The sequence below is a fragment of the Chlorocebus sabaeus genome, chromosome 1, assembly GCF_047675955.1.
Source record: "Chlorocebus sabaeus isolate Y175 chromosome 1, mChlSab1.0.hap1, whole genome shotgun sequence".
NCBI classification, from domain to species: domain Eukaryota; kingdom Metazoa; phylum Chordata; class Mammalia; order Primates; family Cercopithecidae; genus Chlorocebus; species Chlorocebus sabaeus.
In genome coordinates, this window is record NC_132904.1 from 116,013,298 (window position 1) to 116,084,553 (window position 71,256).

The 71,256-nt window shown below is 50.6% G+C and overlaps 1 pseudogene; it reads right to left on the bottom strand.

Moving 5' to 3' along the window:
* Window positions 1-3,630: 3,630 nt before the first annotated feature.
* Window positions 3,631-39,739, bottom strand: LOC103248641 (spliceosome RNA helicase DDX39B-like; annotated as a pseudogene).
* Between the last annotated feature and the right edge of the window lie 31,517 nt (window positions 39,740-71,256).

The following is a 71,256-nucleotide window of genomic DNA, read 5'->3' on the forward strand; positions in this document are numbered from 1 at the left end:
GGTGGCTACACAGATGTACACATTTGTCACAATTCACTTTCTACACACTGAAAATGGGTACACTTTATTTTATGTAAAGTATATGTCAATAAAAGTGATTTTCGAAAAATGCACTTTTTCTCTTCTGCAAAGAAGATTAGTTTCTATTACTCAAATAAAGAGACACATCATTTGAACACACACACACACAATAAGACAAAAATGGGTTGTGATTAGATATGTGTGTGTGTTTTCTTTTCTTTCCTTTCTTTCTTTCTTTTCTTTTTCTTTTTTTCTTTTCTTTTTTTTTTTTTTTAAGGAAAACACCCCTTGCTTCTGTCTGGAGACAAAATTGAATGGCAACAGGTGCGAAAGTGGGAAATTATCACACAAGTCCAGGCAAGCCAGGATGTTGGTGTGGACTCCGGTGATGGTGTGGATGGAGAAAGGGAGACAGGAGGAACTGCTGGGACATGGAGCTTCCTTCCCTCTGGTCTAGGGACTATCCTTGGCCTTCCTCTGGGCTCGAGGTTGGAGACTGGTCCCAAGTGAGAGCAGGGGCTGCAAGGGAAGGACTCACATCCTGCCAGGCGCACATCTGTGGGTAGACATGCTCCCAGGCCCCTGTCCTTGCACTCCTCGAGCCCAGGCAGCCAACAGGCACGTGGGCCTTGCCTTCCCTCCTGCTGCCACACTTGCTGGCTCCCTAACCCAGTCACACCTCAGGCTTTTGCAGCCTAGAGGACTCGGGTTTGAATCTGGCCCCCTCCCTTGTCAGCTGTGTGGCCTCAGTCAGTGGCAGTCCCTCCAGCCTCATTTTCCTCATCTGTAAAATGGCAAGAACAGCCACAGTGCCTGCAGGGTGGCTGTGTAGATTGGCTGAGCCAAAGGGCAAAAGTAATTCATAACGTTCCCACATGTCACAAATGCTAGGCCTGATGATTTGCATTTCACATTCACTCTCACTTTCACTTACACTCCAAAATTAGCAGAAGGTGCAGCAGGAAAGGGTAATTCATTTCTCTATAGAATCAATCACTCACCCGGAGCACCCTCTTCCTGTCCTGGGGTCCCCACACCTGCTCTAGCCCCACCTCCCTTCTGGCCGGACCCTCCTGGTTTGCCCAGGAGCCTCTCTCACCTTGCTCGAGTGGGCATCAGCCCAGCCTTCATCCTGCGCTCCTGCGGGCGGGCAGGGCTGGAGGCGCAGAGCACAGCCCACCCATGGAGGGCCTGGCTCCCTCGTCAGCCCATTCTGCAGGATTGCACCTGGTCCCCAGGAGCCAGGCCCGCTCCCAGCCCTCCTGGGAGGCCGAGGTAATTGGCTCAATTAATCAGCTCAATTAGCACCTTCTGGGTGAGCGAGCAGCTCAAAGCCTGCCCAGCCTCAGTCAAGGGTGCCCAGCCTGCCGTCAGCTGCCGTGTGCCAGAACCAGTGCTGGGCATGACAGTAGGGGCAGAGGGCTCCCTGCCCCTCCCTAGCCCCCACCAGCCACTGGGGTAGAGGTCAAGCTACCAACAAGAGAGCACCTCAGCTCTCTGTCCTTGCAGAGGGCTCCCTACCACTGCCTGTCCTCGTCCCCACCGCTCCCCTGCCAGTCCCTGCCAGCTCCTTTGTCCTGCTTGGGTCCAGCAGCCTCCCATGCTGAGTCCCCAATCTCTGCTGGTCTCTGCTCTGGGACCCTTATTGTGCATTCAGAGGTCAGCTGTGGTGGGAAAGGTAAACCGCTCATCCCTGATTCCTGTTCCCTGCCCCGTACCAGATGGATTTACAGATTTTTTTTTTTTTTTTTTTTTTTGAGACGGAGTTTCGCTCTTGTTGCCCGGGCTGGAGTCCAATGGCGAGATCTCAGCTCACTGCAAGCTCCACCTCCCTGGTTCAAGCAATTCTGCTGTCTCAGCCTCCCAAGTATCTGGGATTACAGGCGCATGCCACCATGTCCAGCTAATGTTTGTTTTTTCAGTAGAGATGGGGTTTCACCATGTTGGCCAGGCTGGTCTTGAACTCCTAACTTTAGGTGATCCACCTGCCTCAGCCTTTCAAAGTGCTGGGATTATAGGCGTGAGCCACCGTGCCTGGCCCCAGACCCTTTTTTTTTTTTTTTTTCCAGCCTTTATCTTATTGGGTCCGCCCACAATCCTTTGAGGAAGGTGTTGTTGATATCATCATTAAGTGAGGTTCTGGAAGGTGGAATGACCCTTCTGAGGTCACACAACCACTCGAGCCTTGACAGGAGAAGCAGTGAGCTCAGCCCTGTGCCCTCTGTCTCTAGGGGTGAGGGAATTCCCTACCCCTCACACAGATACTACCAGGGACCCCCAATATCCCCTGCCCCCCACATCTCACACCCACCTTTGCCAGCCATGTTTCTGTCACAGGCCCAACCCTCCTGTGCCTGGACGTTACCCCTTCACAACTCCCCACACCCCCTGCTACCCTAGAAACAGAAGCCACAGTGTCTGGAATTCCAGCATCGGACAGGAAGCTCCCTCAGCTCTGGCGGAGAGCGGGCAGCGTGCAGGGAGTGGGTGCAGAGCGACTGTGAGGTGGCCAGGGTTGGCTGGAGGCCCTGAGACTGCAGTGGGGAGCTTGATTCTGGCTCTCTGGGGCATCTGGGAGCCTGTGTGGAGAGTAGGGCCACCTCCCATGAGGCCCCTAGAAGCGGGGTTCTCCATGATGCCAAGCACGGGCCAGTGGAAGAGGGGACCTGGGTGTCTGATGTTTCCTTGGAGAGGCCCCAAGGTGGGAAAGGAGGAGGGAGGGCAGGGCACGGGAGAGGGGAAGAGGCAGGAATAATGCTCTGGCTTTCACTCATTTCAAACTCCATTGCTTAGCACATTGAACAACAGAACAGGGCTTTGACTAAGATCGTTGTAGTGGTTTGAACAGGTGGCCCCCCAAAAGGTGTATCCATATCCTAATCAAAGAACCTGTGAGTGATGTGGCCTTATTTGTAGAAAGGATCTTTGAGGATGTGATGAAATCAAGGATCTGGATATGGAATCAGCCTGGATTATCCGGGAGGACCCTAAATCCAATGACAACTGTCTTGTGAGAGACACATGGGGGAGAGGTGGGGAAGGCTGTGTGAAGATAGGTCTGCAGCCTGCAAGCCCAGCAACGCCTGCAGCCCCGGGAACCGGAACAGAAGAGGAAAGAGTCTCCCCTAGAGCCTTGGGAGGGGGTGCAGGCCTGCTGACACCCTAATTTTGGACTTCTGGCCCCAAGAACTCTGAAAGAATACATTTCTGTTGTTGCAAGCCACCTTGTTCGTGGTAATTTGTTATGGCTAAGAAATAGATACAATCATCTTGGTTTAACAAAATAAGAGTTTCACTTCTATAAAAAAGTTTGAAAGTCACTTATTTGATCCAAACTAAGAGCCAGAGGGGTGACTGGGCCACACTGGGAGGCAGTGGTAGAAGCAGAACCAGAACCCACCTCACACCAGGCTCCCTGGAGGTGTGTGGGGTGGGTCACAGCCACGCCTGAGTTCTGATGCCCTCAGCAGCCCCTTAAGGGGTGGGCTGGGGGCTTGGACCATTTCCCTCTGGGAGGGAGCATGGAGCTATTTTCTAGGGCTGCCCTGAAGAGTTTGGGTGGCCTGTTTGGGGTTCCTGACCCGACTTTGGCTGTAGCAGGGCCCTGCCCTATGACATGGGCGCCTCAGATGCTCCTCTGGGGCCCCCCTCCTTTCTGGGGCAGTTGGGGAATGGGCCAGGGCTACAAGAGGAAGATGCAGAGCCTTTCTGAAGATGGTAACACATGCCTGGCCTCTGAGGCCCTGTTGTGCTCTCAAAGTTTGCAGCCCCCCAGATTATCGTGGTGAAACCCTAAACTTCCATGTGAGACATCAGGAGGCAGCTCCTTTGTGGGGTGATCACGTCATGAGGGTGGAACCCATGGACGGGATTAGTGCCTTTGTAAAGGGACCCCGAAGGGATCCTTCCTTTTCTCTGCCGTGTGAGAATGCAGTGAAAAGACAGCTGTCTATGAACCAAGAAATGCGCCCTTGCCAGACACTGCATCTGCTGCTGCCTGGGTTTCGGACTTCCCAGCCTGTAGGACTGTGAGAGATGCGTTTCTGTGGGTTATAAGCCACCTAGTTGGTGGTGTTTTTGTTCTAGTAGCCTAAATAGACTTGGACAGAGTTTTTCCATTTGTAGGTACCTTCTCAGGGCGCCTGCCTCAGGGTTTGTGTTCTCCGCATCCCCTGCCCCCTCCCAGCATAAGTACCTTACCCATCCTGGAGCCCCTGACACTCACAGGGCATCTGCTGCCCCTGGGCTCCCCTGCCACCTTCACCCCCTGGTAATGGCTCCTGCGAGGGGTGAGCTGGGATTGCAGTTATGCTGTACTGGGGGTGGTTCTGGGGGATGGAGGAGGAGGAGCCCACCCCTACTGTGCCTTGTGGGTGGAGATGCCTGTGTCGTCTTGCTGTATATCCCCATTCACTCTGTCTTCTCCCAGAGGCACCTTTCCTGAACAGGCGGTCTTCCGGATTGGGAAAATCCCGGGTTCCCCAAGCAGTGAGTGAGGTGGTGACTGTGTGCCCTGGGCTGGGGTCAGGAGGGCCGCCAGCTCTGGGTAGTGGACAGAGCACTGGACCAGGAGCCAGGAGTTCTGTTCTCAGCCTGCTGGGTGACCCGGGACAAAACATTGTTCCTCTCTGGACCTCAGTTTCCTCCTCTGTCGAATGGGGAGGGTGGCATGGGACCGGGTGGCTTCTGGTTTCTGAGGTCCCTCTTGGCCTTGTGTTCCATGGCTTAGACCAGGAAGAATGGAAAGTACTCCTAGGGGCCAGCCCAGTTCTCACACTCTCCCCATCCCCACAGTCCAGAGCCAGGTAGATTTTCTGTGCTTCACGCCGGGCCTGGCTTGGGGAAGTTGGGCAGAAGCACAGACCCAGTACTAATGGGAGCTGACTTGGAGTGAAGACTGCATCCCATGTGCTCTTAGGGGGTTTTATCCCTGCAGCCCTGGATCCCCACATATGTGACTCTCCCCACACAGAGAGTTACAACATTAACAACAATAGTAATAACCATGAAACGCATGTCTGGATGTGCCGGGTTCTTCACAATCTCGAATTCTTATAATGATGCTCCCAGGAGATCATGGCATCTCCATTTCACAGATGAGGAAACAGACTCACAGACATTTGACATCTCACATCACAGCACACATCAAATAGGGGGATGCTGGGAGGATGCGGGGGCCTACTGGGGCCTGGAGTGCCCCAGGGGAAGCTGCCTGGGCCTCTGGTCAGCACCCTGCATAGAGCACTCCCCACCATCCTCACTGGGTGGGCTGAAGATAGACACAGAGAGGAGGAGCCAGGGCCTCTGCCTGGGGTGAGATGGGAGACGGGGAACAAAGGGCAGAGAAGATACTTTCTCCTCCGGGCACCTTTGCTGAACGTGGCAGCCGGGACACTCCATGGCTTTCGCATCTGATGACTCATGACTGGCTGCAGTGGTGACCCCTTAGCAAGGCCTTCTCTCCCCTCTGAGTGGGGCAAAGATCACAAGTCTGGCCACTCCTGTCTCTGATTCTGGTTTCCCCATCCAAAGAGGCCCAGATGGCCTCTCAGCCTCCTCCCCTGAATCACTAACATACAGCTGAGTCTTGGAGTTCTAGGTACACAGCCAGGGAGATGAGGGGGGCTGCCCCATGTGCTGGCCTTCGTCCCCGACTCTCCCCACTCCTTGGCCATGTCTCCTTTATCCAGAAGAGGGACCCTGGACCCCAGACTGCAGAGAGACTGTGACCCCCAGATGTTGGCTGCCTGGGCAGGGTGGAGCCAGGGGCAGGCAGTTCCCAGGGAAGGAGCAGGCAGACCCTGCAGGGCGAGAGCCAACATGGGCAGGGGTGATGACATGGGCCCTGGAGGTGAGGTCCCCTGGGGTGCCCACAGAAATGGTCCCCCTGTGTCCCTGCTCTGCCAGGTGTATTCTCCACCCTCAAACTGCTGCTTCTTCCCAAACTTCAGAGATCTGCCCCAGCATCAGGATGAGGAAGCAGAGTGGCGAGCTCTGCTTGGTTTCTTTTTTTTCCTTTCACTTGGGGGCTGGTTGGGTGAGTTATTTCTCATCTCCTCATGTCCCCAGGGCTCCTGCACCTGGGGTCTGTGGGATGTTGACAGCTCCTTCAGTTGCCGAGGCGGGCGGGCTGAGCTCATGGCGGCATTGGGAGGGCACGCAGGAAGACTCACTTCCTGACTGACTGACAGACAGAGGCGATACCATCTCTCTCATCCCTTCCCCCGGGAGCCTGCGTACAGAGGAGTTCAGCCCGAGCCATCTCTGCCGTCAAATGCACCTCTCTGTCCCATGGAGATAAACTCATCACACTCGAAGGCAGGCAGGGAAGCCCGGGAGGGCTGTAGAGGCTGGCGTGTAGGGGGCACCACCGCCCACGCACCTGCCCGCCTCTTGGCCCTGCTCTGGGTGCCTGGCGGCTGGCAGGGTGGAAGTCTCACCAAGAGCACTTCTCTCCTCTCCTCTGTCCTTCACGAAGGTCGTGGGACGATGGCTGATCAGGGAGCTTCTCGTCTGTACTGGAGGAGTGGAGGGGGCAGGTAGGAAGAGGAGGGGGTGAGCTGCCACCCCAGGAAGGGAGACAGAAGCAGATAGCAGCTCAGCGTGCACGGGTCCATGAGGCAGGCCCCTCTGGTCCTCTCTGGATCCCTAGCTGAGGGTTCAGGGCTCTCTCCGGGGAATTGGACTGAGAGGTGACCTTTCTGGGCCTCTACTTGCCTCAACCGAAACATGAACTTAAAATGTAGGACAGCAGCTTTGAGCTTTTGGGGATCATGGATCCTTTTGCAATCTGATAAAGGCGACAGACCCCTCCCTATCCAGAGGCTTACAGTGCATGTGTGGATATGGGTGTGTGTGCACACTGGCACTTTGGCCTCCTATCTGTGGGTATGCACAGACCCCCAAAGGCCTGCCACGGTCTCCAGCTCAGTAGTCCTAGATTCCACGGCTTCCGGTCTTGTCACACATGTGGGTGCTGTGTGTGTGCAGCAAGACTGCTCAGGAACCCGGGAGGCTGGGGCTGGCTGGGAGTCTCAGGTTGGCCTGGCCCAGATTTGCTTTTGCTGATGGCAGCTGTGTGTGCACAGGCCGGGGTTGCCATGACTCTGAGGGGCACTGACACTTGCCATCAGGGCTGTCCCCTCTTTCTAGCCACAAACCCTTCCAGCCCCCTCTACTCATTCCTGGTGGCCACACTAAATGTCCCACAGGCCACAGGTGTGCATTTGGGAGGTTGAGGCAGCTGGGGGCTTGTTGGAACTGTGCAGGAGGAGGGGCTCTCTGTGGGAACTAGATAAGCTAGTGTGGGGGCTGTTACCATCCTGGGTGTGTCCCCAGCCCCTGCAAGACAGAGTTTGCCTGGGCTCCCCCTGCCCTGCCCTGCATTAGAAGATGACATTGCCGGAGAGCCTGGACACTTTGAAAAGGCTCCTGGCTTTCTGAGCTGAAATCTGTCCTCATCTACATCATCTGTCTAATCTTTTATGAAGGGACAGTAATGGAAATGCTGTTAGAGAACGCCTGCTGGGTACCATGTTTTTGTTTAATTCTCACAGTGACACTGCAAGGGAAGCTGACCCGGAGCCCAGGCACAGAGGCAGGGAGGGGCTTGCCTGACACCATTTGGGGCAAGAGTCAAACCAGGTCCATCTGATCACAACACCAGTGTCCTTAGCCGTGCACTGTCCCAGGAGTTTCTGTGGGGACACCAGGAAATGACTGAGGGAGGCCACACTCGGTCACCCCATAAGCTAGTACCATCACACAGATGCCGACGGGACAGCAGAATGATGGCATCAGACTGAAGCTGGAACATGAAGGCAGATGCCCAGCACTGTGTGTGCATGCAGTGGGGGGCGTGCACACATGCACACAAACACACACACAAGTGCCTATCTGCATCTATTCTTGTGTTTGTGTATGTGTGTATTGTGTGTGTTCAAATCTCACTTGAAGACTAAAGAAAATGTTAATACCCAATTCTACAACCATATATGGTGCGGCAGATATGCCCCCTAAAGAGGATGGTGCCTGGACGAACTCTGGGGAGGCTTCTGGGAGGAGGCGGTGCTTAGGCAGGGTGCCAGGAATTGGTGAGGATCAGGGCTGCAGTTAAGAGTCTTTTTGTGCACGACAGAAAGTGCATCCAGCAAAGCCCGGCTCAGGGCCCTTCTGGCTTTCATTTCAAGCTCGAGCTTTTTGTTTGGCTAATCCAGATCCTCCTCTTCCTGGGCCTTGTGTGTGTGCACATGCGGGCAGGGGCTGGGGCGAGGACAGGCATGCTTCCAAGTTGGATGGAAGCATCCCTTGGGGTGCTGCAGTGGTTGAGGCTCCCTGTCTGGTCCTGTCCAGACCCTTCTGTCCTCTGACAGCCAGAGAGTCTGCACATCCCTCACTAGGCAGGATGGGTGGGGCGGGAGGGACACACGGAGCTCCAGCAGTGCAGGCTGCTGCCCTGACGCCTGCCCCACTCACTGTCTGGGCACCCTTGACCAGCTTCCTGCTGTGAGGACCCTGCTGCTCACTGTGTGTGAGGGTGAGTGTGAGTGAATGAGAGAGAGAAAGAGAGAAACGGAAACAGCTTGAGGGCATCTTGGTGTGGAGACCCTGGATGCGAGAAGTGGCTGACATGGAGGCTGGACGGGGGCCCCTGCCCTTTCCATCCCTTTCTCTGGTCTGGACTGAGTGAGGGTTGTGTGGGGTCCCCCTTGCTTGATTGTACCTCCAGAGCCAGGATGGACCCGAGAAGGTATCTCATGCAACCCCAGTCACCAATCAGGAGGGCCCTTTACCCAGCCTCCCGTGTCCCTGCTCCCCTCCCCTCCTACTAATACTCCATAACCTCTGCATACAGCCAACTGAGGGGACAGGAGGCCTCCTGTGGAGCTGAACTGAATCCCACACACCACGGCCCAGGAAGGCTTTTCCCTCAGAAGGCACTGAGACCCCAGGACTAGGAGCAAGAGTGTGAGTCTCCTTCTCCCCCATCTCCTGTGGCTGCGCTGGAGGCTGGGCTGGGCCAGCTTCCCAGCTCAGTGGGTGGCTGAGAGTTACTCAGCTTCATCTCTATGAGCAAACAGCAGTGGCTCAGCAGGGAGGGCAGAGGGGGGCTGGCCCACCCTGAGCTTGTGTTGCCAAATTTGTTTGTGTTTATTTTGGTTCCTCTGCATGACATGGAAACAAATGTGCTAGGTCCCCCTTGCTCTGTCGGCTCCTCAGTGGGTGGTGACAAGGAGCGCTCAGGCCTGGCCCCTTCTTCATGGAGAGATTCCCTCTCTTCTGCCCTGTTTCCAGTTCCCTAAGGAAAGGTTGGGGCTGGCCAGGCGTGGTGGCTCATGCCTGTAATCCCAGCACTTTGGGAGGCTGAGGTGGGCAGATATTGAGGTCAGGAGTTCAAGATCAGCCTGGCCAACACGGTGAAACCCCATCTCTACAAAAATACAAAAATTAGCCGGTGTGGTGGTGTGTACCTGTAATCCCAGCTACTCGGGAGGCTGAGGTGGGAGAATCACTTGAACCCGGGAGACGGAAGTTGCAGTGAGCCAAGATTGTGCCACTGCACTCCAGCCTGGGTGACAGAATGAGATTCCATCTCAAATAATAATAATAATAATAATAATAATAATAATAACAACAACAACAAAATAAAAAAGAAGGTTGGGGCTGCAGTGTGGGATGTGAGAAGTCATGCGGGTGGGGCAGAGAAGGGGTGAAGAAAGTGTGCTGGCACCCGGAGTCAGAAGGCCGGGGTTTCTTGCTAGCTCCCTAGGATTTTGAATAACAGGGGCTACCATATAATAAGCACCTACTAAGTGCTTCACATTCATTCACTGAGACAGACTTACTATTACAAATACCTACTTTCAAGCTTGGTCCTGGGAGTACAGCAGTAGTAAAAAAGGAAAAAATCCTTGCCCTCATGAAGTATATCTTCTATTGACCCTATGACACAGATAGGGATTCTCCCCTCATTTTCCAGCTAAGGAAACCGAGGCTCAGAAAGATACATGGTTTGCTGGAAATCACTCACCATGGTTCTCTCTGGGTCTTGAACCCTCTTTAACCTCCATTTCCTCCCCCTGTAAAAATGAGGAATCAGATGAGAGGAGCTCCAGGCTCCCTTCCACCTCTAATTGTCTATGCGGAGGGGCTGAAATTTGGAGGGAACATTTTCTGGGGGTAAAAATGTGTGCCAGTGCTTGAAGAAAATGGAGGAAATGGCTTGGCACTGGTTTGGAGTGGGCGTTGAGCCTGGGACACGGCGTAGTGGCTTGTGCTTTTGGGGGCCAGGCCCTACCGCTCTGAGAAAGTCCTCTCATCCTTGAATCAACAACAAAATTCTCCCAGAGAAGAGGCTCTAGCTTTGTTTTGGCCTCCTGCATTCTATTCTGTGCACCACATCACCCCTTAGCTAGGAGGGCCCGGGCCCCTGGTTCTTATAGTTAGGGAGAGAAGCTACAGGAAGAATGTCTGCCTGGGCCATCTCTGCTTCTTATCCCCAGCCTCCAGCTGCAAATTCAAGGGCCTCTCCTTCCTGAATTGACCTGGTGTGGGGCAACTGGCAGTGAAAGGCCTTGCTTGGAACCCCCATGGGAATGGGTGTGTTCTGCTCCCAGGGTTCTTCCAGCCCTCAGAGGCATTAGGGACGTGCGGGGAGGCCCGCACCCTGACTCACTTGCATCCACCAGGTCCACAGCTGAGCAGTTGATTAGGGGCACAAGGGCTTGGGGAGCTCATAGACATGACTTGGAGGCTGTGGGGAGCCATGAGGAGAGAGGTGTGGCTTTTCCACCTGAGGGATGAGAAGGCCGGGACGCTGAGTGGGGAGAGTGTGTGGGGTGGCAGGCGGCCGGCAAAGGGAAGACTCAGTGCTGCCCTGTTCCGGTGGCCCCAAGGTCAGTACAGAGCAGACGGTCTGAGCTCCAGTGTCAGGGTCAGACTGGAGCAAGGGCTCCCTGGCTAGAGAGCTCCTCGTGCTGAGCTGGATGGAGCTGTTCCTGGAAGATTTTTAACACTGGCTAAGCCCTGAACACCTGTGGCTATGAAAGCGCAGCTTGGCTAGGGGAGGAGGGCTGGAATTAGTGACCCCTGCTCCTTTCTGACCTCAGGTTTCAGGATTTTACCTCAAAATACGATTGCCCACTTATTAGGAAGGACCAGTATTGGGAAGCTACTTCCATGGTGACGGGGTTCAATGACCTCTGACTCCCTCCTGTGCAGAGAGGGTCAGAGGGTCATTTCACCTACTCCTCTGCCTCTGCCTCTACTGCCCTCCAAGGCAGCCCAGAAACTCACCCCCTTTTCCAACCCCTCACCCAAGCCTTGCCACAGCTCTTCTCCTACTAGCTCTTCCATTGGGCAGTTCTTCTTCGGGTCTGCCTTGCAGCAACACCAACTAGTTGGGAATCTCCTGGTGAGCCCAGCCCTCCCCGCCCTTGGGGGCCTCGGAAAATGTATTGCTTGTGGCAGCGTGTCAGTGGGTTTGGAGTGGCACGGCTGGGCGGGCCTGACAGCAGAAATTGGAAGCTGGCTGCTGTTTGACAGGTATATTATTCCCGCTGCCCTCGATTTATTTACCAAACAGCATGCGGAGCCCCAGAAAGCTCCCGGAAAGAAGGAGGGAGTGGAAGTGGAGGGGGCTCTTCAAGGGAGGTCAGGTGGCCTCCGTGCTCCAACATTGGCACTGTGTAGGGAAGAGGAACAGGGAGCCGGGTGGGTGTGGGAGACTGAGGCCCCCAAGAGAGCTCACCCCAAGTTTCTCTGTCTGGCTTAGAGCTGCCCGTGGGGCTTTCCTTCCAGGCCCCAGGAAGAGGGGCTTCCCAAGCATCTTGGGTCCAGGGTCAGGGCTTCTCGGTCAAAGTCAAGTGAGGGGCTGTGTCTCAGAGGTGGTTTAGGACAGGACCCTGCCACGCCTAGTGTACAGGGAAAGAGAGGGAGGTGCTGAGGAGGGCAGGGACCCGTCAGCAGGTGTCTGGGTAGAGTAGAGCGGCTGTGTGTGCTCTATAGGTGCATGTGCCCATGGGCACAGCCAAGGGCTGAGTGAGGTCTGAGATTGAGCCTGTGCTCTGGTTGCCAAGTAGGGCACACGGCACAGGGCTGTGTTGACCTGAAGAGAGCGCCTCTTTCCAGTTGCCACAAAGGTGCTGTGTAGGCCAGCGACCAGCCATGAGGATAAGCAGAATATTCGAAGCCACACAGACAGGCATCCTGGCCCATCTTGGTTCATACAACCCATGGGACCCCGGAAAGGGCCCCCGGCTGCTTTGAGCTTTCCTTTCCTCGCAGTAAATGATAATAATCAAAATGCCACTTCTCAGGGCTATGGAGAGGAATAAATAAGATAATCTGCATAAGAGCGCTTTGTAAGCAGTAAAACATATAGCTTTTTAAAGGGCATGTAAATGAGTACTGAGAAAAGGCAGTGTGAGCATTGCCGCGCACATTCAGTGCAGGATGGTGAGTCACCGGCTGTGAGGCTGGGAATGTCTGAGTGTGCTTGGCAGGTCAGGTGGGGTGTGTGTTGGAACGTGGGTGTGGGACTGTCTGCCCAGATGTGGATTTGCTCTGAGTGAGATGAGGAACGTCATCAGAAGGGTCCTTGGCTGCTGCGGGTGGATCTGGGAGTGTGCGACTGGTATCTGAGTGTGACCACAGGCTGGTGTGCACGTGTGTGCCAGTGAGGGTGTGAGGATGGGTGCCTGACTTTGCAATGGGCATGGTGAGATTGTGATTGGGCATTAGGAAGGCACAGGCCCGTGGATGCAAGTGAGTCAGGGTGTTGGGGTCAGTGTGCAAGAGCGTCTGCAGGGTCAGGCATGTGTTAGTGTGCACATGTACGGCATGCACACAAGCGCACACATGCACACACACATACCTCAGCACAATGAAAGCAGGCTTGGCAGTGTCAGCAGTATACCTCCTACCTCTGAACCTGATGCAAAATTCATGGAGCATCGGACTCTAGAAATGCAGAGATGGAGGGGGAGGGAGGCCCCTCTGGAACAGTGAGTCACAGGACAGCGCGGGGCTGAATATAAAATACCTACCTCCCCTGATGAGCTCTGAGGCTCAGAGAGGCTGCCTGCCCATCTATTTCTTCCCAGCTTCTGGTCCAGGGCCTTCCTTGGGATGTCATAACAATCCATATTCTGCAACACATCAATGGTGGAAGTCTAGCTGCCCTTAGCCAGAGCAGAGGCTGGGGAGTGGAGGCAGGGGAGAGAGGGAAGCACTGGGGAACTCCAGTGGTCCCAATTCAAACAGGCCTCTGGGCCCCATCAGATGAGCAGGTGAGGGTACCAGGGCAGTGAGGCACCAAGGCATCTCTGGAACAGTGAGTCCCCCATGGTCTGGGGATCACAGGGGTAACTGGGAAGCAGCACCTTGAGTTGGACAGCTTCCAGGGACCTCAGACAAACCTCTGTAGGCTCTGAGACTCAGTGGAAGGTTCATCCATACCTGCCATTGGCCACTTTCCCATGACAGGGCGGGGCTCCTGGGCCTGGCAGGTCAGGAAGGACTTCCAGCTCCACACCCCATCATTGCTCTAATGCTGGCATCCAGTCTCTGGCTGTGGATCTGGCTGGGTTGTGGGGTGGGGCCGGAAGGGCTCCAAGATGAGCCATGAGTGCTGACCCCCTTGGAGGAAGGCACTGCGGAGGCTGGCAGGGGCATGCAGCACACCAGCTGGGAAGGAGACAAGAGCCCACAGGGGCAGGGGCCCTGTCATGTCCATTTACACTCCATGTGCTGGAACTCAGCCCTCTGGGGAAGAGGAATGCAATGCCAGAGAGGCTGGGGCACATCTGTCTCCCCAGTTCAGGCCAAGACACACTCATTGCTTGAAGCCCCATGGCCCTGTTCCTCCTGGGTCTCCAGATCCAGTGGTTCCCTGTGTCCTCTCCCTCTGCCTGGCTGCTGGCCATAGAGGCCACCCCCAAGCTTCCTGTTGGGCTTGGCCTGGGCAGTGCTGTGTTTGTCTCTCCCGCCTGTCTCTGAACCCGCCTGTCTTCCCCCACCTCTGTCGCTGCCTTTCCCTCTGTTTCTTAGCCATCATCCCTGCCTCTCTGTCCCTGCCCTCATCCTCCCCTCTCCTCCCTCTTCCCCTCCCCTTTCGTTTCTCCCTCCTTTTCTAATCTTGTCTCTCTCTGAACCTGAAGTGCTTTGGCATTAAATCCCATTCCCCATCCTCTCCTTAGATCCTCCCTGCGCCTCGGAAGGGTGGTAAATAAAGCGAGAGAGAGACTGGGGAGCCAAGAGCCTTAAAGGCTCCTCTCTGCACTGCCTGCAGCCCTTGTCTCCTGATGGGGACGTCAAAGCCCCAGAGAAAAAGGGACTCCTGGGCCTCATGCCATCATGTGCACACGCACACACATGCACACACACCATGCTTTTGTGAGGAGGGGGAGGAGGGGGAGGAGGGGGAGGAGGCCTTCAAGTGGGAACAAAAAGAAATCAAAGTGCTCCCGGTGCTTTGTATACATCAGGCTCTAAGTAGGTGGAGGGGAAGCAGAGGAGGGAGGAGCTGGGGGCTATGGGTCACACACGTGGCAGGAGGACTCAGCACGGTAGGCACCTGGAGAGATCAGCCTCCAAGCTCCTGATCCTGAGGCTGTCAGCCTGAGATGGAGGGGCTGGGACCAGCCAGGTCGACCTGAGCACTGCTCGCCCCAGCCCCCAGACTCCTTGTCTGAGAACTCAGAACACTTCAGAGCGGGCCCTGCCTTCCTAATTACTCCTGCCATCCCCACCCTGTATGCATGCCCCGTCTATGCGCCTGCCTTTTTATCGCACCCCACTGACATAGGATGCAGTTTCTAGAAGTCCAAAATACACAAATAAACCTCCCCCCACCGAACACACACAACTTGGGAGTCGGACAGTCAGGCTGGACCTGGCACGGGCTGCCCGCAAGCATACCTGGGGAGCCCAGTGGACAGCTCCGTTCCCCTCTCTGTTTCTGGCCACACAGCCATCTTCCCTTCGGGAAGTCAGCTCTCTGGCTGTCCTTTTTCCCATCCTGTCCTAGCCTTTTCTCAGTCTTGTTGGCTCTACCTTCCTGCTCCAGGGAGCAGGGGAGGCGCTTGACACAGCCTGGCCAATGAGAGCTTTCATTGCCTGGCCATGCGGATTGGTCCAGAGTCAGGGAAGTCAGCTTTAGGACATTTGTTGGGAATCTGGGGAGGGGCTCTCTTTCCCCTGGCATTGCTAAGCTGGTGGAAATATACCTGAAGCTGCTTTTTCACCACTCAGGAAGACTCTTCCTGAGAATAAAGTCAGCACAGGACAGCAGGGCGAAGCAATGGAGAAAACAGATACTCAGTAACCTTGATCGAATGAATGCCTAGATACAACCATGCCTGAAACAATAAAACCATATTTTTTTCCTTGACTGTTCACTTACAGGAGTCAATTACTTTTTTCTTCTTGCTGAAGCCAGTTTGACTTGGGTTTCTGTCTCTTGCAAAGTAAGGAGTTAAGTAATATAGAGAGGCGACTACATTTCTTTGAACTTGAGTTTTCTCATCTGTAAAATTATCTCCCTTATGAATTCTAAAAGGACCGACTGAAGGCACTGAAGGATGCCTCGCAGGCCTGCTGTAAGGAGCACAGATTATTTTCGTGCAAAGCCTTCGGCCATTTGTATCTCACATGATCCTTTCATGAACACTGGGAAGGTCTTAGGACTGCAATCATGCTGTCCCACTTTCAGAGGAAGAACCTCGGAGTCAGGAATGTTACAGGAGCCAGGGAGCTTCTGTTAGCCCTCAGATCACTGCCATCCTCTGTCCCTGGTCTCTGCCCTAGGGAGCTGATCTGCTCGGACTGAGTCCACCAGACCCTGTGTCTCTGGATTCCCACTGGGTTCTGTCAATGGGAAGCCCCAGCACGGGATCCAAAGATTGGAGGAGAAGTCAAGGCATTTCTTCCCCCATCTCCCTCTCCTGTGGTCACCTCAGGCTGGCCAGGTCCATTGACTGGAGGTCAGTGCTACTCATGTGGTGGCCTCTCTTTCTGGGTTCTGGTAACCACTCCCTTCCTTCAGACCTTGAGGTGTTAACAGCTCTGCTTCCACATACACCCTGCCAACACATTTATAAAACGTCCCTTATTAAACTCTTTCTGATTTATATGATTCATGTGAGTCATTGATATCCCCCGGAGACTGACTGACATTGGGTCGCCCGATGTCATCAGCTATCTGAATCAAGTATGTGGGTCTTGCATCCTGTGTTTTCTGAACTCCCTGGCATTACCCATTGCTCCTGGGACCTCCCACAGTCACATCTTCCTTTAAGGCTCAGGTGAGCCACATTCTCTCCCTGAAGCTTTCCCAAGTCCCCATCCTCCTGCCTCGTCCTTGTCCAAACCATCCTCTCCTGTCCCTCTTTCCCTCTGTACTCTGTTCATATCTCTATCTATGGGTGTGGGTGCCTGCCAGATGCCTGTCTAATCTTCCCCAGGTGTAGGGGCCATGATAATTCCACCTGTCTCTCCAGTGCCCAGCACCATTGCCCTCAGCCTCTCAGTGCCCAGTCTGGGAGCTGGCACATAATAGATGCTCAATCTACCGTGAGTATCTATTCATAGTATATGAGTTCGGTGAATTCAATGATAGAACCTAGCGTGACTCTCTGTAATGGGGCCACAGGAGCCTCTGCATTAGCAGTGGTCTCGGCCCAGAACACTTCCTTCCTGTGGCTGCCCAGGGAACCCCTCCTCATCCTTCAAAACTCAGCTCAAGCAATCCCTCCTCTGGGAAGTCTTTCCTCACTCAGAGGTCTGGCACCCGTGGTGCATTGGATGGTTCTCTAGTCACTCTTGCCTGGCTCTCTCCCGTGTGTCCAGGCACCCCGAGAGCAGGCTAACTCACATCAGTGCTTCACACAACAGCACTGATGTGAGTTAGCCCTGCTCAATTCATGTAACCGCTCCTTTGCTAGGGGAGCGGTGTGGCTCATGGAAAAGTGGCATGTGGATCTGGCCACAACTCTGACCGGAAGCCTCACCTCGCCTGACCTTTCTGAGCCTCTGTTTGCAGGTATTGCCGGACACTGTGCCTGGTGCATGAGGGTGATCAGTGGATGGTCACACAATGAACAGCTGTGGCCATTTCTTTTACTTAAAAAGATCTCCTTGTAGGCTGGGCGCGGTGGATCATGCCTGTAATCCCAGCACTTTGGGAGGCCGAGACGGGCGGATCACGAGGTCAGGAGATCGAGACCATCCCGGTTAACACAGTGAAACCCCGTCTCTACTAAAAATATTAAAAAATTAGCTGGGCGTGGTGGCGGGCGCCTGTAGTCCCAGCTACTCAGGAGGCTGAGGCAGGAGAATGGCGTGAACCTGGGAGGCGGAGCTTGCAGTGAGCTGAGATCAAGCCACTGCACTCCAGCCTCGGTGACAGAGTGAGACTCCGTCTCAAAAAAAAAAAAAAAAAAAAAAAAAAAAAAAAAAAAAAATCTCCTTGTCAGGGTATGTGGCAATCCTTAATGTATCCATCTGTGGTAGCTCCTGCTTGAATGCTGGGCTCACTGGGAAGTGGTCTGCCGTGATAATGTGACCTTGGAGAGCAGCCAGCATTTCCCCTAAGAGCAGGAGACACTGCTTTTGTATCCAAAGAGGAAGGTCTGGGACAGATAATTGGAACAAGGAAGTCCCTCTTGATGAGTAAGACTGACAGTTTGGCCTGGCTCTGCAGGTGCTTGCGTATCTGAAAGGTGTTCCTTGATGGCATAGGTGGAGCTGGCGCCTGCCTTGTGAATGACCTAAGAGCCACCACTAATTGAGCGTGTCATGTGTGAGCCCTGGGCTTGGGGTTTAGCTCTCATGGCACTGTTACGAGTAAGTATTTTTGTCTCCACTTTCCAGAGGAGGAACTGCATTTTAAGGTGATGAAGTAGCTTACTGAGAGCCAGGGTCCAAATTCCAACCTGGCTCTAATGCTTATGACCACAGCTGAAGTGGAAGCAGAGGAGACCAGAGGGGGAGACCCTGTAGGCACCACCAACCCCGACGATGAGCTACTGTGGCTTGTAAATCCAGTTACCTGGCTACCCGTGGTTCAGTTGTGAGTCTGCCTGTGGGCCCCTGTGTGGCTGAGCTGTAGGGACCCAATGGGAGGTTCATGTGGCTGGGTGTGGGCTAGAGTTACAGTGCAGCAGGCCCAGCCTGAAGCCTGAGTGTGGGTCAGCTAGAGACCCCGAACGGAACGTGAGACTGGGGCACAGAGCTGGGGTCTCTGCTCCCCCCAGGGCCAGGCAGCACAGTGCTAGTGGCCCCGGCGCCCATGTGGCCGTCCTCTCCTCTCACTGCACAGCCTCATGCAGGGGTGGGCTGGAAAGGGAAGACCCTCAGAGCACGTGGGCTCAGTGTAGAGTTGTAGACTCTACCCTAAATGTTCTAATGACGGAAAAACCACACCTTGGAGCTCACCAGCCCTGGTAGCACTAGAGAAATGCCAACACACGCCCGCATGAAGTACAATGATGGCAAATGGCCTGTTCTTTGCTCCCAGATCCATGTCAAACTATACAATTATAAATCAAATGAAAGTAAATTTCTAAATTATGTGCTATTTTAGTTCTTCTGTTCCACATTGAGCTCCAAGTTGGTTCTGGAGGAGGAAGGAGGAACAAAGAAGTCCAGGGCTGGGGAGGCAGAGGCTGGGGCTACGCCTTGTGTTCCCATCCACACTCTCCCCTAAGATGCTGCAAAAGCACCTTGGGCAGTACAGAGGCATCTCCCTCTCTCCTCGGTAGCCCAAGGGAGAGGCTTTGCATCCCATGGGTAATACAGTATTGACAACTTGCTTCTCTCTTCTCGGCAACCAGCTCAGTGTATAACTGATCAATCTGCAATCATAGCTGTTTTCCAGCCTTAACACCATCACCAGCACTCACTCAAGGGCTGGTGTGGGGATGGTGGCGCCTGTTTTCCCACCTAGCTTCCACGGTGAGAGCTAAAAGTGGGAGAAGGTGGAGCTGGGAGCAGTTGAGGTATCTAGGGGTGTTCCAGATCCTCTGGGTAAGAATCTCAGTAGGGGCACCTGGGTGTTTGAATGGCTCACAAAGCTTCTGGGTGATTCTAATGAGGTGCGTGGGTGTGACAGGTGGGGAAACTGAGGTTCTGAGAGAAGCAAACTGCCAAAGCCCCTGAGCTCAGTGGTGGGCCATTACATGAGTGATGGGGTTAGGTGGATTCCTGGAGGAAGATTGTTTGAGCAGGGAATTCAGGTAGGAGAGGGGAGGCTTGCAGAGGGAGAGGGCAAGGTATTCCTGCAGGGAGAAGGTCCAGAGTGAAGGCTCTGGAATGGAACTGAGCACATTTAATTCTCTTCTGGAGAGGAACTGAATCCATAGAAAGAAAGATGCCCCAGTACCACCCTTGGTTTGTGCTCCAGAGACGAGCAGAGAGGCTGAGGGAAGCTGCCCCTCTGCTATGCCAAGTCCAGAAGGGCTTCCTGGAGGAGGAGGAGGAAGGTAGATTTCAGGGGCTCGATGAAGGGCAGACAAGGTTCAGAGCAGCAGGCAGAGGGGAGGCAGCAGTTTAGTCTAAGGAGAGGCCACTGGGGGTTGTGTTTGGCATAAGAACATCAGGAGTCAGCAGATATTCCCAGGAGTTCCAGTTCTGCCATCGTCAGCTACTTAATTATACATGCCTCAGTTTCCCCATTTTACAAATGGGCATAAAAATACCAGTTCTCTGCCAGGCACAGTGGCTCATGCCTATAATCCCAGTACTTTGGGAGCCCGAGGCAGGCAAAATGTCTGAGGTCAGGAGTTCGAGACCAGCCTGGCCAACATGGTGAAACCCCATGTCTACTAAAAATACACAAATTAGCCAGGTGTGGTGGGTGGCGTCTGTAGTCTCAGTTACTCAGGAAGCTGAGGCGAAAGAATTGCTTGAACCCGGGAGTTCAAGTGAGCCAAGATGGTGCCATTGCACTCCAGTCTGGCGACAGAGTGAGACTCCGTCTCAAAAGTCAAAAACAAAAACAAACAAACAAAAAAACCAGTTCTCTGTCAGGGTGAGTGTGAAGAGAAAATGAAAACTGCTCTTGAACTGGCAATTGCCATGTAAACACAAGGGGTCTGGGTCCGGAGTCCCACAGATAAGGGTTTGAATCCCAGTCCTGCCTCTTCCTAGCTGTACAACCTGCAGACGAGTTACTGAAATGTTGTCATCTGTAACACGAGGATAATGAGCCTCTGCATCACAAGATAAATATGTGTGTTCAGTGAGAGAAAGTGTCCCTGGCACTTAGCAGCTCAACTCACATCACTGCTCCTTTGCTAGGGGAGTGGTGTGACTGGCGGAAAAGTGGCGTGTGAACCTGGACACAACCCTAACCAGCAGCCTGACCTCACTTGACTTCTGTGAGCCTCAGTTTCTGTGTGTGGAAAATTGGAGTGCTAACGAGAACCTCAATGGATTGCTGTGAGAATTTAAAACGCTGAGCCATCCTAGCCTGCTGGAGGTTTTTAATAAATGACAGGCACAGCTATCAGCCCATATGGCCAGATACAGGCAGCGATGGATCAATGGGCCATAGAGCAAAGGAGCAAGAGATGTGGGATTAGAAGTGGGTACACCTCTGACCACCAGGGGCTGACCCTGGCCTGCCCCTACTCCCACCCTAGAGAGCAGCCCGGGGTACACGCCAGTCTGGACCAAGGCCCCGGGCCCAGCCCTGAGGCCAGTTTCTGGCCTCCCCACCTGGCATTGATGGATGCCCAGGCGGGCGACTGCAAGGGCTGCAGCCAGGATCAATACTCTAATTAACACCGCACGGACCCCGCCAGCGTTTTCCCTCCACCCCAAACTAGGGGGTGGGGACAGGTGCAGGGAGCTGCTGAGCGGAGAGATGCACTCCAATGCCCAGTTCTTCACTCAGTGAATAATGGAATCAGTGGGTGAGCAGGAGGAATGGGCTGGGGAGGACACAGGCGGGGTTGCTGAGGACCTCTCCAGTGGCAGATAGGGGCTTGCGGTGCCCCCCCAACCCCGAAGTCTGCCCAGGCCTGCGGAAGACGCATCAGATAAGAGGGCAGGCTCGGATGGGGGACAATGCCTGCTTCCCAGACCTTCTGCCAACACCCAGTCTCCGCTGCATGCCCTGCCCCTTGGCTCTGACAGCTCAGCGTCCTTACCCTGTCACCTTCCTCCTTCAAGGCCTTGCCCCAGATCCTATATCCGGGGCTCCCATGCAGACTTCAGAAACACCTTTCCTTCCCTGTAGCCCTGCAGCATGAGGGGTAGGTGGGCTGGCCCTGGGCCACGGCTGGGGGCTTCTGTCTGAGTTTGCTTCTATATGGGGTTCCAGTTATTCCTCTACCCAAGGTCGAGAGCCTTCTGTCTTGGAGCTGACTGCTCTGTTCCCGGCCTTGCCAAGTTGGTGTCTAGGTCCTGCTGGCACTCTTGCAGCCATGGCTCCGTCTTTCTGTTGGCTTGCTTGCCAGGTGCCAAACATCACTCTTCCAAGTGGACACCACAGTGCTGCATGCCCAAGGAAGAGCCAAGGCCCCTTCCACTTTTCCTTAGCAGGTGCAAGGAGAGGTAGAAGTGGCCTTGGCTGCCCTCCTGCCCTGACCCATGAGCTCTTTGGAGGGAGCCTCTATTGTTAACTGGGCTCTGTACACACTCTACCACGTCCCCAAAAGGAAGTCTGGGCATCTCCCTTCCCAGGCTGTCCCTGGTGCTGACAGGTTCGCAGGCTGGGAATCCCGCCTTGCAGGAGTCACACCATGGGGAAGGCCTGGTTCTAGTTATGGCTCTACCAGGGTTAAGCTGTGTGGCCTTGGCTAAGTCGCTTTATCCCACTGAGACTCACATCCCAGCTATACCTGGGAAGGAACCCTCTCTGCCCTCCTGGCCCCACAGGGTTACTAAGGGCAGCAAATGTGATGTTTCCTAATAGCCTGCAAAGCCACAACTAGGCGATGGGGACTGGGCTCTAGCTCTGGCTGCTGACTCCAACCTCTTGATAGCAGCCCACCAAGCCCCATGGTCTCTCCGTGTGGAAGTGCAGGAGTAAGAGACCAGAAGGATGCGGGGAGACTTTGGGAGAGGTCAAGATCAGGAGCACCCTTGGATCAGGACTCCAGGAACCAGACTTCATCCTCTTTTGCCGTCTGTCATCTGGTGCAGGCCTGCACCATGCAGGCCTGTGTGATGCTGAGGTCAGGACTCAGGGGTAAGGGAGGTGTGGCCACAGAGTCAGGCCAGACAGGGTGGTGTGTCCGTGGCTGTCATGGGCTGCCTGGCTCAACGCAGCTCCTCACTCGGCAGTAAAGGCCACTCCTGGCCAACCTCCTTTTCTTCTCTCCCCACTTAACTAGAGTGTCATAGTCAGGAGAGACCCCTTAGAGAACTTACAGGTAAGATTGCTTAAGCCCAGAGAGGGGAAGGGACCAGCTCAACGTCACACAGTAAGTGGGTCCCAGACTCTGACTCCAGGGCCACTACTCTTTATAGTAGACTTGTGGTTTGCAAACTAGGTTTCTGGGGGCCCCAAGGCCCTAGGGATGCCATAGGCGGGAGGGTAATGAGGGCTGGAGTGATTAGGGTTTTGTTACCTCCACCCCGTCTCCATCTTAGCCACAGCCGCTCTCTCCTCTCCAATTAGTATTTCACTTTCAGGGAAAATGTATGAAAAACAGAATTGTGTTGCAGAAAAACAGTGGGAAAATGGCTGTGTTGCACCCTACCACATCCCCGCAACTGACACCCAGCGCTCCCAACCTTACCCCACTCGGCCCTCCCCCATCAACTGTCCCTGGCAGCTTGCCCTTCTCTGCTTCCTGAATGGTTCTGAGCTCTTTTTCCAGGCCACATTTCTGTCTATGCCTCTGTCTAAAATCAAAGTCAACCTTCTAACTAACCACCCTAATGACTAATCTCTGTTGAAGAGATCGCAGGCGAAAGCCTTCTTAGGTATCGATTGTCTTTTAAGAGTGACCCTCTGGAGATAGCGCCTACATTCATTTTAAAGGCCTGGGGGAAGCTGGTTGGGTAGATGCTTCTGGACAAGAGGCCTTTTGGGGTTTCTTCTCCCTATACTGTGAACCCCAATGCCTGCTGCCCTCACTGAGCCTCGGTGCTGTGAGGAGAGGGGTAGGGTGGTGGGTAGGGATAGTGAGAGGGGCCCAGGCCTCAGGGCCCACTGCCTGGCTTCTCAACCTGGCTCACTCTGACCTTCAGCAAATGCTGTGCCTTAATTCTCTGCTTGGAAATGGGGCTGATTGTAGCACCGCACCCACCTCCTAGGGTGGGCTTGAGGATCAATGATGTCATTCATGTGAAGCCCAGAGAACAATGCTCAGTAGAATTCGTGCCCAGCTGTGTGGGCTGTGATTGGTGGGGTGGGAGCAGAGGCAGGTGATTGACTCTCAGCATCCCCCCATTTCACAGATGGAGGAACGGAGGCTCAGAGGAGGTCTGTAAACCTTCCCTGGAGCCAACCCTCCAATCACCACCGGGTCCCACCTCTCTGAGCCATCCCTAAAGGTGCCACAGGGCTGCCTGAGTCCAGCCTGTTCCAATGTCAGACGCACACCCAGGGTTCCCTGCAGAAAGCATCTGCTGTCTCCCCAGGTCTGCCCACTCTTCCTGGGCACAGGACACCCCCCCCCAGTCCCTCTCCCATCTCTCCGCTAAGCCCTCTTCTGGAACTTTGTTGCTGAGACGCTGCATCCCTCCATCTGTTCCGTTCCTCCTCATTTTGGCTAGAGGGCCTGACCTAGTTTAGGGGTGGCTGGTTAGGGAAGGCTGTGTGTGTGTGTGCGCACACTCATGCTTATGTGAGAGTGGCAGTGCACAGACCGGAGCAGGAGTGTGTGTAGATATGTGTGTGTGTGTAAGTGCGTGTGTACATGGATGACTTTCTGGGGCTGTGTATAACAGGGAACAGATAGTGGGCTGTAAACAGTACCAACCAGACCTGGAGGCAGAGCTGGGGCACCTTTGCCAGGCTTTGCTGATTACTAGCCATGTGCCTTTAAACTAGCACAGAATCTGGCAGGACTAGGTGCTCAGTAAGTGCCTCCTGCAGAGTCGAATGTGCTCCCAGTGTGGGCTCATGAGTGCAGTGTCCTGGGCAGGCCAGGGCGGGGCTCTTTTCTCCTCCCAGGGCAAAGTGTCCTTGACAGCCTGGCTGTCTGCGTGGGCTGCTGTCTGTGACTGTGGGGGGTGGGCACCTGAAGCTTTCCTGGCCAGTGCCCAGTGTGTGGACTTGTCCTGGACATGGAAGCGCTCCTCTGCCTGCCTCTGGTACCCTCTGTGGGAGCCACGGTGGAAACGGCTCAGGCCTTGGGCTCTTACGGGCCTAGAGACAAGCCCTGCACTGACCAGCTGGGGGACCCTGAAGTTGCCTAACTTCTCTGAACCTTACCCTCCTCTCCAGCAAACAGAGGCTCATTCTGTCTGTCATGATGGTCTCTCGAGGTTTTTAAGAGGATGCAATATAAAGAAAAAGGCCTTAATAAGTGGGGACTGTTCGTTCATGTGATCTGTCATAGACCTGATGTGCTGCTTCCATGAGATGACACATGTCAGCTCCTTGCACAGCGCATGGCATGCAGCAGGAGCACCACACAAGCAGCAGCTTCTAGTAATTACATGGCCAGCTCTCCTCCTGGGGAGGGGGCACCACCCACCATGCGGGTGAACTTGGCAGACAGCTCCGTGGCCCATTAGCCGCGCCCAGGAGCAATCTGGGGTGTTCTGTCTTCCAGGGTCCCTTTGTCCCAGGCAAATTGGCCCCCGATTAACTTCCCATCAGGAGTGAGGTCAGCCTGTCTTTGGGACAAACTGGTCCCCACTACTGTCTGGGGCACTGGTGGGGCTGGGTGCCTGGGCTAGGGGAAGAACGGTGCAGCATTTGGCTTTAGGGGGTTAAAGTCAGCCTTTGGCCTTCGCCTGCCACCTGGTGTGATGGAGGAGACTGGGTTTTGGGGGCCAAGGGGCTTGGTGGGAAGCACGTGCTGCTGTTGGCTGCTGGCTGGAGGTGCTGGTCTGGAAGGGAAGAGCAGCTTGGCCTCGGGAAGCCTCGTCTTATTCCCACCCTAGAGCGGGGAGCTGGAGCCCAAGGTGGGGGAGTCTGTGAGTCAGAAGACCTGAGCTCTGTCACTGACACACACCGGTGTCCACAGGCAAGGATGAGGTTAACCGGGCATCAGTTTCGCCACCTGTGGAAGGGGGTGAGCCCCAGCATTCTTGTTAGGATCCTCAAGGGCTGAGAAGACATCAGGCACAGCAGACTCCTCTCCAAATGGCAGGTGCAGCGGCCCTGGTCATCCTCTGGGCAGTGTTCCAGTCTCTTGCCTTGACATCCACGTCTTCTGTGGTGCCTTCCACCCTCCCACCCTTGTCCTGTCCTGTTGAGGGCCCTGGGCCACCAGCCTGTGGCAGGGAGTGGCAATAGGCGGAGACCCTCTCGGCACTCCCTGTGGCCGCAGCCAGCCCTCCCCGGATAACCCATTTCTGCTCCATTAGACCAGCCTGTGACACGTGTGTGAGGGTTCCTGGTGGGAGCAGGAGCCCCCACCACAGAAAACACGCAGAAAATGAAACACTCAGTTTCTGCCTAGCCCAGGTAATGGCCGTTATGTTCTGTATTATCAGCCATCAGAGCACGGGCTGGGATGGAGAAAGAGCCCGCTCCTCTCACGGCCTGTGGATAAACAACCCCGCTTGTGGCAAATAAAATGGGAAAGTTGAAATATTGAAATACAGTTGCCATTTCGTTCAAGTTGGATATTAATAGCTTCAGGGACAGGCTCAAAAAGAAGGAGGGTGGGGAGGAGAGGGAAGAAAGGGAACTGTGAACACCATTAACATTCAGTTTCCTCAGAGGATTGGAACCCTTTGAGGCTCTGGTCTCAGGAGCCGGTGGGAGGGGCGAGGTGCTGCTGTCAGAAGGTGCTGACGCTGCAGCTTCCCTTTCCAGGAGGCAGCTCCTACTCATGGGGTGAATGGGGTGAGGATGCTGCTGGGACAGGGAGGTCTGGGCACCATAGGGGCACCTAACCCCTCCCTGGCATCTCACAGTGCCGGGACACATTGGCGCCAGCCACTGCTCCATGACACACTGATGGCACGTTGCTTCCTGGTCATCCCACAGATACTCCTGGCCACAGGCATGACCACACTTGTGTAGCACCATGTGACCTGCCCGTGTCCTCTTTACCGGGCTGGTGTGCTCATCCACAGCTTCCCTTTGTGCAGGGACCTGTGCGAGCCCGGGAGGTTACCTCCAAACCCTCCTCACTGCAGCCATCACCCAACGACTGGCCGACTCGAGCGTACAAAGGGCTGAACCCCTTGCCGGCGTGGGGAGAACTTTCTCAGCTGATTAATGCCCCAGAGTGACACATGCATCAGGTCGAGGGTTGACTGCCCTGAGCCCCCATCGCTACTTCCCTCACTCCTTTACAGGTTTTGCTGAAGAGAGCTCCTTCAATAAGCCACACGCCCCCAAATCTCTGCCTCAAACTCTGCTTCTAAGGAGCCCAGCCCTGAGAGCAGCTGGGTGGCCTGGGGCAGGCCACTCCACCCTCCGAGCCTCAGTGCCTCCATCTGTGAAACGGGAGATAACACCAGACCACGGGATTGCTGAGACCATCCCAGGAGACGTTGTCGGTAAACTTCTTTGCCCTCTGTTGGGGACTTGGATTAGTGTCCCCTCGCTGCTGCAACAAATTACCACAAACTTAGTGGCTTAAACAATGCACATTTATGATCTTCTAGTTCTGGGAGTCAGAAGTCCAAATGGGACTCGCTGGGCTCAAACAAAGGTGTGGGCAGGGCTGCATTCCTGCTGGAGGCTCTGAAGGGGAGCCTGGTTTTTGCCTTCGCCGCTTCCAGAGTCTGTGGTTCCTTGGCCCTGTGGCCCCTTCCTCCCTCTTCAGAGCCTGTGAAGTCCGCCCGGGCTGCAGCACTTTGATTCTGACCCCCCACCCTTTGCTTTACTTATTAGGGCCCTTGTGACTACCCTAGGTCCACCTGGCTAATCCAGGATAATCTCCTCATCTCCAGATCCTTAACTCAATCATATCAGCAAAGTCACTTTTGCTGTGGAAGGTCACATAGTCCCAGGCTCTGGGGACCAGGAGGTGGATGCCTTGGGAGGGACTTTCTTCTGCCTACCACAGAATGCAGTAAGCCCAGGTCAATGTTTATTTATTTCCTCTCCTCAGGCATGCTATTGCACCCCTTTGAGACTATTTCTACCTCTTTAAAGACTATTGTGAGGATTACTGTGTATAATGGGTGTAAGGGGATTTGCAAATGGGTCTATGGAAGGAGAGAGCCTTCCAGCTTCCCAATCCCTCCATAGGGCATCCTGTACTGATTCTGCACCCAGCCATGCCCTCCTCTCTCCTGAAGCTCTTCTCCCTGCTGTCCTGTGGCCAACGTTTTCTGGAAATGCCTTTGTAGAAGCAGCTTGATCTGCTCTTGGCAATGGGGTCAAGAGGTCAGGGCTTCCAGGCCTGGTTGTGGAGAGGGCTGAGGGGTCCAAGCCCATTTCTCACCCACCGCTTGCCCAGATCCTGTCCACCTGGTGCTACATTTTAGGAAAGGATGGGCATCAGAATGGAGAGGAAGGAATTGCTGCAGAATAACTGAGTTCTGTGGAATAAGGAAGCACTAGGGACTGAGTTGCTGGTCTTGGCAGGATTGGAAATTTGGTCTGTGGCAGCCAGACTTCTGGTATCTTCTTTGTTTATTCTCTAAAGTTTCATATAAAAGGGCAGCCTGTGTTCATTGTGCTGATGGGAAGAAAAGTGAGGGGACTGGGTTTGGGAACATGGGGGGCCAGAGAGACGGGTGACAAGGGAAGGGTCCAGGGGAGTGGGAGAGCAGAAGCACAAGTGTGGTGAGCTGGGCAGGGTGTCCCCTCTTCCAGACAGTTGTGCCCTGTCTGGACGAGCCTCCGCTACTTGTATCAGCCTATCATGGTGGTCTGGGCAGGCCTCTGCACACCCTGTTGGATGGGGAGTCCCCAGAGAACAAGGGCGCTGTCCTATTCCTCCTGTGTCTCAGCACCCGGCACGGGCCAGGCACAGCGGGGTGCTCAGTAACCACTAACAGGAGCACTGACCCCACGAGGGAGTGAGGGGCTGTCTATGCCTTCACCACACCTGCTGCCCTGGTAGGTCCGTCATGGCCAAGTCTCTGTAACTCCCTGGGGACAGAGTTCAGCCTACTCTAAGGCCAGTCATATACTTTTTCTTGGAACTTTCCATTTGTCTTGAAAAGCACAGCATGAGTATTGGCCAGGGAGATGGAATATTTAAGGTCAAGACTGTACTCTTAGAATCTTCTGACAGACCTTGTGTGAGTCACTTCCTCTTTCTGGACTTTATTTTCATCATCAATTAAATGACACTTTGGTCTGAATCAGTGGTTCTCAAATTGTAGCTAGCTTCAGAATCACCTGGAGGGATTGTTAACCCAAAGACTACTGGGGCCCACCCAGAGTGTCTGACTCAATAGGTCAAGAATGTGCATTTCTATTAAGGCTCCCAATGATGCTGACGCTGCTGGTCCAGAACCACACCGAGCATCACTGGTTTTTAAGTGCTAGGCTGGTTGCGTCAGGAGTACCTGGGAAGTTTGCTGAGAAAACCTTGATTCCTGGGCCCCACCCCTAACAACTAGGACTCCGTTCTTCTGAGGGTAAATCTGCATCTTCTTAACGAACTCCCTGGGTAATTCTGATGTGAAACCCCCTTTGGGAACCCCAGGCTGCATGCTCTCCAAAGTTACTCCTGGTTTTTTTGGTTGTTTTTGTAAAACAGTTCTATTGAGGCATAACTGACATAGTGCATACGGCACATACTTAATGTGTTCAATTGGATAGGTTTTGACTTATGGATACTGTTGTGAAGTGTCAGCACAATTAAGATACTGAACACATCCATCACTCCCCAAAAGTTTCTTCGTGACCCTTGGCTATCTTGCCTGTCTGCTCCTCCCCTCTCTAAAGTTTTTAACCACATGTGGTTCTAAACTGGGCTGATGATTTCCATTCTGAAAGTAGGAGTGAGGGTATGAATGGGGAGGCTTCCCTTCTCAGGCCCCGTGGGAGGTGTGCACAGCTTGGAAGTATCTCCGTAGGGAGAGGGTGGTGATGGGTTTGGGGAAGGAGGCCTGGAGAAGATGCTTGATTGGCAAGGCTGGGGGCTTGGTCCAGTGATCAGGCTGTGGAGGATAATGAAGGTGAGAATTATGTTGAGAAAGGGGCCCCTGTCCCCAGGTGAAGGTAAGGAAAGGCAGGGAGTGGTGCTGAGCTTCAATGGGAGCAGACGAAAAGGGCCCAGGAAGGGGAGGAGGCACAGTGAGGAGAGGGAGGTGGTGACAGGGTCTAGGTAAGAACAGGCCCAGTAGACTAGGAAGTAAAATTTTCCTGGCAAGGGTGGGGCTCTCAGCTTTACTTCCTTCCATTCAGGCAATTTAACAAACATATATAAAGTACCTATGAGGTTCCAGGGACTGGGCTAAGCCTTGGGGAATGCAGTCTCCTATAGGAGACAATATAGATACGGACACTGTCAATCAATGCTGTAATTGCTATGGTAGGAATAGGCACAGAAGAGCTGGGGCACTGCTGGGCTGTGTACTCACAGCCTGGAGGTTCTGAAAAGACATCCTTGTCATGAGTTTTGTGCAGGTATGAACATCCAATCTGAAGATGTTGAGAGATAGCTCCTCCATCACAATAACCACTGCCCCAGAGTCTGATGGTGATGGGAAGGCAGTTTGAACCCTCGGGAGTTGAAACCAAAACCATATTATCTGGTGGAGGTGATGAGTAGCACAAGTATTCAGGAGAGGTGGAGAGGTTGAGATACTTGGGCATCATCATACAACCAGGAGACTAGGGACATCCCTGGGAAGAAATGGAGAAAGACTCCTAGTGGGGATGAAACCTTCTGACTGAAGATCCTTTCTTCGGGTCCTCCCCGCATGGGATTTGACAATCCTCTGCATCATGCTTTGTGTGTATGTGTGTGTGTGTGTGTGTGTGTGTGTACGTGCATGTGACGTGTGTGTATGCGTACGTGTGATAAACCATATTTCAATCTTTCAGCCATTCATGTTTCATTCAATGAGTCAGCTAATTCATTCACCTGTTGTAAGTGAGACACTCTGCTGGGTAGGGTACAGTAGTGAACAAGACAGGCAAGTTCCTTACCCATGGTATTCCTACTATTCTAGTAGGAACCTGACTCTTAAAAACTTTCTTTAAAGAGCCAAAGAAAGGTGCTTTTGGTGGACAGATTTTGGGCCCCACATTATATACCCTCAGGCAGAGGCAAAGGGAGATTTTGAAACGATGGTTGTACTACAATATTCCCTCTCTCCCATGCTGTCACTACATACACATGAATTGCATTGTTATTTTTGTTTGTTTGTTTTGTTTTTGTTTTCGTTTTTTGAGATGGAGTCTCCCTCTGTCACCCAGCCTGGAGGGCAGTAGTGCAATCTTGGCTCACTGCAAGCTCTGCCTCCTGGGTTCAGAATTGCCTTGTTATTAAAACGGAAATTGGTTGCCAGTGTTTCTCCAAGTGTGACCCAGAACAAGGAGACTCACCTGGTAGCTTGTTCCAAAGGTAGATTTTGGGACAACTCACCTCTACTCACCCCACCTTCACTCACTGATTTGGGATTTTGAGAGGGGCCATAAGTGATTCTAGAATCTGAACTTAACAACAAGTCTCCAGATTATTCTTGTTAATGGAAGCTTTTAATTGAAGGCTATGTACATGAAGGTGCGTATTTATAAATGTGCAACTGAATGGATTTTTGCAAGGTGAGCACACCTGGAAAATCAGCATCTGATCCAGAAACAGAAACACCTCGAGATCCCAGAAGTTCCCTTTGCCTTCTTCCAGGCTTTCCCCCTCCTCCACCAAGGGCAGCCGCCATTATGACTTCTAATTTCATTTTGTCCCCCTTTTTAAAAACTTTATATAAATGAAACTATACACTATGTAGTCATTTGTGTCTGGCAAAATTTCCCTCAGCACTGTTTTTGAGATTTATTTATATTGCATGTACTTGTAGTTTGTTCTCATTGATGTGTAGTATTCCTTTGTATGACTATACACAATTTATTTTTCCATTCTTCTGTTGATGGGTATTTGGACTGTTTCCAGTTGGGCTATTATGAATAGTGCTGCCATGAACATTCTTGTATAATATTTTGGTGCTCATATGCATGCAGTTCTGCCAGAGTGGGATTGCTAGGTCAGAGTATGTGCTTGTGTTCAGCTTCAAAGATGTTGTCTGTGGTAGCAGCCTCTATGATGGCCCCCAGTGCTCCCCTCCTTTTTGTCTTCACATCTTTGTGTAATCTCCTCCCCTCAAGTGTAGGCTGGACTTACTGACTCCCCTCTGACAATAGAACATGGCAGAAGTAATGGGACGTCACCTCTGAAATTAGATTAGGAAAACGCTGTGGCTTCTGTCTCGTGTGCTGTCTCTTGCTTGCCCACTCTGAAGAAAGCCAGCTCCTATATTGGGAGCTGCCCCATGAAGAGAGAGGCCCACATAGTAAGGAACTGAGGGAGACCTCCAGCTAACAGCTTAAGAGGAACTGAATACTGCCACCAACTATGTGAGTGAACTTAGCAGCTGACCTTTTCCCAGTCGTGCCTTCAGATGAGACCACAGTTCTGGCTCACAGTTTTGACAGCAACCTCATGAGAAACTTCAAACCAGAGGTACCATGCTTGGCCTGCTGCATTCCTCACCCACAGCAACTGTGAGATAATAGGTGTTTGTTGTTTTGAGCCACTCAGTTTTGTGGTCATTTGGTACATGGCAATAGATAACTAATATGCAGCCAAACTATTTTTTTTTTTTTTTTTTGAGATGGGGTCTCACTGTTGCCCAGGCTGGAGTGTAGTGGTGCAATCACAGCCCGCTGCAGCCTTGACCTCCTGGGCTCAAGTGATCCTCCCACCTCAGCCTCCTGAGTAGCTGAGACCACAGGTGTGTGCACCACCTTGCCTGGCTATTTTTGTTGTTTTATGTTTAGTAGAGACAGGGTTTCACTATGTTGCCTAGGCTGATCTCAAACTCTGGGCTCAAGCAATCCTCTTGCCTTGGCCTCCCAAAGTGCTGGGATTACAAGTGTGAACCACTGTGTCCAGCCCATAGACTCTTCCGAATGGCTTGTTCTAATTCATAGCCCCACCAGAAATGACAAGTTCCAATTTCTCTATTTACTTGGCCACACATGGAATTACCTGCCTTTTTAATTTTAACCATTATAATGGGTGTATGGCAATATTGTGTCTTGGTTTTCATTTGCCTTTCTTTGATGGCTAATGAAGTTGAGCACCTTGTGTTAATTAGCCATTCAAATATCCTCTTTGGTGAAGTGTTCCTTCAAGTCTTTTGCCCATTTTTTTTAGTGGGTAATTTATCTTTTTCTTGCTTGCAGGAATTCTTTTTATATTCTGATTATGAATTCCTTGTTGGACATCTGTATTGCAAATATTTTATTCCGTTTTGTAGCATGCTGTTTCACTCTCTATTTTTAAAGTTATTTTGGAATATTTTCAAATTCACTAAAAAGTTATGAGAATAAAAGTAGTACAAGAGTTCTATTATAGCCTTTACTCAGATTCACCTTTTGTTACCATTTTACACCATTTTCTTTATTATTTGCACCCTCTTTCCACACCTTTCTCTCTCTCTCTACACATACAAACACACACACACACACACACACGTTTTTCTGAACCATTGCAGAGTAAGTTGCATACATGGCAACTCTTCACTCCCAAATAGGTCAGTGTATAAATATACATTTCTTAGGAATATTCTCTTATGTGACCATACTACAGTTATCAGCTTCAGTCAATTTCACATTGATACAATACTTTGATCTGATCTCCTGCGTTCCAATTTTTTTCAGTTGATTTAATAATGTACTTTATCATTTTCCCTTCCAATACAGAATCCCATCTAGGATCAGGTATTGGACTTAGTTGTCATGCCTCCTTAGTCTCCTTTAATTGGGAACACGCCATAGCCTTTCTTTGTCTTTTATGACATCGACATTTTGAAGAATGCAGTCTCTCCCCCACTTCCCTTTTAAATAGAACATTCCTCATTTTGTTTGTCTGATATTTTATTATGATTAGAGGTAATACTGCATTGCTGAATGGAATAATATATAAATGATATGTCCTTCTTAGGGTCGGACACCTGGATCCACACAATGTCCCTCATGACTGATGTTAATTTTAATCATCCTGTCAAGGTGGTGTCCCATTTATCCATTGTATAGTTACAATTTTTTCCCTGGAAACTAATAAGCAACCAGTGGGGATGTGCAGGTTGAGACCATGCAAATACTCTGCTTCTCATCAAAACGTCCTCTGGATTTAGCATCCACTGATGATTCTTGCCTGAACCGATCTTTACTGCGATCGTTCCAGAACGATGATTTTTTCCAACTCTGGCTCTCCTCCCATGGTTGCCAGTTGGCCATCAGCTTTACACTGGGAGCAGGAACCTTCTCTTTGAAGATTTCTTAATTTTAACATAATCTAACTCATTGGCTTTTTTTCTTTCTAGTGAATGCCTTTTATGTACTGTTCAAATTTTTTTTTCCTACCACCATCTCTTGAAAATATTCTATGTTTCCTTGTAAAAGCTTCATTATTAGGCCTTTGACACTTAGGTCTGTGATCCATCTGGGATTTTTTGTGGTTGTGATAATGTGGAATAGGGGATGAAGATAAACTTCTTTCCATGTGGAAATTCAATTGACCTAAGTGTCTTTATTAACAATCATTATTTATACAAGAAATGGATGAATGGCTTTCCCCTTTCAAAAATTCAAATGATTACAGAGAAAGCTAAAAATCCCTTTGACTCTCTCTGCCCATCTTGATCATATACCCCTCCCTGCAGGGGGGAACTCAGAAGTAACCACTGTTATCAGCTTTTTACATCCTTTCGGACTTTCTTTAAGCATTTGCAGACATGCATGCACCGTGTTCTGTTTCTCCCCACGCCTCACAGTGTATGAGTCATTCTGCAACTTGCTTTTTCACCCAGCAATATGACTTGGTAGACTTTTTGTGTCGGTACATATAGACCTCCATGTAAATGGTTGCACTGGTTTACATGTTATGCATGTCGTATGTGATACGCTGGGTCTGACCCAGTGGTCTGCCACATGTTTGCAGCTTGCTTAGTCATTTGTGGATTTTAAAGTTGGTTCTAATTTTCTGTTTTGTTACCCTGATGATTTTTATGCACACTGTGTGAACCACTTGCTGGGTGGCACCATTATGAAAATTGGGGTGGATGGGGGATAAGAACTTGAGACTGGAAGGCACTGGGCTCTTCCTAGATTAAGGAAAACAAAATGACTCAAAGAGTCTGGGTGACTTACCCAGGCTCACACAGTTAGTTAGTGGCAAAGCCGATCATGACACGTGCCTTGGGATGCCAAGTCCAGGCCTCTGCTCTCAACATATCCCCGCCTAGGGCCCAGCTGACCTTCCCAGCCGCCCACATTCTGAAGCTTCCCTGTCCTCTTCTGGCTTCTCCTCCCCGTGGAGATGAGCCTCGAATATGGGATGCCAGGGGTGTCTGCTCACTGCTCCTTCCTTACCGCCAGGGACAGGGCACTTACTCACCTCCCAAGGCCCTGTGGTCTCCTCTCAAGAAGGCAAGATGGCACGTCAGTTCCAAAGCCTACCCCTCAGCCTCCCCTCCTCTCAACCCGCATTTATCTAAAAACTCCACCAGCTTCCAAGATCCCCCTGTAGGACAGACAAGAACAAATTTGGAAGCCAAAGAAGTTGCAGCCCTTAAATCACATGTTGGGCCAAATAATCAAAGAATCTTCCCCAAATTTGTCAACGGTGGTGCTGGGCCTAGCTGCTCAGTAATGACTCTCACTTGATGACAGATCTTGAGAAAATGCGTTTTGGAAGCAATCAGTATATGCTGAATAGGACCCTATTTTACAAGCATTTTATCTACTCTTAAGGACATGGGAGATGAGGAAAACAGATAAGCCTCTCTATTAATATTGATTAGACCATTATATATCTGAGAAAGAGATTTTAGTCAGAGATGATTGCATCTCACCAGAGCAGCCTGTCTTCTCGAATCGAATCATTTAATTTGCCGCTCAGAGCTTGGGGGCATAGGGAGGGGGACACATGCACGCTTTGCTCCCCAACACTGGGCAGAAGAGGCAGGCAGGAGAGGGACGCCCAGTGACAGGGCACTTATGTGCTTTCTCGCCAGCCCCACAAGGAGCTCATTAAGAGGAAGCGAAAAAAGGAAACAACAGCAGGAAGGATTGAGGTTAGACTTCAGGAATAAATGCTTACTTCTAGAAGAGTTCAGAAGCTGAGGCCCTTTTCTGGACCAGCTATATGAATGAGGTCATGAACAGGCCTTTTTATTATTGATCACAAAAGAAGACCGGTAAACATTCAAAATGTTCAACCTCACTAACAGTCAAAATAATGCAAATCTAAATAATCAACTATTATTTTTGCCATCAGATTAGTAAAAATTGTTTTTAAAGCATCATGCCTGGTGCCGGTGAGGATTTAGTGAAACTTCATTCTCATGCATTGCTGGCAGAAGGGTAGGGTGAGTGCAACCTTTTTGGAAGACAATTGGATGATATTTTCCGAGAACCTACTTTTTGACAAGCACTAGGTTAGAACCTGGGAGGATAGCATTGACTGAAACTAAGTCCTTGCCCCCGCAGAGAGCGCCATTTATCAGGGGAAACTTGAAATGAACACATCAAAATGCAACTAAATATTTACAAAATGTAAAGAGCCTTAGAAAGGATCCGGGTGTGGGGGCTCACGCCTGTAATCCCAGCACTTTGGGAGGTCAAGGCAGGCAGATCGTCTGATGTCAGGAGTTCGAGACCAGCCTGGCCAATGTGGCAAAACTCTGTCTCTATTACAAACACAAAAATTAGCTGGGCCTGGTGGTGCACACCTGTAGTCCCAGCCCCTGCAGGAGATTGAGGCAGGAAAATTGCTTGAACCCGGGAGGTAGAGGTTGTGCCACTGCACTCCAGGCTGGGCAACAGAGCAAGACTCCATCTCAAAAAAAAAAAAAAAAATGCCTTAAACACACACACACACACACAGCTGAGGGGAGAGGGTGAGTGAAGGGAAGTCAGTGAAGGCTTTTCCAAGAAGGTGGCTTTGAGCTGAGTCACAAATGCTAGAGAGGAAACAAGCCACAGGAAGAGAACAAGATGGCACTGGCAGATGTAACAGCATGTGCAAGGGTCCTGCAGTGGCAGAGATTTTTGGTGAGCTGAGAAGAGGCCAGAGAGGCAGAGTGGGTGAGGGGAGCATGGCGGGAAGCAGCAGGAGAAATTGGCGGGTGGGCGATGCATTGCAAATGCTGACCCGCCTGGGGTGCTGGGGGCCCTCCTAGGTTTTCAGCAGAGGCAGCACACACAGTCTGCCCTTACTGCTTTTTTAAATTTTTTTTTAAACTGCCACCGTTTTGTAAAATTATTATTTATTGTTATTTTAAAAACATATAACATGAGATCTACCCTCTTCAAAAACATTAAGTATACAGTATAGTATTGTTAACATGTACAGTGTTGTACAGTAGATCTCTAGAATCTTTTCATCTTTTTAAAAAATTATTATTTTTTTAAGTTCCAGAGTACAGGTGCAGGATGTGCAGGTTCGTTACATAGGTAAACGTGTGCCATGGTGGTTTGCTGCACCTATCAACCCATCACTTAGGTATTAAGCCCAGCATGCATTAGCTCTTTTCCCTAATGCTCTCCCCTGACCCCCACAATTTTTTTTTTTTGAGAAAGAGTCTCACTCTGTTGCCCAGGTATGTAGTAGTGCAATCTCAGCTCACTGCAACCTCTGCCTTCTGTGCTCAAGCCATCCTCCTACCTCAGCTTCCCAAGTAGCTGGGACAATAGATGTGTGCCACCATGCTTGGCTAGTTTTTGTATTTTTTATAGAGACAGGGTTTTGCCATGTTGCTCAGGCTAGTCTTGAACTTCCTGAGCTCAAGCAATCCTCTTGCCATGGCTTGCCAGGGGCAGTTAATAGAGTAAGCAGGAAGGACAGGTAGGCGCCTATGGCAGCAGGAAAGGTGAGAGGTGACAGGGGCTGGGATGAGGGCTTTGGCAAGGGACGTGCATCAAACACCTTACAAAACTCAGGATGAGCAAGGCCACTCCAGGAGATAATCAGATGCATGCAGCAGTTTACATACACACGGAATTCATTACGGGCTTAGTTATAGAGACAAAACCCTGGAAACAACAGAAATGTTCACCGCGAGAGAGTTGGTTAAATGATGGCACCCACAGACAAGGGCTGCCATGTAGTTCTGGGAATTGTTGGTTTAGAAGAATATTGAACAACACAAGAAGATGTTTACATTGTATCTTAAGTGAAAAAAATCAGGACACAAACTCAATGTATATTATGATTCTGGTTGAAAAAAATGACGTTTTTCTATCTAAAATAAACACGGAAATGTCAGTGGCAACTCTCTGGGTGACCTATGGGAATTTTTTCCTACATTTCAGTGTTTCTCAAATGTCTACAAATATCTACTTTTATAATTAAGAAAACAGTTATTTTTTACGCCTGTCATCTCAGCTACTCGGGAGGTTGAGGTAGGAGAATCACTTGAACCTGGGAGGCAGAGGTTACAGTGAGCTGAGATCACACTACTGCACTCCAGCCTGGGCGACAGAGTGAGGCTCCGTCAAAAAAATTTAAAAAAGCATAGTTATTTTTTAATTAATAAAGTAAATCTGTCTCAAAGAGGCAAGGGTCAGGTGCATGAGTGGGAAAGGAAGGCGTGTGGAGGAGGAAAGGGTTAGACAAAGTGAGTGTTAAATCTGCATCTCCTTGTAGACAGAGCTCCCTGTCTCAGTTTAAGACCCTCCTGCCCTTGAAGAAGCTTCCTAAAAACAGCTCAGGTCTTCCTCCTCTGTTCCCCTGCCTCTTTGCATGTTTCTGGAAGGCTTTAATAGTAGGAGTATTATGCACAGCCTGCCTATAGTCAGGCCACTGGGAGGCTGAAGAATGCAGATGCATGGGCCCCAACCCTGGGGGTTCCCACCCTGGGACCACCCCCCTCCACCCCTAGTCTTCTCCATCTCACTAAGTGCTCAACTCTCTCAATAGAGGCCGTGAGCGTGGCTACTGGATTGTGGATTCTGGAGCCAGACTGCCGGGGTTGGAATTCTGGCTCTGGCATGGCCTTGCTGGGCTCAGTGCCCTCAACTATGGTATATTTACAGTATGTAATATGAGTAGAGTAAATATATATGTATATTATACAGTATATAATAAATAAGTATAATATATAATATTATATATACATATATATTTTATCTTTAGTTTTGATAAAAAAAAATTCTGACAAATCAGAAATGGGGGTTCAGGGGTGGTGGTGAGGCAAAAGAAGGAAGCCATGGGGTGGGAGCTGTCAGGCGTGGGGCCACTGGTGTCTCCTTTACCCCTACCCTGATGTGTCCTCTCCTGAAGGACAGATGGTCACATTTTGCAGTGGGGGAGTCCTCTACCATGTCGTTCAAAGTAGGAGGAGATGTCTCTCTCATCAGTCAACTCACTGCGATTGACCTCAAAGTGAGTCTGCATGTCATTGAGGATCTTGGCATCATTCTCATCGGACACAAATGTGATAGCCAAGCCCTTGGTGCCAAACCAGCCGGCTCTGGCCACCCAATGCAGGTAGCTGTCAGAATCCTCAGGCATGTCATAATTAAAAGCAATGTTCACCCGCTCAATGTCCATTCCTTGGCCAAGTAGGTTGGTAGCCACAAGAATTCACCACTGAAAATATTTAAACTGCTGATACTGATAAAGCCTCTGCCCCTGGGGCATCCCACGGTGGATGGCAATGGCTGGGAAGTTCTGCTCTACCAGTAGCTGGGCCAAGGCAATGTGCTGCTGCACAGACTTCACAAAGATCCTCAGCTGGTTGAACTCAAGGACATTCAGAAGGTCAAAGAGCTTCCAGTTCTTCTGGTTGTACTTCAGTTTCATGTAGTACTGCTACAACCCATGCAGCATCAACTTCATCTCATTATCCACAAAGATCTCCATTGGATCTTGCATGAACTTGTGGCAGACTGGACGGATCTCTTTGTTCAAGGTAGCCCTGAACATCATGACCGGCTTCTCATTGTGCAGTCATGCAAAAAATTTCCTGGACATCCCAACACATGTTGAGCTGTTCAAACATCTTATCACATTGATTCGAAATAAAGTGTTTAATGTGTTTGAGGTTGAGGCTCTTATTTCGAGCCAGGGCTAGGATACGGCCTGGAGTCCCCACGATGATATGTAGGCAGTTCTTCTTCAGCACCTCTTCATCCTTCTTGATAGACAGACCACCAAAAAACACAACAACCTTGACATTGGGCATGTATTTAGAGAACCGACCATGGAATGGGAAGCCAACAGCGCCTATTCCCCAGAGTGGAGGAGAAGCAGATGAAAACATGCATAACCTGTGCAGCAGCATCTGATGCATGGCCATCCCCTGTAAGCGGTAGCTGTTACTACTCTTCCAGTTACTCAGGTTGAAAACCCAAGGGTCATCCCTGATTCCCCCTCCCCTCATTCCAGCACCCTTGCCACCAACCCATGCAGGTCCCTCTGTTTCTCAGCCCTGCACTGCCTCCCCAGCCAACGTGACTGTCCTCTCTTGCTGGCACTGCTGTCCTTGTCTCCTTTCAGTTCAGCCTCCTCTCGCCAGCCAGAGGGAGTTGTGAAGGTGAAAATTGAATTACGCTACTCCTCTGTTGGAGTTTTGAAGAAAGCCCAAACTTTTTACCATGGCCTACGACAAGGCCCTAGCGAGTCGTCTTACAGGAAAGAAATAGAAATTTAAACAATGAAACAGTTTTTTGCCTTCAGATTAGCAAAGATTTTTTAAAATAAAAATAAGATGCAGTGTTGGTGACGATGTGGTGAAACTGCACTTTTAGCCCAAGAACCTCCTGTTCCAGCATTTTGAGGTCAGGGAAAGATGTCTGACAACGGGACTGAGAAGGAGTTGGAGAGGGGAGAACCAGGTCAGTAGAGGTTAGGGAAGCCCAGAGGAGAGAGTGTTTCCAGAAGGAAGGGGGTTCTCTTGGGTCAAAGGCCACTAAGAAGTCAGAGAAGATGAGGACAGAGAAGTGACCATGGCTTGGGCCACAGTGGTTCCAGTGGAAGGGAAGAGGGAAGCCATATTGCCACAAAGGCAGAGAGAGAACCCCACGAGTGGCGACAGCAGTGTGTGTGCATGCACGTGTGTGTGCATGTGTGTGTGCACGTATGTATGCATGTGTGTGCGTGTATGTGTGCGTGCACATGTGTGTGCATGTGTGCACACGTGTGCATGTGTGTGCACGTGCATGTGTGCGTGCATGTGTGTGCACGTGTGTGTGCATGTGTGTGTGCACGTGTATGTGTGTGCACGTGTGTGTGTGCATGTTGGTGGTAGCAGCTGCAGCAGTCGAGGAGATGGTAAGGAGACAGCAGCCCAAGGAGAAGTCGGGAAGGTGAGGAGTGCTCTCTGGGAGGTGCAGGGAAAGGGTGGGTTGGCTGACAGGGTCCTGAGAGCCTGGCCGAGGAGTGGTAGGAAGTGGGAAGGAAGGAACTTCAGGAAGCGGCAGGCTTTACTCGTGTCCCAAGGGGAGCCCAGCTTAAAACTCATTAGAAAAAAACAAAGGAAAGCACCTGAGTTTGATGAGTTTGGTTCTAGATGGCAATTCCTCCTGGAGCCTTCTTAATTTCCTTGGTAAATAAGATCGCTTTGATCACTGCCTTAGAGAAAACTTAATTCTGATATGGAATGTCTTGAGTTTGTATCAGTTTGGGGATTCTCCACGGTAAAAATGAGCTGGTGGTGTAAGGACCCCACAAGAGGAGAAGACAAACATCTCTCTCTCTCTCTCTCTGTGTGTGTGTGTGTGTGTGTGTGTGTGTGTGTCTGTCTCCTAGTTCTAATTAGAACTAGCAGGGCAGGTAAGGGTATTTTGAGTCCATTTGTTGGGAGAGGGCAGTTGGGTAAGGATGGGGTTAGGGACTATTGTTTGGAGCTCAAAGACAGTAAAATGCTTTCAGTTTTGGGGTCTCAAAGTGTGGGTTATGGGGAGCAGCATACAAGAAAACCCCTTTCCTTGCCAATCTGAATTCCACATTTCCTTTCAAATCCTGCTTAGAGTTTGCCACCTCCAGGAAGCCTTCCCTCCTACCTCTCCTCAGTCCTGGCTATGATTGGTCCCTTCTTTGAGCCTAAGTTGGCCTGGACAGATTTGTGTCATTGGACCAAGGGTGGATGCTCACACTGCAGCAACTAGGGGAAACTCCCTCTCTCTGGGCCTTGGTTTCATCATCTGTTCTTCAAGGAGTATGATGGTGACTCTGGCCCTTGCAGTCTCTGGTACTAAGGGCACCCAGGGAGGGTGAGAGTAGGCAGGGCAGGGAGAAGCAGCAGGCACCCCTGTTATCTACGGGATGTTATGCTAGGGCTTTTTCATCCATTACTTCATTTAACTTCACAACAATCCTATGGATCTGGAACTATGACCATTCTCATTTTACGGATGAGCAAATAGAGGCTTAGAGATGTTAAATGATTTGCCTGAGGTTGGTCTGACAGGAAATGGCCAGGTTGCATTAGACACAGTCACCTGGCCTAGGCAGGGAGGCCTTGCCAGAAACCTGGGGAGGGGCCGGGCAGACCCTGTGGCACATTCCTCCAGGGTCAGCAGGAGCCTCCGAGAGGTCCCTTGCCTCTCTGATCTCTTGCTCTACTGACTGTGTGCTGTCTGTCTCAGTCTTGGAAACTCCTAGGGATCGGAATTACACACTGTCTTTTCTCTAGGTGAAGGACTGAAAAATTAAATTCTTACAGGGTCAGGCAGTAATTAAGTGAAGTGGGCAGAATAAGTGCAAATTTGTTTGTTGCCTGAGTGGTGGTAAATGCAGCTCCTGAAGAGCTCTTGCTTCTCAGGGATGGCTGCTTCTCAACTCCAGCCAATTGTTACCTCCTGGTATCAGGGCTCAGTGTTATCAGAACCTCTGATCTTTCAAGAGAAGCTAAATTTCCTGATTTTTAAAAGTTGGTCTAAATCTGCTGGTTCTGAGCAGTACTTTAAAACAACAAATGAATACATGAATAAAATACATTAACAGACTGAATGCTGCTCTGCCAGGTGACAGTTTTGCAACCTCTGAAGCCTGATTTCATCTCTGCCTTGTCCAGGCAAGCTTGGTTGAAAGTCTCCTCTTCTGTGGTTGCTCAGGAGGTGATGCTGATGCCTTTGGGTAGGACCATGGTTTGGTGTTTGTGATGAAGTGGGAAGAAGTCTCCCAGAAGTCTCTTCCCTTATCACTCCCCCATCCCCACTGCCCCCACAACCCTCAAGCACACTTCAGTACTTTCCAAGAGTGGGGCAGGTATTGACAAGAGTGGGTCCCAATTTCAGACCTCTTTGAGTAGTTTTCCAAATGAACTTTGAACAACAATGTGAAATGGCATCCTGACAGGAATAGCAGCCCCTTGAATTTATGTCCTCCATCCTCAAAGTTCTCTGAGGAGATTAGAGACATAGTACCTGGGGTGAGGTGAATGTCATACACACATTCTAAGATGACCAACACATAAGGGAACAAGACACTATGACCAAGTACCAGTAGAAACAATAGACAATAGAAATAGTCATGCAGGCTTCAGATATTGGAATTATTAGACATAGACTATAAAATAACTATGCTTACTATGTTCAAAGAAATAAAAAACACCAGCTTGAAAACTTCAGCACAGAACTGAATACTATTAAATACATAACAAATTTTTTAAAAAGGAATTCTAGAACTAAAATGCAATAGCTAAAATTAAGAACTTGATGGGTGAGTTTTAAAACAGATTAGATACAGCTAAAGGGAAAATTACTGAATTGGAATTAAGGTCAGAAGAAACTGTTCAGAGTGTAGCACTGAGAGAAAAATAGATGGAAAATACAGAAAAGAGAGTAAAAGACAAGGAGGACAAAATGAGAAAGCCTAGCATATATTTAATTGAAGTCTCAGGAGAAAGAAGAGCGAGAGAAAACCAGGTGGAAGAAATATTTAAATTTTCTATTACAGAGGAAAGACATCAGTCTATTGTTCAAGAAGGGTTCAGTGGTGGATTGATCTGTACCAGACACAGGAGGGCTCAGCCATTCACTGGCTCAGAGGGGTCAGAAATGGCTTGCAAATCACTGAGCCTATATGGGAATTGAGCCAGAAGTCTCTAGCTTAGGAGAAATGGGAGTTGAGGGAGTAATAGAAGTGAAGCTTTCATTCATTTACTTCACTAATTTACTAATTGATTCATTTGTTCACTTACTTATCAATTCAATGTCTATTATTTGAGCACCTAAGAGGCTTGAGTCACTATAATTGGCATTTGATCAGAAAATGAAGAGTCTTCATTTTTTTTTTTTTTTAAATTTTTAGAGACGGGTCTTGCTATATTGCTCAGGTTGGTCTTGACCTCTTGGGCTCAAGCTATCCTTCCACCCCATAGTCTCAAGTAGCTGGGATTACAGGCATGCACCACTGTACCCAGGTGAAAGTCTTAGTTTTAAAGAAGATGTTTGTCCTTGAATGAGGCAAAATGTTTAGGAAGTTTAGTGTCTAGGTGCCCAGAGGCAACATGGCACCTGGAGCCTATGATGATGGGAATTAGAGGATGGTTTGGGGACAAAGGTAGTTTGATGGGAAATGATCAAAATTAGTGTCTATGAAGATGTTGGCCCATCTGTGAAGATAGCAGTAACTCTAGGAACAGGTAATTTGGACTCCAAATAAGCAGCTTTGCTACTTTGAGTGGAATTGGTAGGATTTTTGAGAACCTGACCAACTTAATGTTATTTTCATTTTATTCATTTTCAATAAGATTTATTGTAATAAAAGGAGCCTGCCTAAACTATACTAAAAGGAAGAGTATGCTGGTATCAGTTACAGAGAAAGGTGACACAGCAGTCCTGTAAAGGCAACATGTGGGCATTAGGGAGGGCACTCCAAGGTACATCTTCAGGGGACAAAGCCAGGACTCTGAGCAGCTATCCCACCTGGCGGCTTGGGAAGGCTTAGAACACTTGAGCCACATGTAAACTTGGCCACTGGCACCCTCTATGGCTCTCTCTCAACTTTTTGGGCTCTTAGACCCCTTTGAGGTTGTGATGAAGCCTGTTGCCAGAAAAGCACACTTACAAACAGCAGTGCAAATTCAGGGGATCCCTGAATCCTAGCCTAAAATCCTTCAATCTATTCACCCCTTTATTGTAATTTGGGAAAACTGAGGTCTTCATTGGTAGTGGTTGTTTAAATTCACGCAGTTGGTGGTAGAGCTAGGGCTCTGTTTCAGGTGTCTTGCCCTCTGGTTTGCTGCTTCTCCTACTCGCTCCTCTACTCTCCCCCTGGAGCTCTCCCCAGAGGAGTGGTGCTGCTGTGTTTTGTGTGAGGCAGCACTCTCATAGGACATGGTGTGGGGGAAGGTCAGCTCATCAAGTTGCATGGGGTAGAATAAGGTTCCTGTGAGGTTTTGGGGGAATAATAATGGGTGGAGGGTCCAGGAGGGGATACCCTTCTGGAGGAAGGGATCCTTCTCCTGCGGGACCTGGGAGTACTAGCTGCTTTTTAATCCAAAAGGCCCTGGAGAGTATGCGAAAGCACTTGGATAGACTAGGGATGTGATAAAAGCGTTGTTAAAGGAAGCTGATTCCTATAGTCATGTTCTTCCCTCTCTCATAGCAAACAGGTCTCCAGGGCGACCCAGTGCTTGGGAGACAGCTCAGATTCCCAGTGTGACCTTAGCCTTGGTTCATCCTTCCTGAAATTCACCATACTAAAGCTTTAGGGGCAGGTGGAAGGCTCTTGGAGACCCCAGTTTTGTAGGACAGATTCCCCTCTGATTTGCTCTCCTCTCTTTTCTGTGTTGCTCTTTCCTCTTCTCTTCCCTGTCTGTTGCAGGGAGAGGACAAAGAGGAGGTAGGGGCACAAGCACCACCCACCAGACTCTCATTTTTTTTCAAGAAAAAAATTATAATTATGAAAGATTTCACCTTTGGGTCTAAAAATAACACAATGCAAATGCCTCTGTTCCCCTAGTCCTCTTCCCTCTCTCTCCATCATCGTGTTCCCTTTCTTCATCAGCACCACTAATCGACTACAGTCTGGGGGAAGGGGGTTTGTGTGGAAGCCATTGGGATCTTCAGCAGCAGACAGGAGAAGTGAGGACGGGGAGGGGAGAGGCGAGGTGTGGTCAGAGCCAGGTGCAGCTGGGAAAGTGGGAGGCTGGAGTACATGGAGTCCACGGCTTGCTCAGACCAATGTGTACTGTGGGAGAGGCAGTCAAGCAGCCTCCAGCTCTTGCTGCTGAATGTTGAGCAGTTTCCCGGTACACTTAGCTGGAGGTAGCCTTCTCCCTCTTCCCGGTGAAGTCTGATGTGGAGTTTATTGATTCCATTTGCCACAGTATTTTCCTTAAATATTTTTTTAGTCTAATGCACATCGTATGCACCCATAATGGCTCTAGCTAGCCTTGTTTTTCTGCAGAACCAATAAAGCAATTTGAAGATGAAATTGAACTCAGAGACATCGGGAGAGGGTGGCTGGAGATGTGCACAGGGAAGGAAGGATGATTTTGAGATAAAAGACCCAGGTGGTGGAGAGATTCAGGGTTGGGGGGCAATATAGCACTGTGATGACAGAGAGATGGGAAAGAATGGAAAAAAGAAAAGAAGTCAGGCAAGCCAGGGTATAAGGCAACACTAGAGGGGGAAAAGGGAAGGAAAAGAGAGATTGAAGAGGAAAAGGAAAGAGAAGGAAAGATGAAAGAATATATTATAGCCAGCCCCCAATTTTGCGTGACCTTGGGGATATGGGCGAGTTAAGTCTATGGGTGATCTTCACATTACTCTGGAAGTTCTAAGTCTAATTATAATTTCTTCTCTCACTCACCCAGCCTTTCATGAGAAAAGCAAAATAGACATCTGTGTTGGACTGCAGTGTTGTCTGCTTTGCCAGCGTCCATTCACTCCACTCTCACTATGTAGCAGCCCTGTCACCTGAGCAGGACTCAACTTCTGGGTTGGTCCCTAATGGGCTAAGCCAATGACAGTATTCTTACCTTTCCTGGCCCTAGTGATTGGGTAAGGAAAAGGCATATAACCCAGCACCAAGCCAATCAATGCATAGGATTCTCTTGGCCATGGTGATTGGCTTGAGAGCTACCTTGTGATGTTAGTTGGTCCAATCAGAGAGAAAACTGGGATTTGTGGTAAAAGCTGGGAGTAAGAAAAGCCTTTTAAACCTCCCTGGTTATGAAAAAGGAAGCATGTGACCCCGGAGGTGCTAGCACACATTTTGCTATTGTGAGGGAATTCAATCTGAGAATGGGCCTGATACATTAGAAAAGGAGAGTGGAGAGAATCACAAAGAAATGTAGCCAAGGTTTATGAGACATTACCAACCTCTGGGTGAAACCCCTCCTGAAGCTGACCTTTCCCCTGGGGATTCCAATTTCATGAGTCAGTAGATTTCCTATTGTTTAAGTAATTTTGAGTTTGATTTTCTGTTATGTACAGTGGACAGTATAATATCTTTACATTTGATTCCTTCTGTTCTTTGAGCTACAGGCCTTGTGAAAGCTTCTGCAGATTGTATCTGCAGGCTTGCCTTGGGCAGGGTTCCAGGGGAAGACTGTGCTTCAGATGAATTGCTCTCCCAGAAGCTTAACTTAGTCCCCAGGGTCAGGCTGGTAGGGGAAGGGAAGGAGGGAGGAGTAAAAGGCCAGAGATTCCACACCCTGGAAGGCCAGGCCCTTTTCACTCAGCTGGGCAAACTCTCCCTGCTCAGCCCTCAGTCAGTCTTCAGAGCACTTTTCAGCTCCAGGTACAGTTTCCCCAGCCTGGGATCCAAGACCAACCCTCCTGGCCTCATCTTCCCCTTCCCCTGTGTACTCCACTGCCAGCCAGACTCAAAGCACACCACCCGTCTCCTCCCCTGCACATCTGCTACTGGGGGTCCCTTTGCCTGGAAACTCTTACTACTATCTGTCTGGATGTCACTCATGTCTCAAGCCCTGCCTCAACGCCACCCCTGAAGCCTCCCCTGACTTTAATAACCCACCTAACACCCTCTTCCTCCTGCGGGGGCTTCATCTGAATCTGTGTGAAGTGTGGGAGGGTAGGTAGCAAGAGAAAATGTGTAGTTTGAAAGGTCATAATCAACATGTCTATTGTTTTTGTCCATAAACTGCCAAAAGTTAGGTTAACAACTGTTCTGGATTAATGGAATTATACTTCATACAGTGAGGAAAGCATTACTGGGGTCATAGGCTAAAACAAATGTTGAGAACTCACGCTCTAATTGATGAATCCCCTTCTCTGTTCGACCTTCTAAGGCCCTTGCCCCTTTCTGTAGCACTCTCTGGGCCCTGCCTGACGCTGCAGTTATTTGTATATTGATCTTGCTCCTTTGCTGGGTCATAACCACCACTGACTGGCAGGGCTGGGAGGGCCTTGGGAGATCACCAGATTCAGGGATTCACCACCTGTTCTTCATGAGTTGCACGTCAGCAATGGTTCACCTTTGCAGTGAGCTCCTAAGGTTATTTTAGAAACTGAGTTTGAAAGCTGTCACCCCTCACCTTTCTTTTATATTCAAGAAAGCATAAAAGAAACTGAATGATTCTGGAACAAAGAGGTCATTGCGTGGCTTTTAAAAGGCCTTCGTGAAACCATGGTTTTGACAGCTTAATTTGTAGAGATAAAATGCTTTTTGTTACATTTATGAAACAACTCTTTGCATCAGCAGAGCGAAGCTTGGAGGCCTGGGCATAGCTTTAAGCTAGGGCTTTGTGTTTGTCCGTTTGCATTGTTATAAAGTGATACCTGAGGCTGGGTAATTTATTTAAAAAGGAGGTTTATTTGGGCTCAGGGTTCTGCAGGCTGTACAGGAAGCATTTTGGGGAACCCAAAGGGAACCCCAACAACAGGAAGGGGGAAGCTCTTCCTGGCTTCTTGGGAGGTAGGGGAGGCTGTGAGCCTCCTTATTCCTCAATGTCACCCTCACTGGGTCAGAGCAGGGACAGATGAGAAATAAATGTTCCCAGGTAGGTGTGGGGAACCTGAGAATTTTGGGGTATGTGGACTGCCTTCTATGTGTGGCCTGAGATGAAGACAAACCTCCCAGAGAAGGTCCGGGTTTGGCGTAGCCCTTGGTCAGACGTGGTGCAGCCCTGGTTGAGGGAGCTGTGCAGGGCGGTTCTTAATCAGTGTTCCTGGTTGCCAATGCCCTGTATCCAACACAGGAGAGGATCTGGGAGTTCCACATGGCCCAGAGGGGAGATAGCAGAAGTGTGAAAGAACTGTGGACATAGAGGCCTGGAGTCAGGATGAGGAGGTCATGTGAGGGCAGGTGGTGGGAGCAGCTGGGATTTCCTCCGGGAATGCTATCTGATGTCAGAAAAGATCAGGTGCAGCCAGAAGGCAACAGGTTGGACACCCAGAGACAGGTGGCCCAGGGGAATATCTCATGGAGGCCGACAATAACCCAGAGGACAGCAGGTGGGCTAGGGGCCCTGTTCCAGGCACCACAAGGAGACACAAACTTCCCCCACCCTGAGGCCATTCAAGGAAGGAGGATGGAAGAAATGGTGCTAAAAGAGACTTTTAAATGGAATTACTGTTCAGTGGTGAGTTGATCACCATCCCCTCCATCCCTTAAGACCCCCACACCCACCAAACTGTCAGCAGGGATGGAAAACCTGGATCATTAAGTCATCAGCAATGGCAAATAAAGTAACTTTGTCTTACCCATCGAGTTATTGTGTGTAAATTCCGTCCCTTATTGCAGTAATTGTAATTTTGATGAGTGATAAGAAAGAGACACTCCAGGAGTTGTGAGAATATGTATTGGGACATCTGACCTCATTTGATACATCAGGGCTGCCCAGAGGAGAAGTTTAAGACAAATTCTGGAAGATGTATATGTATAGGGGCTCATGGGAGTGCAGAGGGAGGGCAGTGTTCCAGGAGTGGGTGACCCTTGCTGCTTTATCCTATATGAGAACCCCTCCAGAGTGCCTGGGCTGGGCTGCCCTAGCCAATCTCCCCATCTCCTGTCCAGGGCCAGGAGCAAGGGGACTCTTCCCAGAGGCCGTGGAGGTCTGCTGGAAGGGGTAGATGTGAAGACAGCCTGGGCTGAACCTCTGGCAGGAAGTCTGACAGTTGGTTGTCCCTGGCCTCTCAGCCAGCCACAGCCCCTGATGCCTTTGCTAGCTGAGCAGGATTGGGGTAGGAGAACTCCCAGCCCCCATGTCCCCTGCTGGTCCATATGCCCTGCTGCTCAGCCAGGAGCTGTGCGTGGTGTTGGCTGCTCCGCTTAATGGTCGGGAAAGGAGGCAATCATGTCCCTTCCATCTGCCGGCTGAGAGCCTGTGCAGAGGAAGCCCATTAGCGGCCCCTACTCGTGTGCCAGCCTCAATTAGCCTAAGCGGGAGCAAAGGGCAGCACGGGTAATAAAACCTGCACCCAGGCAGCATGGGGCTGGGGATCCCTGGAAAGGTTGGGGACCCAGGAGAGACCTGAGTGGGGGAACAGATAGCATTTGGAGGGATCTGTGAGGGTAGACAAAGAGAAAGGCAGGTATCAGCTGTTTCCTTCCTCCTGCTTTGAAAGAAAATGTTCCAGATTGGAATCAAAACCGCAGGACCAGAAGTTCTCTTTCATTGAAAGCATGTGGACCCAGGCTGAGTGAAAGCAAATGGACTCCAGTTGAAGAGGGCAGAGGAGAGCGTACCAGGAAGAGGGTTCTCAGACTAGAGGGGCAGGGATGGGGATGGAGACAGGGCTGAAGCCTGGATTGGCTGCAACCCTCCAGGAGCAGTGCTGCCAGTGAGCTGGCCAAGGACAGTGGGCGTGGGGAGCTCCGGCAGCACAGTGGTGGTGCTTCATGTGGAGTGGGTGGGAGCTGAGGCCACAGCCTGGGGTTTCCAGGGAGCACAGGGATGCCTTAAATAGACCTTGCAGAGCCCCGGGGTTGGGAATCCTAGAAAAGGATGGGGCCTGGCTATTGGGGAATAGCCCACGATTCTCCCCATCTCTGGTGGGCAAGACAGACAGACAGAGGAGGTCTGGGGACAGGGGATCCTGTAGGGAAGAGTGGAGGGCCCAGGCCCATGGGAGGCCCATCCTTGCCAGTGGGGCGTGCAGTGTCTCTGGGTTCCTGCGGCTCCTCGCTCCGCTGTGCTCCCCTTGGTTAGCCGACCAGACTCAGGGATGAATTTTCAGAGCGCAAATCTGACCATGTCATTTTTTTTCACAAAACCCTTTGGTGACTCTCGTTACCTTTAGGTCAGTCAAAATTTCTTAGCATTCCCGCCCCCTGCCTGACTCTCCATCCTTATCTTCCTCACACTTGTGTGCCACTCTACCCTAGCCAAGCTCGGCCACTTGCTGTTCTGTAAACAAACCTTGCTCCTTCATGCTACAGGCCTCTGCCTAAGCTGTGGCCCTTCCGTGGAATTCTTGACTCTACTTCTTCCTCACCCTTCCATGCTATTTGCCACTCAAGAACAAGCCAAATGAGTATCTCTTCTTAGAATCCTTCCTTAGCTCCTCTTCATCCTGTCCTTGGGAGAACTCAGACCTGGGACAGGCTGGATATGCCCAAATCATACTCATGGATTGTGCTCCAAAGTGCACCGGTTCCTACATTCCCCACCTCGGTGAACGGCTTCCCCATGTACCTGGCATCCAAAGTAGAAACCCCATACTTCTCATTCACCCTCCCCAGTTACCCTTGGTCCCCACCACATTCAACTAGCCATCAAGTCTCGTCATTCTCATTCCTAAGGATGGCCCAGGTGGGGCCATCTATTTTGTCTGCACCCTGCAATTTTCCTCACGAGCACTTTACTGACCATCCCGAAGTCTCGTGACATTTCTAGCTGTCTGCCTCCCTTTCTAGACTGAAGACTGAAGGATCAGGAGGGCTGGGCTCTCTCTCTGGGATACCACGTGTCTCCAGTGCCCCAGAGCACCTGACATGTGTAGGAGCTCCACGTTTCTTGGGCGAACCATGCATGCCCTTCACAGGGTGATTGTATCTTTCAGACCTCCAAAGTGCAGGCTTGGTCTTGTCACCTGATTACCCATCCTTCATCCTTCGGATCCCAACTCAAATGTCACCTCCTCCAGGAAGTCCTCCATGAGCCCAGGGTTAAGTCAGCTCCCTGGGTTACACACTCCACAGCACTAAATGACTTTCCATTGCTGGACTCACCCGAGAGTATTGTAGGTGCACACTTACACCTACACCTTACACTTACACCTAGGTGATTGTTGACAAGTGTCTGCCTTCTCTACCAGGCTGTGAGCTTCATGTGAGCTTCTAGGAAACTTGTTTGTTTTGAGTCACTCTTGTACTCTCAGTGCCCGAAGACAGTAGGTACTGCATAAATCTTTGGTGACTGAATGGACAATCCAAGAGTAATGGATGAGAAAGGGATTTGCAAACTGTAAAGTTCCAGTGTTCTCCACCTTTCTGAGGCCCCTCTCATGTAACATTGGCCCTCCATGTGGGTGGGTTCTAAAATGTTGTGTGGTGGGGCAGGGGAGCATGGCAGACTCTCATTGGGCAAGGACAGGGCATGTGTAGTTTAGAGACAGCCCAGAGTAAATGTGATACTTTCCCCTCCCCTGCATACATGTTCTCTCTCTTCTTTTCTCTGTCTCTCACATCCAGGGACATTGAATTGATACAGGTTTGTGTTGCTGTTGTTGGCAGTGTGTTTTACACGTTAATTCAGCATGTCTATCTTAGAGTATAAACTCCCAGAAAGAAGGAAGTGGGTCCACAAGAGTCTCTATAAAAGGTCTGAGCACTTAAATGGAGTTGGAAAATGAATCCATGACTAGCTAGTAAATTGTGTGTAAAGCCCTTTTCGTGTGGGAGGTGGGAAGTGTGTGTGTTACTGTGGCAGAGGCTGGGGGAGAGCATTCAGAGACTTCCCCCTCCAGATGCATCACAGCAGGAAGGCCGAATGGAGGAGGTGAAACTCCCCCAGTCCTCCCCGTGTTGTCTCTGCTTTGGGGAACAAGTGCAGACGTAGATGCAGGGGTCTCATTCTTCCCAGAGTCCTGATGTTGGACGATACTTTGGACATTGTGACTCAGTTTCTCTTTTATAGCAGGAATTCTTCCAGCAGCCTCCTTGGCAGATACCACATAGTCAGCATTGGAAGGGGCCTTAGACATCGAGGTCTGGAAAGAACCAGCTTAGTTTGAACACTCCCAGAGTTGGGGAGCTCACTACTTTGTCCAGTAGCTCATCCCACAGTTGAATATTTTTCATTGTTAGCTCTTTCTTTTTCTGAGCCAGAAAAAGAATTTCATGTCCTTATTCATGTACTTATTCATGTCCCTCCTGCTTCTGACTGAAGAATAATGAGCCTGATGGCTCTCTCAGGGGCAACTCTTCAAGGCTGTGATGCCTCTCTGGCATCGTCCTGGTGCGACCTGCACTTCCTGTGGCTGGGCCCTCCTGGATCCTGGATCTATCTCCCTCTTTGGAGGACAGGGTGGGATGAATCAGTGGGTCTGGCCGGGGGCTGAAGGTTCCTGTGTGGAGCCTCCCCTCATTGTGTCCTCCCCCAAGATCAGGAGACTTTCTCCTGTGGGCTCTCCTCCCCCTGCCCCAGCGTCTGTCACCTAGCTATGACATACCTAAATGTGTTAAACCCAGAGGACAGGAACATTTGATTGCTGGGGAAAAATACTTCATTTTTTCCTAACGCCTTTCAAAAAATGAGTCATGATTGGTCTAAAAATAGTCTGTGGAAATCAGAAGAAACAAACACACACACAAAATGATACTAAAATTCAGAGTACCTAATTATAGGAGAAAGGAAATGGTTTGGTAGAATTGGGATTCCAGTAATGTTTTCATATTTTCTTTGAATCAAACATCATGCAGGAAAAGTGAAATACATTCGGCATTGTTAATAAATTTTCTAACCTAGAGACTCATCGTCCCTCTATCAAGCTATTTACAACTTCCATGAGCATTTGAGTTTGTGGTTTTTGGACTTACTCCCCTCTCTGCTTTTCCCCGGGCAGCCCCTGTTGACCAGCATAAACCTCACGAGTGGCATGATCAATCAGGCGGCCTGTCATCGTTGCTCAGTCCAGACACTGAGCAAGCACCTTGGGTGAGAAGAGCTCCGGAGAGGGCACTAAAGAAAGATTATTTCTGACATTTAAGTCTTTAATCCATCTTGAATTAATTTTTGTGTAAGGTGTAAGGAAGGGATCCAGTTTCAGCTTTCTACACGTGACTAGCCAGTTTTCCTAGCACCATTTATTAAATAGGGAATCCTTTCCCCATTTCTTGTTTTTGTCAGGTTTGTCAAAGATCAGATAGTTGTAGATGTGTGGTGTTATTTCTAAGGCCTCTGTTCTGTTCCATTGGCCTACATCTCTGTTTTGGTACCAGCACCATGCTGTTTTGGTTACTCTAGCCTTGTAGTATAGTTTGAAGTCAGGTAGTGTGATGCCACCAGCTTTGTTCTTTTTGCTTAGGATTGACTTGGCAATGTAGGCTCTTTTTTGGTTCCATATGAACTTTAAAGAAGCTGGAAACCATCATTCTGAGCAAACCATCACAAGGACAGAAAACCAAACACTGCATGTTCTCACTCATAGGTGGGAATTGAACAATGAGAACACTTGGTCACAAGGTGGGTAACATCACACACCAGGGCCTGTTGTGAGGTGGGGGGTGGGGGAAGAGATAGCACTGGGAGAAGTACCTAATGTAATGACGGGTTTATGGGTGCAGTGGGCCAGCATGGCACATGTATACTTGTGTAATGAGCCTACATGTTGTACACGTGTCCCCTCGAACTTCAAGTATATTAAAAAAAAGAAAAAAGAAAAATTATTGAGTGGATGGTTCATGAAACTGCAGGAAGAAAAGCAGCGATCACTAGGAAGCATCTTGGGTTCACCAAGTGCAAGTCCCACCACAACAAACTCCTTTCTCTGGCCGCTGGGTTTTCTAGACTGGTAGACATGTAGGGCACAATGAACATGGCATATATGGATTTCAGCAAGGCATTTTGTAAGGACTTTGATGTAATCCTCAGGGACGAGATGGAGAATTGTGGATTAGATAGTAATAGAGGTAGATGGATTAGCAGACCAAGAGCAATGTGAGCCAACAGTAGGGTGAGGCTGCCAGGAAAGCAATGCAATCTTGGACTATATTAATCGAAGCACAGAGCGCAGAAGAGGGGAGATAATGGCATGGCCCTCTGTCTTGGCAGTGGTCAGACCACATCTAGAGACTTGCATTTCATTCTGGGAGCCACAATTGAGCAAGGACATTGACAAATGGTATGGCATTCGGAGTAGGGGTCCTGGCATGCCCCAGAGTCTTGCTGCCATGCCAGACAAGGAGTGGTTGAGGGAGCTTGGGACTTTAAACTGGAAGAGAGAACACGGAAGTGGATCCTGACAGCTGTTTTCAAATATTTAAAGGTCTGCCGTGGAGGACTGAGTGGAAATATTGGATGCAGTGTTAGAAACTCAGCACTTGACAGCCAGGCGGATTTTGGCTTGGTCCATAGTACCCCAACAAAAAGTGGGAGACTCTGAGCCCTGTAAGAGCCCTGGAGGAAAAATTCCATGTGGTCTTGGCCTGATGCATCCTGTTCTACAGTTTTCTGTCTTATCAAAAGTACCAAAAACCCTGTGCTGAGCCTGGAGGAGGATGGAGGGGTACAGTGGTGCAGGGGACCCTGACCTCAAGGAGCTTCTGTTTGAGTCAGAGTTGGATAAATAAACAACTGTTATTCCTACAAGGATCTAACTGTTTATAGGAGGAAGGGCACTTGATTGTAGGAAAAGAGGCCTGTTTACTGGTTCCTGTTCAGCTGCTAATTAGCTGTGTGACCTTGGGCAAATTATTGCATCTTTCTGTGTGTCCAGTTTCTTGTGTGTCAAACAAATTTCTGGGGCGTGACCCTCGACCTTTGCAGTGCACACCAACCAGCTAGGAAACATGTAACACGCAACCCCTGCCTCACTACATCAGCAGTCCTGGGGCAAGGTGGCCCGGTGATTCTAACACAGGAGGCTCACGGATCACTGGAAGACACTGACAGAGTAAAGAAATAACATGGCCTTTATGAGAAGTTTTCCATTTGTTCTTGAGAGTGAGGAGGTGGGCTGGCAGAGAGACTGATCAGTTAGGAGGTGTCCTAGTCTGTTTGGGCTGGGCAACTTATAAACAACAATTTATTTCTCATGGTCCTGGAGGCCAGGAAGTCCAAGATTAAGGTGCCAGCAGATTCAGGGTCTGACACTTGCCTACTTCCTGGTTCATGGACAGTGACTTCTGTGCCCTCACATGCGGGAAGGGGCAAGGGAGCTCTCTGAGGTCTCTTTTATAAGAGCACTAATCCCATCAATGTGGCCTCCACCTTCATAACCTAATCACCCGCACCTCCTAATACCATCACCTTGGGGGTAAGGATGCCATCATATGAGTTTTGTGGGGGAAATAAACATTCAGTCCATTGCAGGAGGCTACAGCCCCAAGCTGAGGAGGAAGGAATGTCAGCCAGACCCAGGGCAGTGGAAACCAAAGCACAGGGAAGGGTCTCATTGGAGAGCTAGAAGTAGCACGTCATGGCACGTGGGAAGAGGAAGGGGACACGTGAAAGATGGCTCTGCATGATGAAGCTTTACAACTGGTCTGACAGATAGGCTTTCTTCCTTGGAGGTGGGAATGATGAAGGACCACAGCCTGGGACCACAACCTGGGACTGGAAATTCTGACCACTGATCTGGTACCTTCTGGGGAGGATAGTCCCTGCTCCCAAACTTCCTGGCAGAGGGGACAGGTTTTCTCTCACCATGAGCTCAGGGAAGTGGGGACCTCCGAGGAAGAACCCTAGCTGAGTAGGTTCTTGCCCAAGATGGTTCCACTGGCCGGAGTCTCTCCTCTCCCACCGCCCTCCCACCCCCACCTCACTCCCTGTCTTTCTTTCTCTCTCCCTCTACTCTTTCTCTTCTTTCTCTCTCCTCCATTCCTTCTCCTTCTCTTTCTTCCTCCCCTGCCTCCTCCAGGCAGCAGCAGCAGGGAAATAATGAGGTTGCCCAACTGGCGGTGCACGAACCATCAGGGTGTAGAATGAAGACGGATGACTGTAGCTAAGAGACAATTTGAAAAGGGATAAATACAGGCAACAAGTTATTCACCACGGCAATTTGTAAAGAGCGTTAAAAACCTGCAGATGGGTTGTTTCACATCATCTCCTTTTCCATTTGCAGGCTGACAGGCCCGGGTAAACGACAGTGATGGATGGCTTCTAGCCGGGCCCCTTAATCTACCGCTCTGCCATTGATTAGTTTGGCTCGCACTGCACCCCGGGGTGGTGGACGTGACCTGTCTCCTGGAATCGAAAGCCTGAGCTGGGCCTTGGATTTGGAGGGCTCTCCGTGGGGAGGGGGGGTGCAGGGCTGGTGGAAGAATGGAGTGGGGAGCCAAGGGGCTGCCAAGGGTTTGGCACCAGAGACCCAGAGGCTGGCACAGAGCAGCAGGAGGTTTCTGCAGCTGAGGATTTAGTTGATCACGCGGAGATATCGGGACAGAGAAATAGCAGAGGTTGGGGATCAGAGTACAGCCCTCCAGCCCCAGCTTCCAGGAGACGCCTTGCCCGGCTCCATTGTGGCCTCATCATGCTGCCCAGCAATGGCTGGTGCTGAGCCCTCAAGGGTCCTTTTACAGACTACTTTTTGACTCTGTTTCCCAAGATCCTAAGTGCCTTGCTGTGAATGAATCAGAAGGTAACATTGCACCAGTGTTATAAATGAGAGGAAAGAGTCCCGCGGAGGAGGGGGTTATCATCATCTGGGTGAGGGCTGGTTCCAGGCTGATTTTAGGATGTCCAAAGTAAAGAGAGTATAGACAGAAAGCCCCTTGAGATGATACGGAGGCGGGAAGGGCACAGGCTAGCAGGCTGCTGCAGAAGGGATCAAAAGATTACGAGGCATCAAAGACTACAAATTTAGGGCAAGGTGAGAATGCACAATTCCCTGTAGTGCCTAAGAAATTAGAGAGAGAAGAAAGATTTGAGGAATAGATATGCTGCTGTATTGGAAAAAGCATTAGAGTAGGATTTGGGGGACTTTGGTCTTGCCTCTGCTCCCCAAATAGCTTACTGTAGGGTACTGAGCAATGGCAGAAACCTCCCTGGGCTTCTGCATCCTGAGCTTAAAAAGAGAAATGTGGAAAATACTAGCAGCTCACAATTGTAGTGTGCTTTGACATTTACAGAAGAGCTTTTTGGTTTGTTTGTTTGTTTTTGAGATCATGACCCCATTTGATCCTCTTAACAATCCAGAGAGGGAAAAAGGTAAGTATCACTGTTCCCATTTTAAAGTTGAACAAACAGAGGCTCAGAGAAGTTAAGTAACTTGACCAAGGTCACACAGCTTATAAATGGTAGAGCCTGAGCTCCACCTCCACCATACCATGTGATCACATGACTGTGCGACTCCAGTGCTTAAGAGAAATGGAGCTAATGAAGTGCAGATTAATCCAACTTCAAGCAAACCCTTACCTAAGTTTTAATCTTTAGAACAAAATACGTTCTTGTAAAAACTGGGAAATCATTGCCCACTGGTCCATGAGTCTGAGTGCTCCTGAAATCCCTGGTCTTGCCAGAAGGATGATGAGAATACAGATCAGGATTGGTGTCCTTAGAAACGGACTGAACACAGAATGAGGTGACCAGTCCTGGGGTCAGGCACCCTTACTGTTTGCTCCCTATTTGAAGCCTCACTATTCTCTAAAATCTGGTTCAGGGCTCACCTCCTCCTTGAAGACCTCCCTGACCACCACAGCCACAATGAGGACTCCTCCTCTGGGAGCTCACAGCCTGCACTAGTGAAAGCATCGGTGGATCACATACTGCTTGTATTGCTGGTCAGGCCAAATGTTCTGGGATCTGCTTAATAAATGCAGCTGCCTGTGCTTATGTTGGAGAGAGTTGGGATCAGGGGCTTTTATAGCACCCCCCACCACACACACAACCCAAGCATTGACCCTGACAGAGTGAGGATTAATGAGTTGAACCCTCTCTGGGCATCTAAGTACCTGTCTGCCCTTGAACAGGTCACTTTGCCCTGCATGCATTTGTGGTTCTTGCCTGTAAATTATAGGGGTGATGGTGGTATAGAAAAATGACCCAGGTCATTGGCTGTCAGCCCTGGCTGTCCATCAGAAACACCTGTGGACTTTCTAAAATACAGAAGACTGGGTCTGATTTCAGCCCTACTGAATCAGAATCTCTCGAAAAAAATGGCCTTTTAAAAAAAGCTTCACAGCTGATTTCAATGTTCATCAGGGCTAGGAAACAGTGACCTCCAAGGAGAATCCCAGCAGCTGTCATCAATTGGGTCCTCCTGTGCTTCGGGCGCTGCGCTAAGCCCTTATACATGCCTTATCATATTTCACTGACTACAACCTGCCTACTTTCTGAGGTCGGGTCCCCCCAGGAAACAGACTCTGAGACACCGTGTTGCGGGCAGAAGATTTCTGGGGAGCCCCCCCCAGAGAACAACATCTGTACGCGAGTGAGGGACGCAAGATTGGACAGAGAGGGCAGGTGAACTGTGTTTAGAGCTGTGTTGTAATTAAGCGTAGTTAAAGGCCTTAGCCCAGCCCAGCGCTGAGGCTGAGATAGTCTTTCCGTCAAACAGAGGCAGCAGAGCCAAGCCTCTGTCTCTCATGTGGACCAGTCTTCTGGGACAGGCTGCTTTTGGGTACCTACCCTGAGGGAGGATGCCTACTGCTGGGGAGGGCAGCTCCTTTCTGCCAAAGCCTTCCTGCAGAGGACTCTGCTGCGAGCCAGCAGCAGGCAGTGCCAGGCAGCTGCAGGACGCACCTGAGAAGGCATCTGCATGGCTGACCACAGCATCTGCTATGTTATGACACCTATGGATGGAAGTGAAGGTACGGAGATGAACTTGTCTAAGCTCACAGCATTCATATGGGGCAGAATTGAGATCTCAGCCTAGGTCAGCTCCAAATCCTATATTCTTTTCTCCTGGTTCAAAGCCACACAATTATATCGGAAACATTTGCATACAAATTGAAACACTAGTTCCCTATCCCTCCATCCTTCACCCAAACACACACACACACACACACGCCACATTAAAGGGAAGCTAGAAGGGCCAAGCCTAAAGTCGCAGGAATAAGGGACTAAAGAGATTAAATGAAGATGTGGCAGCAATGGTAGGACAAGCCTAGGTCTGTCAAACTCAGTTTTGTTCCAATATTAAATGTATCTTAATAAAAAGTATTTACTACTTTGCCTTAGCTCGCGCACCACAGCAGGATTGACTGTTATTCTTCAGAATAACATGCTTTAACATTTGTGTATTTGCTGGGCCATCTCCAAGGGCATTTGACAGTGCCCTCGGAAGGCTGCCAGGGCCTTTGGTCCCACTAATGGGGGCACATGGCCTGATTCCTTCTACTACAGGTCCCCCTCTCCATGCCCTGGCCTGAGGGGCGATTGGGGAGTTTAGGATGGTTGACAGCCAGCTCAGGTCCCCTTGCTCGGCCGTTGACAGGGGCTTGCTGGTCCCTTGTGTGCAGGCCTGAGCAGGCTGGGTCTCAGCCCAAGATGGCGGTGACAGGGCTGCACTGGGCATTCCCATTTGATTCAAGGCCTCTGAAGGCAGAATGGAAGAGGAAGCAGCTGGCCTAGTGCAGACACCAAAATAGATGTGTGGGTTGGTGGAGAAGGCAGGGGCAGGGGTGTGAGCACACCTTGGTGAAAGCCAGCTCCAGGGGAGCCAGGAGAGGAAGAGCAGGGCTGGGTGTGGTCTAGACAAGGCCTGTCCCCCCTCAACCAGCAGGACACTGTTGGGGTCACCAAAGGCCTGTGCATTCGAACACTGCCTGGTCCCTGCTCACTCTCATCTTCCCTGTTCCCTCACCCTTCTTTATTCACTCACTTGACCCAGCATGACAAGGGGCTATGAGAGCAGGGGCAGGTCTGTTGGAATCCCCTGAGTCCTCATCACTCAGCCCATGCCTGGCATACAATATTTAGGAAGTATTTCTTAAATGAGTGGATTTCCTCATTTATTCATCCACTTTCATTCATTCAACTATTCATTCACTCTTTCACGAAGCACTTGAGTCTTCTAAAGGCACACTGGCAGCTCCCAAAGGCATTTAGAGGATAAATATTTGCCCCTTGGGGTTAAAACCTGGTTGGGGAGTTTAGGATGGGCTTGGGCATGAGGGGCTCAGAGGTGTGAAGTGAGTGGGCCGCTCAGCCTGAGAGTCGAGGCAGGGGTGAGGGCGATCACTGCCAGCTGGCCTGGCCTGGGAAATTCTCCTTCATGAAGCTGGACACAGCAGCAGGCAGGATTTGGGGAGGAGGAGGGGGAAAGGGCAGCCCAGGTAGGAGTCAGGAATAAGTGGGAAGAGGCCATAGATCAGGTGAGGCCAGGAGGGGAGGATGAAGCATTTTCCCTGGCTGGCGTAGCAGACGAGAGCCTTGATCTCTGCAGACTGCCTGGCGAACTGCTTTCTCGAGTCTGTCTGGGCGTGGACTAGGATTGGATGTGCTCACCCAGAAGCGGCACGCACCAAGCAGGTCTGTTCTGAGGGCCTCAAAATGACCTAGAAAGTGATTCTGAAGAATATGCATCCCAGAATGAGCAGGCCCATGGAGAGCCAGGTGTCACTGGCAACCAGTCATCACACTGGGCTGTGACACTGCCTGAGAATGACTCATGGGCGACCAATCAGAAGGCAACTTTGGAGTGGATAAAAATGACCTCCTCCCAAAATGGAAGAGAAAGCTTCTGGTCACTCAGACCCACCCCCTGGCTCCACCTCCTGCCCCTGCCCCACCCTGTCCTCACCTATCAGGCAGGGATGAGCCTTTACATCCACATAGCCACTGAGGTCCTAGCAGTGCCAGGCGCCCATGCTGCTGTGCTGTGGAGATCTAAACCTCTCGCTGTCTTTCCACCCCCTGCCTGGGGGATTCTAACCAGCCACCTACTTCTCATGGAGGAGGGTCTGTGGGGTCCCTGACTGAACCTGCTGGAATGCGCCTGTGTCTAGGTGAATTCTAACTGCGCAGGTGGGCTGTGCGGCTCATATCCTCATACCCTTCTCATCCCTTCCACCTTCTCGGGAGGCCAAGTCACAGGGAAGAGGGTGGGAGATTCAGACCCCTTCACTCCCGCTAGTCGGCAGCCCTCAAAAAGGGGCAGGTTTCTTCGTCGACCTCTGGGAAAATGACTGCTTATCCTCAGTGAATAGGAGAAGCAACTGGGCGTGAGCTCCAGTTCCAGGCTCCCAGGTAGGGGTTTGCAAAGGGCTGTTCTCTATCCCGGGCCCCTGTTTGGGTCTTTCCAGGATTCATGGACAGGGTGGCCCGGGGAAGGAGGAAGCCTGAAATTCTCAGGGCACCCTACTGCAGAAGCACCTGTCTAGGAGGAAAGGGGCACTGTTATTCTCTCTCCACCAGAGCCAACCCCATCCCCCACTGCCCTTTCTCTTCCCTCCAACCCTATCCACTAGCTGAGACCCAAGTTTCCAGCAAGGGCTGAGCTTGCCTGGTCCCCTGAGCAGTTGGGATCGTTGCCTGGCTGTGTTTCTTCCATAGGAGGTAATCTTGTCATCGCGCACACTTTCCACCCCCAGGGAACTCCCTGGGCCCTTAGCCTGAGGGGAGGTGGAGAATTTTATCACCAGAGCAAAGGCCACCCACAGCAGGAGGGGAGAGAAGGGGAATGGTTTCTGGGACACACCGCTCCGAATAGCTTTGGCAGTTTTGAAGGTCACTTTTTTCCCCTTCCACCAAAGAATTTAATTAGGCTTCCATAAAGCAGTTAGATTTAGGAGCAGAACATTTTTAGCTCCCCTGCTAGGAGTGCTCATGAATATTGAAGACCAGGGAAGAAGGCAAGAGACAGGAGCGGCCAGCTCACACCCCTGCCTTGATTCCCTGGGGACTGGGACGCTTGGGCACAGGATGGGGGCAGCTGGGTTCCTGGGTTGGGGGGCCCATGCAGCCTCCAGCAGCCCTGTGTCATTTAGCATTGGGGGTCACATCTTCTATCAGTCAGGACTTAGGGAGGAGCATCCCACAGTGGGGCATGGATGGTAAAGGCAGGGTGGTGCTGGCCTGTGGGCACAGGTGGCAGCAGAGTGTGCCAGGTCTGGAAAGGCCACTGAGGACCCACTCCAAGCCATCCCCTATTGATCCCACCATCCTGGGAAGACAGGGCTGTTTGCCGTTAGCAATACCAAATGCCAAGGACAGGCTTTGTTGTGGGGAGGGGGTTCCTGCAGCAAAAGGAACCTCCCTTTTCCAAATGGGGCATGGCTGGGTCACTTCAGAGAGCAGAGGGTGATCAAGTCAAATTGATTCCAGAGGACACAAAGATGGATTCAAACATGCCTTCTAGAGGTGTCTGGTGCAGCCCAGAAACAAGACACGCTTCCCAGAGGTGTCTAACAAAGCAAGTGGACAGGCCCAAACATGCTATAGACAGTGGGTGGATTCCTAGGTCCGGAATGTAGGTGGGTGGGGAATGGTAGAGAGAAAACTGCTCCAGGGCTCAGAACTGTACACTGCCAGCCTGAGAAGCCTCCTCCAACAGGTCTGTCAATGCCGGCTGGACCTCAGCTTCCCGCACGTTCCTACAGTGCGTTCTGCCTTCCAGGCACATGCCTGCACATGGTCCCATGGGAGCCTCACTCACAGTATCCTTGAGCAAAAGATGGGGAAACTGAGGTCTTGTGGATGTCATCTCTGGTGCACTCTGGTTTCATCCCTTGCCTGAGGTCATGGAGCTGATGAACACTAGGACTGGCTCTTGAACCCAGATTCTGGGCACGCACCCGGTGCATTTTCGACTCAGTAGACACAGTTCTGCTCACAGACAAGGCGAAGACTCTGGTAATATGGCTTTAGGATATGTCAGGGGGAAGTTACCACTGTATCTTACAGGGGTAAGCCCAGGCTGCTATCACAAAATATCCCATACCAGGTGGCTTAAACAACAAACATTTATTTCTCACAGTTCTGGAGGTCCGGCAGTCCAAGATCAAAGTACTGGCTGATTCAGTTCCTGGTGAGGGGCCACCTCCTGGCACACAGATAGCCGTCTTCTCATGGCAGAAACAGAGCACGAGCAAGCTCTCTGGTCTCTTCTTACAAGGGCACTAATCCCATCACGAGGTCCCCACCCTCATGACCTCATCTAAACCTAATCACCTCCCAAAGGCAAATACCATCACATTGGAGGTTAGGGCTTCAACAGATGGATTTTGAGAGGGAAACCATTCAGTCCTTAGCTGTCTACTAGATCCCAACCTGCAGGCCATCACTGATTCCTTGTGATAGCAAGTAACACCCCTGCCCCCAACCACCCTCCGCAGCAGGAAAGTGAGGCTCAGAAAGGGGTCAGGATGCAGGGAGCCTGATTCACATACATGTTTAGCTTTATTTAGTCAGCAAATCCTGAGCACTCGCCAAGGCCAGACACCGTGCCAGGTGCTTAGATCCTAGAAGTACAAGGAGCCCAAATGATATGGAATGGGAACACAGTACATCTGTGAACCTGGAAAAGGAGGAAGGCTTCCCAAAGGGATGGCATCCAAGTTGTTGGTTCTGTTGCATGAAGTTCAGGCCCAGCACTGGCGAATGAGGCGAGGGGAAGGGAGGCAGCACATTTCTGGGCTCAGAGTTGGGGCTGTGCTCCCAGGTGGTTGCCTCTCCCTCCTGATTTTACTCACCTGCCCACAGGGGCCCTCCTGATCCCCAGCCCAATGCAGCATGGCAAGAGCCAATGGTTGGGTCACCGATCCAGGAGAGGAGAGGGCTGTAGGAAAGATGGCTGGTTTTCTGGGGTGCTATTTGTGAGTTCAGTTTTTTGGTAGTGCACTGAAGGCCCATGCAGTAATAAATCTGCCCCTCTGCTGAGGCTAGGTTTGAACCACCGAGCAGTGTGTGCAGGGAGTCTGAGCTGTCCAGGGGCTGCCCAGCTACTGCAGCCCAGTGGGGCAATGGTGTTGCCCAACCAGTTCAATTTTTTATTTGGGAAATTGAGGCCTCACCAAGGTCTTGGGATGTATTACTCGTGAATGTCAAAGAGAATATATTTTACCCTTGGTTTCTTCATGGCCTTGCTTTGTGACCTGGAGCAGAATTCCTACCCTCTCTGGGCCCGTTGTCTCTTGATGACAGGATGATGACAACAGCGCCAGCAACACCTGCTTCTGAGCACTTGAAATTTTTCTGCAGTCTTGGTTTCTTCATCTCAGTGAGGCTTGCTCCCAAGCAGCCCTGCCATTTGGGCTCAGGAGCCTGAGGAGCCCTGAAGCTCCACCCAGGTCTGTATTCAGGGCCCCACCTCTCCTCTCAGAGGCATGTGTGACCCTGGGCCGGAGGCTTGCCCTTCAGTGTTTCCTCCAGCTCCTGAGCCTTCTGGGCAGACAAGGGCCACAGCTGCAGCTGTGGACATCCCTCTGGGTGATGTTGGGAGATGCCTACAGCTCAGATTTGCAGAGAGCAAACAGACCTCCATAGCACAGAGAGGCACTTTGCCCACCTGGGAAGCTGCCTGTGGCTCCTATCCAGCCCTCCCCATCTGCCCTCCCCTTCTCCTGCTCACCAGCTGCGCTTCCTGGCCATCCGGCCGTCTTGCCTATGGAGGAGCCCATGGCTCATGCTCCCAACCTTGTCAGCTTGAAATTAAAGACTTGCTCCACAGAGCTGGTCCTCTCCAGAGACCTGCACTTTGATTATCCCCTCGGAAGGAGCAGCTGATTTGGTTTCCGCGTGGTGCTCTGGAGAGTGGTGTTGGGAGGCAGGGGAGGGGGAGGGAAGAGGCAGAGGCCTGAGGGGCTGGGGCGATGTTTGCCTTCTGGAGCACACCACCTTGCAGAGCTGAGGAACTTCTTCAGCAATGCCAGGCGTTGCCAGGAGCAAACTGACCTTGTGTTTTTCAATGATTATTGTGCCAGCTTGAAGGAATATTGCTGCAAAGTGTGTTATGAGGTTGATTAGAATGGACTGACTTGATGATCCTAAGAGAAAGCCTGGGTGTGGTGGCTCACGCCTGTAATCCCAGCACTTTGGGAGACCCAGACGGGTGGATCACGAGGTCAGGAGTTCAAGACCAGCCTGGCCAAGATGGTGAAGCCCTGTCTCTACTAAAAATACAAAAAAAACTAGCCAGGTATGCGGCGGGCACCTGTAATCCCAGCTACTTGGGAGGCTGAGGCAGGAGAATCGCTTGAACCTGGGAGGTGGAGGTTGCGATGAGCCGAGATCATGCCACGGCACTCCAGCCTGGGTGACAGGGCAAGGCTTCGTCTCAAAAACAAAACAAAACAAAGAAAGGAAAAAGGAAGTATCCAGCGTACATGTGTTTGTCAAAGAGGCTGACCTCCCATCTTTGCCCTGATCTTTGCATTTCTGAAAAGTTTCTTTATAGAATAAACACAGTTCAGTCAAGAGCCACGTCCTCTCCCCACCCATGTGGTTCACACCCCCAAGAGGTGTGAGGCCTTGCTTTAAGGTGCAGTGAGGAGTGGCTGCAGGTGCTTGCTGCTGGGCATGTGTGTTTTGAGTGCCTGGGTGTGTTTCTGTCTGTGTAAGTAACACAGGTGTCAACCAGGACCTATGATGCTGGCTGGAACTCCCTTTTCACATCCTAAGGAAGTTCAATGTTTTGTCCTGAGATTTCTAAGAATTTCCAGAGAGGGGAGTGAGCTTGAGTTCTCATGAGGGTCTTGGTTCCAAGCTCATGCTCGTGCTGAATTTGTTCAGCTTGTGGATACATTTCCTCTGCCCCACATACTGGTCCACGGCTGCAGTTTTGACTTAGATGTAGGATTCAATCTCTCCTTCACATTCTACCACAAAACCATTCCCATAAGGCATTAACATCAGCGTCAGACTGGACTGAAGGTGTGGTGTGGGACAGAAGAAACTGTTTTGGGGGGTCAGTATCTGTTGAAAGGTGGGGAAAAATAGCACGTATAAAAGCATGAGAGACAAAAATATTTGGATTGAATCGATATAAACCACTTTTAAAAACATCTTAACAGCGTATTAAGGTATAATTTTAAAAACCTGTCCATATTTCAAGTGTTCCATTTGCCAAGTTTTGACATCTAGATCTAGATCTCTATTTAGATATACACATATAGATATACACACATTCCTGTGAACCTGAGTCAAGAGGTTCCTCTTCCCTGACACGTGGCTCCCAGCCCCAAGAGGTGGGAGGGCCTTACTTTAGGGTGAAATGCAAAGAGGAGAGGCTGCAGGTGCTTGGTGATAGGCGTGTGTGTCAACAAGGGCACCATCCCCAGAAGTTTCCCCCTCCCCTCACCCTGAGCAACCACTGATCACTATGAATTGGTTTGCGTTTTCTAGATGTTTCTATACAAATGGAATCGTGGTCTGTTTTTGAGAGAGAGAGGTTTCATATCTCAAAACCTGCAAGCAGTTCCACGTTGAATATTTGACACACTCATCCTTAGAAAGCCCTCTGCCTCTCTCTTCCCCCTTGGTTCTTTGCAGCACCCATCCTGCTGGGCTTTCTTTCTTTCCTTCCCCTTCCTCCACGTTTTGTCTCAATTTTAATGCAGAGCAGTTCAGCCATCTTTTTGTTTCCTTGACTTTTGCTAATCCATATCCTTAGAGGCTTATCAAGGTAATTTCCTGAACAAAAGACACTTCCTTCCCTAAGATCAATTCCACTGCCAGCTGTTAGGATAATTTTTGTTATCCTCTTATGCACTGTGTGAGTGTGTGCACTTGTGTGTAAGTGTGTGCCTGAATGTGCACTGTCAGAGAGCATGTAGGAGTGTTTAGTCTGTGAACATCTCAGGGTATAAATGTGGGTGGGGCAAAGGAGGGCTTTTTTTTTAAACATTTATTGGTACCTACCTGTACCAGAACTAAGCTAAGTGCTTTTGTGTATTATCTCATTTAGTCCTCACATCAAACATGTGACAAAGGAATAATGATTTACTTTAACAGACGGGAAAATGAAACTCAAAGAGGCTAAATAAATTGTCCACAGACACACAGCAACTAAATGGCAGAAGCAGAGCTAAACCTAAGTCTTTTGGGCTCCAGCGTCAGTGCTCATTTCTGTGCACTGGGAATGACGAATAGGTTAACCCTGTGCCATCACCAGGTGATTGGGAAGGGCTGCCTGAAGAACTACTTTGGGAAAGGCAGCAAAGCTTAGTCTGGGCTCACCAGAAGGAATGGCATGATTGATTAGTGATGTCTGCCATGGGTATGGGTGTGGAAGTGCTGTGTGCATGTCATCCTTGCCTTATACCATGCTTCCTTGTCCTTCCTGTAATGGAAAAGTGAGTTATTATTCCTTAGCAACAGGTGATTGAAAGCCTGGGTCTCTCTAGGAGCACTCACAAGGGTGCTCTAAGTTAACTGGCCCTATTGGATGGCTTAACTCCAACAGGGTTTCCTCCACCCTCGGTCCTCACCCTTGAGGAACTGTCCAGGGACTGCTGGTGTGAAGGTTCTCCTCATGTTCTTCTCCAGCCCTTTCTCTGCAGGCCCCTGAGGCTGCCCTCTTGTTTCTCTCTCCAGCTCCCCTGCCATTCCCCTAGTTCAATCACCATCCTCTCTCATCTGCCAGAAGCCACTTTCATTCTTCCTTCCCTCCCTCCCTCCGTCCCTCCCCTGCTCTTTCTTTCTCTCTCTCTCCCCCTCCCTCCCTTGCTCTCTCTCTCTTTATCTTTCTTTCTTTTTGAGACAGGGTCTCTCTCTATCACCCAGACTGGAGTGCAGTGGTGCAATCTCAGCTTACTGTAACTCTGCCTCCTGGGCTCAAACGATCCTCCTGCCTCAGCCTCCCAAGTTGCTGGGACCACAGGCACACGCCACTGCTCCTAATTTTTGTATTTTTGAAGAGACGAGGTATGCCATGTTGCCCAAACTGCCTCCATTCTTGCTTCCCTATGGCCCATTCTCCTCCAGGCAGCAGGAAGTATCCTTCTAAAATGTCCTGAGATCCTGCCAGTTGCCCCCTCAGACCTTCCATCCTACTAAGTATACACTCTGACTGCTCACCACCGAGCTCTCCAGAGTGGGCCCTGCCCTGCTCTCTCAGCTTGCACTGTTCTCCCCTCGCACAGCACCTGGGCCACTGGGCACTTCTCTTCGCAGTTTGAACACACCAAACCCAGGTTTGCCTCAGGCCTTCATGCCTGCTTAGATGCCACCTCCTGAGGCCAGGTTCCCCTGCTCGCTAGTACTGTTACTTACTCACTTTCCTGCACAGAACTTATCACAAGAGTACAATATGCCAGGCCACAAGCTCTCCAGAAGCAGGGATTCTGTCTGTCCTCATTCTCCCTGGAGTCTAGGACAATGCCAGGCACACAGAGAGCACCAAATGTCTATGGAAGGAATAAATTCAAAGCATTTTGAGACAAGCTTCCCCAAATTGCTTGTGAATCAGAGGAAAATATAACTAATAAATAGAAGGCCAGGCTCAGTGGCTCATGCCTGTAATCCCAACACTTTTAGAAGCTGAAATATGAGAATTGCTTGAAGCCAGGGATTCGAGACCAGCCTGGGCAACAAAGCGAGGCCCTATCTCTAAAAAATTAAATTAAATTAAATCAAATTAGGCTGAGTACAGTCACTTACTCCTGTCATCCTGACACTTTGGGAGGCTGAGGTGGGAGGATTACTTGAGTCCAGGTGTTTGAGACCAGCATGGGCAACATACTGAGAACCTGTCTCTACAAAAAATAGAAAAAATCAACCGGACATGGTGGTGAGCACCTGTGGTCCCAGCTACTTGGGAGGCTGAGGCCGGAGGATCACTTGAGCCCAGGAGGAAAGGGCTGCAGTGAGCCAAGATGGCGCCACTGCACTCTAGCCTGGATGACAGAGAAATATCCTGTCTCCCTCTCTTTCTCTCTTTCTCTTTTGTGTGTGTGTGTGTGTGTGCGCACACATATATGTCTAGGTGACCTTGGGCTAGCTGTTTAATCAGCTTGGGCTTTGGTCTCCTTATTTGCAAAATAAGACATGGTGCTTGTCCCACACACACGACAGGACAGAGGGCTGGTGCCAGGGCATAGGAACCACTGTACCTAGGCCTGGATCACCATTAGGCAAATCTTAGGAATCTGCCTGGGGGTGGGGGCCGGGATCTCTTTATGTTCCTCAGTACCTTTGGTCTGGTTCCAAGTGCTCTAGCTTTGGACCCCTGAGCTGCTTCTGTCCTCCTTCCCTACCCTCGGGCAGAACCAGGGGCTGGAGTAGCATTTCTGACGCCTCAGCCAATCTCCCTCTCCACTCTCCCTGTCCAATTCCCAGCTTCAGCTGAGAGTTTCTGTCTCCTTCATGTGTAAGAGACCATTCCTGGGCATCTCTGAGAGCTCAGATCAAAGCTGCCTGGTGCCGGCACATCCAGCACTGTGGTGGGGGAGGAGGGCTGGGTTCTGTATATTTAGGAGAAGAGTCACCACCTTCCTGGAACCTGAGGAATAGAGTTTCGGACCCTTAGGCTCACAACCTGAGAACTTCTGGGCTCTGCCCTGCAGAACAGCTCGGTGGGGGCACATCCCCCCTCTTCCCAGGGTCACCTCTATTGGCCCCATTGCCCACCACCTCCTACCCATTCCTCCTCTCTCCTTTGATGGGAGGAGGTAGATTTTATGTCACAGAGAGGCTCCCATTAGGAATGGTAGATGGTTCTGTATCAGGCAAGAATGGCTTTCTTCTGGGGGCTTCCCACATACTAATGGTTTCTTCTTTTTTGATTCTGTTTGTTTTAGAGAAAGCGTCTCACTCTGTTGCCCAGGCTGGAGTGCAGGGCACAATCAGGGCTCACTGCAGCATCGACTTCCTGGTAGCTGGGACTCACCCCCCACCTCAGCCTCCTGAGTAGCTAGGACTGCAGGTGTGCACCACCATGTCTGGCGTAATGATTTCTTCTTAAACGACCCCTCTTTGAGCAATAGTCTTTGGGCCTCGGAGGATTCCCCAGAATGTGATCTGGAGAGACAGGCTGGCTCAGGGAGTGGGTCCACAGAGCCCCCTCATCACTCCCTGAGGAGCAGCTCTGCCTCTGTGGCCTGTGAGTGGGAGCCAACGCAGCCTGTGGCTAGGTGGCAATGGAGTGTCAGACACTTGAGGTTCCACCGGGGAACAGGGTGACTGTGGGCCAGTCGTTGCCCTATGTGGGCCAGTCGCTGCCCTCAATTCCGTCTGCTGGTAAATGAGGGGTTAGAACATGAGGTCTTGGGATTATGTGTGGCCTAAGAGACCAAACCCCACCTAGAGAGACGGTTCTATCGATTGCTCCTTGTCTGACTCAGGTGAGCTGCTTTTTGAGCAGCGCTTGCAAGGTGAGGACGTTGTGGCTTCTTCATTTCCCTGGTTCTCAGTGTGGGCAGGGCCACTCTGACTTGGCAGCAGCCTCACTGTCACTGCTACCACTGTTACTCTTCGCTACAAAGCCACTATTCACTAGCTGTTTCCGTGCCTTCCTTCACTCCTCTGTGCAGTAGATAAAATCCACTTTCCGGAGGATGATATTGAGATGCAGAGACATAAATAAAGTCGGGAATAACCAAGCCAGGGTTAGCCCTGATGCCAGGTCCCTGCTCATTCCATATAATGCCAGATAGGACCACTCGTCCCCAGGGTCTCTGCCCTGCTAGTCTCAGAGACCCTGCCACATGGCAGGACTTCGCATAAATGATCCACAGCGGGTAAACAGATAAGACTAAGGGGCTGCCTTTCCCTAGACACCTTTGAAGAAAGGACTGGCAGCTCCCTTTGCCCCCTCCAGGACAGTGGGTCCAAGACCCTAGTGTTGCAGAGACACAGGTGCTGCGATGGAAAATGTTGTCGAAGAGCAAACTCGCTGGCAGCTGTGATGTGTTCTTTGAGAAGGTCAAAGGGCTAGCGAGACAAGCATGATTCAGAGATGCCGTAGGGACAGGCCTGAGCAAGGATAAACAACATGTTGGTTGGTGCAGCCGGGCAAACCGAGAAAGTGAAAGTAAATAAGCAGACAGATGCTGTGCG